A 67,500-nucleotide genomic window follows, 5' to 3' on the forward strand; every position below is an offset into this window, starting at 1 on the left:
GCAGGGGGGTCATCGGCTGTAGGCAATACTGGGCCAGAGAAGTGATCTGCAGCTGAACCACGTTCATGTTACTACGATCGTCCTCTTACTATAACTGTAAAGCTGCACTGTGTAAGTTTTGGGGATTTGGAGCCCTCTCTGGTGGACGTGTGGAACTGCAGGAGCCTGTGATGAAGCTCAGTCTAAACTGGGTGAAGCAGCGTTTCTGAGGATGTGAGTGAAGTATCTACTACTGTCATCACATCTTCATCAGCATGATGTTGATTCTGAGATCGTTTGAGGCCGAAACGCCGAGCTGGACCTTCTTTTTGAGTCTGCGTGTAACGTTAATACGTAAAGACCTACGGCGTGGTGTGACGAACTCGACGCCGCTACAGGTGACCCCCAGCAGAACACGCGCACCGTATTTCAGCCTGTTTATATTCTCCTCACTCAGCAACGCCACTGCTTTCAGCTTTAATGGCATTAATCTTCCATAGTGCGGCTTCAAACGCTGATCAGTGCTGGTGTGATTCTGCTAAACTGGTGTTTGTAACAGGGCTGAGCTCTGCAGGAGGACCTCAGGAGTCACTCAGCTACTGTGTGTTTTATAATGAGAGGGATTACGCCTTCATAAAATAAAGCAAGCTAAGTCTGTTATCTGGGTAATGTGGGTCAGTGGGTGAATTTAGACCCTTTTGTAGGTCAAAGGTCAGTGACGAGGACAGTAATTCTGCTTCTGGGCCTCCTGTCCATCAGCCTCTGCGCTCCTGTGAGTATTTGTATTCAGAGCGGTTTGGTGTGAAACACTTCTAGAGAAACTGCTCACAGTGGTGGTGATAGGAACCAGACGTCCCCCTCTAAAAGCTCCTCACAGTGGAGGTGATGGGAACCAGACGTCCCCCTCTAAAAGCTCCTCACAGTGGTGGTGATGGGAACCAGACGTCCCCCTCTAAAAGCTCCTCACAGTGGTGGTGATGGGAACCAGACGTCCCCCTCTAAAAGCTCCTCACAGTGGTGGTGATGGGAACCAGACGTCCCCCTCTAAAAGCTCCTCACAGTGGTGGTGATGGGAACCAGACGTCCCCCTCTAAAAGCTCCTCACAGTGGTGGTGATGGGAACCAGACGTCCCCCTCTAAAAGCTCCTCACAGTGGAGGTGATGGGAACCAGACGTCCCCCTCTAAAAGCTCCTCACAGTGGTGGTGATGGGAACCAGACGTCTCCCTCTAAAAGCTCCTCACAGTGGTGGTGATGGGAACCAGACGTCCCCCTCTAAAAGCTCCTCACAGAAAGTTCCTACATGAACTGGTTCTGAATTCACTGCCTGATGACTGAGACGCTGTTTTATGAGAGTTTAGAGAACTTCAACTCCATTCATGGTGGAGGGAGACATGCAGGGCGCTGTGCGGCAAAATAGTCCCCAAAGAAAACTCATTATTCCAGATTTTCCACTGTTTTCCATCATCAACATTCCATATAAACTCAGAAGCCTCATGTAGGTTCTCTGGAGGTTCTGGATGGTAAATAAAGTGTCTATATCCGTGTTGTCATCATGGCGACGCCTGGTTCCCATCACCACCACTGTAAAGACGTCTGACCATCTGAATCTCTGTTCACACCTCCTTGAAGGTTAAGCTGCAAGTCATTTCTAGATCCTTACAGCTGCTGTAAGTGATGTAAATGAGCTCCTGGTTGTGACATCATTATGGATTCATGAACGTTTATAATATACCATCACACTGTTAGGTACAAAACGGACCTTAAATTGTCCCTTAAAAACAAACATTCGCTGTTAATGCTTTCCTTGTTTTGTAATAACAAACCACACGTCACTAAATTGGTTAATCAAATTTTTTTTTTTTTTAAATGGAACAAAAACAATACCGTTACAGAAGCCAGTAAATATACACCAAATGTTTAATTCCACATGTTAATAAACGCGTTTTAAAACAGTGAATAAATAAATTGTGGATTTGAACAAAGTTTATGCTCTGACCGGGTTTATTTAAAAGAAATGAACGATCGAAAGAAAGAAAGAAAAAAGACTTTCCTTAAAATACAACTCAAATAGCTTGGTTAATCACAACGTGTTGTACATGATTCTTTTCCACTGCCTGTACAATACACTTCACAATCCAACTGCTTCTCAAATAACTTAAATAACTCACTTTAAAAGTGCAAATTCATAATGCATACATGGCAAGCCCATGAGTAAGACAACAGTCAATAGTACAGTTCACATTTCTTTTTGTGCAATATTCACAAGAATGTTTTAGTGAGACAGGGTGAGACAGGGGGAAAATGTGTGAAAGAGAAGGAATAAGGGCCAGAGTGAGGCAAGGAAGGAGGAAAGAGACAGAGGGAAAGAGAGCGAGAGAGCGAGGGACACTATGATTTCTGTTCTGCTCCTGTGGCAGTTTGGGGGGTGCTTTCCGGTTTTGCAATCTGATAGGTGATTAGATACTCTGGATAAGCCTGAAAAACAAAAACAATTCACTGCATGAATTAATGTCCCCTCTGACAAGATGCAGTACAGAAGTGTAAAAAAGACTAACGTTCTGTGTGGTCAACTGTCTTTTTAGCAGTCATTTTTCATTTAAAGGGTTTGTTCTGGGACTTTCCTGTCTTGCTTTGGACAAGACTTGGGACTAGCTTGTTTTGGCTTGGACAGTCTTGCCTTGGACTATTTACAGGACCAGATTTAGACTTGTTCATCATACCGTAGGTCTGGGACTTGCCTGGCTTTCCTTGGTCTAGGTTTGGGATTTGCGTATCTTGCATTGGGACTTGCTTGTCTTGACTGGACTAGACTTGGGACTTTCTAGTTTTTGGCTTGGACTGTCTTGCCTTGGATTATTCTTAGGACTAGACTTGGGACATACCGACTTTGCCCTGGGACGAGACTTGGGACTTGCCTGTCTTGTCTTGGACTAGGCATGGGACTCGATTATCTTGCATTGGGACTTGCCTGTCTAGCTTTGGACAAGACTTGGGACTAGCCTGTTTTGGCTTGGACTGCTTTGCCTTGCACTATTCTTGGGAATAGACATGGGACATATGTCTTTGCCTTGGGACTTGCCCGTCTTGTCCTGTACTAGGCTTGGGACTTTCCTGTCTTTGCTTGGACTAGACTTGGGACTTGCCTGATCTGCCCTGAACTAGGCATGTGACTTGACTGTCTTGCCTTGGACTAGGCTTGGGACCTGCCTGTCTTGCCTCGGACTCGGGACTTGCCTGTCCTGCATGTCTGGAGTGCCAAGAATTGAGACTTACTTGTTCTTTGAAACACAATGGTTTCTTTTCTCGGCATACTTATTAATGAACTCTGCAGTTGTGAGTGTGTAACGCGTTTCCTCAGGTGTACGTTGTACCTGCTCTCCCCTGTAGATGACGTACTCTGCATACGCAAGACCATTGACACTGGGCCTCCCGATAACAGAGTGATGACCTGGAGGAGCATGAGCCATCTTCATAGCACTGAACTGAAGGAAGGACTTTCCTAGAGTTACCCTGCAGAACAGCATCTGCCTGCAACCACAATAACACATATATATTAGTGAAGGCCGCTCTTACACAAACACACATACACCTCACTTTCTACATTTAAACACACCTAATCATGGTCATACTAATATTTTTTTGTTGTCTTACCTGTGGCACAGGTAGCAGGAGCGGTCTTTGTGTGTAGGGCAGCCGGTTCCTCCTCCGATGCCGTAAACGTACTGGTTACTCTTGGACGAGTTTTCAGCAAAGTAGATCCCTGCTCCAAACATGCCTCCAATGTAGGCATGCCGCTCGTCAAAGCCTTTATGGATGATGGCGTTTATAAAGGGTGAACCTTAAAACAAACAAAATAAAAACAAAAGAGTTAACAGGCACACTGCTAGACAACGATGGAGAATCACTGTGTCCTACAAGAGATCTTTTCTGCTGTTTTGGAGAACAGTGTAGTCTGAGACAGACCGCTTTTGGTGGAACAGCGGAGTCTGAGACAGACCACTTTTGGAGAACAGTAGAGTCTGAGACAGACCGCTTTTGGAGAACAGTAGAATCTGAGACAGACTGCTTTTGGAGAAATAGTAGAGTCTGAGACAGACTGCTTTTGGAGAAATAGTAGAGTCTGAGACAGACTGCTTTTGGTGGAATAGAAGAATGTGAGACAGATGGCTTTAGGTGGAATAGTAGAATGTGAGACAGACCGCTTTTGGAGAACAGTAGAATCTGAGACAGACTGCTTTTGGAGAAATAGTAGAGTCTGAGACAGACTGCTTTTGGTGGAATAGTAGAGTCTGAGACAGACTGCTTTTGGTGGAACAGCGGAGTCTGAGACAGACCACTTTTGGAGAACAGTAGAGTCTGAGACAGACTGCTTTTGGAGAAATAGTAGAGTCTGAGACAGACTGCTTTTGGTGGAACAGCGGAGTCTGAGACAGACCACTTTTGGAGAACAGTAGAGTCTGAGACAGACTGCTTTTGGAGAAATAGTAGAGTCTGAGACAGACTGCTTTTGGTGGAACAGCGGAGTCTGAGACAGACCGCTTTTGGAGAACAGTAGAATCTGAGACAGACTGCTTTTGGTGGAAGACCAGAATCTGAGACAGACTGCTTTTGGAGAACAGTAGAGTCTGAGACAGACTGCTTTTGGTGGAATAGTAGAGTCTGAGACAGACCGCTTTTGGTGGAATAGTAGAGTCTGAGACAGACTGCTTTTGGTGGAATAGAAGAATGTGAGACAGATGGCTTTAGGTGGAATAGTAGAATGTGAGACAGACCGCTTTTGGAGAACAGTAGAATCTGAGACAGACTGCTTTTGGAGAAATAGTAGAGTCTGAGACAGACTGCTTTTGGTGGAATAGTAGAGTCTGAGACAGACTGCTTTTGGTGGAACAGCGGAGTCTGAGACAGACCACTTTTGGAGAACAGTAGAGTCTGAGACAGACTGCTTTTGGAGAAATAGTAGAGTCTGAGACAGACTGCTTTTGGTGGAACAGCGGAGTCTGAGACAGACCACTTTTGGAGAACAGTAGAGTCTGAGACAGACTGCTTTTGGAGAAATAGTAGAGTCTGAGACAGACTGCTTTTGGTGGAACAGCGGAGTCTGAGACAGACCGCTTTTGGAGAACAGTAGAATCTGAGACAGACTGCTTTTGGTGGAAGACCAGAATCTGAGACAGACTGCTTTTGGAGAACAGTAGAGTCTGAGACAGACTGCTTTTGGAGAAATAGAGTCTGAGACAGACTGCTTTTGGTGGAATAGTAGAGTCTGAGAGAGACTGCTTTTGGTGGAATAGTAGAGTCTGAGACAGACCGCTTTTGGTGGAATAGTAGAGTCTGAGACAGACCACTTTTGGTGGAATAGTAGAGTCTGAGACAGACCACTTTTGGTGGAATAGTAGAGTCTGAGACAGACCACTTTTGGTGGAATAGTAGAGTCTGAGACAGACCATTTTTGGTGAAATAGTAGAATCTGAACGAGACTGCTTTTGGTGGAATAGTAGAGTCTGAGACAGACCGCTTTTGGTGGAATAGTAGAGTCTGAGACAGACCGCTTTTGGAGAACAGTAAAATCTGAGACAGACCGCTTTTGGAGAACAGTAGAATCTGAGACAGACTGCTTTTGGAGAAATAGTAGAGTCTGAGACAGACTGCTTTTGGAGAAATAGTAGAGTCTGAGACAGACTGCTTTTGGTGGAATAGAAGAATGTGAGACAGATGGCTTTAGGTGGAATAGTAGAATGTGAGACAGACCGCTTTTGGAGAACAGTAGAATCTGAGACAGACCGCTTTTGGAGAACAGTAGAATCTGAGACAGACTGCTTTTGGAGAAATAGTAGAGTCTGAGACAGACTGCTTTTGGTGGAATAGTAGAGTCTGAGACAGACTGCTTTTGGTGGAATAGTAGAGTCTGAGACAGACTGCTTTTGGTGGAATAGTAGAGTCTGAGACAGAACGCCTTTGGGGGAACAGTAGAATCTGAGACTGCTTTTGGAGAACAGAAGAATGTGAGACAGACGGCTGTTGGTGGAACAGCAGAGCCCGAGGCGGACTTTTCGGAGAAGCTGAGTGCGAGTAAAGAGGCTGTGGTTTAGGGTTTTACCATGGAAAAGCATGCGCTCGTTGTGATGATTGTGGTTCTCGTCAGCGATCTCCTTCTGCCGGTGAGTGTATCGCTCTCGTAACTTCTTATTCACCACCTTCTGGATCTGCACAAACACATTCAACACCATCACAAATCAGCCCAAAAAATACAACATACTTCTCTATTCATACTGACATGCTCCCCATGTCCTGCACCTTCAAATATACAAATTTAGGAACACAGTTCATATGTGGTACCCCCAGAGGTCATATTAAACAAAATAACCTTCCTCTGAGACAGCGAGCACCACCAATTCTACTTTAAAATGTTAAAGCAACAATTGAAAAACCCAATTTATACAACTGGGGGACAAATCAGACAAATGCTAGTCCTGTTTTAGCTATGCTAAGGTACTTCAGTCCATGTATATATCGAGTCCGGTAGAGATCCACACAATTCTCAGCTTACACTGATAACATTAGCACCATATACTGGTCAGGCCCTTATTCTGATACGGTCGAAGTGGTCTTCACCTTGATGACGTTGTATCTGCTGAAGACCCCTCCTGCATTACCGCCGTCTCTGTGCTCACGGATCGTACTCTGCATCTGCAACAAACACAGCATTGAAATATTTCACGCCACTGAATGACTTCACATTACGTCAAAAACCTCTCAATAAAATGTTTTGTTTATTTACCTCCTCTTCGACGGACTGGAACTCCTTGTCGTCAGGCGGCAGGTCGATGAGGACGGTGCCCTGAGCGGTGCAGTGGAAGGCCAGGTATGGGTTCGCACCTGGAACACAAACGTCGCACAAAGCTGGACAGTTATAATCCGCTGCTATAAGGACGCTGCATCCGAAAAGAACTTTATTAGGGTTAAATGCATAAACAGTATGAGAGTAACTAAGGGGTGTAAAATAAGGAAGGGTGGAGGATGATTAAAGAAGCCAGAGAACACCTATAAAATATCATCACAGAATCACAGGCACTGCTAAGCCATTGATATGGTTTCCCAAACGGTTGCAAAGGTGCTGCAAAGCCGCTACTGTTATATCCCAGGTGGTTGCTAATGCATTGCAAGGCTGTTGCTATGGTAACCCACGTGAATTCTAAGGTGTTGCTAGACTGTTGCTTTGGTTTTACACTGTTACTAAAACCAAAATTACTCAGGACAAATTCACCAAACACTATTACATCACCAAGTGCCCACACACCAGGCTGGGACTCACCCTGCTGCCCCCCCAACAGCCTCTCGATGCCTTTGATGAGTTTGTGTCGGTGTCCATAAGCGTTTATCCCGATTTCCTTTAACTCCTCATGTCCCATATCAGCCAACACGTCCAGAGTGATCTACAGAGAGGGAGAGCCAAACAAATCACACTATTAGTGTGTGAAGGACTTAAGAGCACAGCTCTAGAACACTAGCGGAACATTCTGGAACAAACTGTGTTCCAGGTCATAAGAACTACGATGTGTTTTGTGAGTAAATTATTTGAATAATTCTAAATTATTAGTGAAACTTTTAAACCCTCATTTGTTCTGAACGTGACTGCTCCTCACTAATAAACTAAATCACACTGCGAAGCCTCACCTGCTCACGCTCGAAGACGTCTCGGAGGTGCTCCAGACCCAGACTCTTCAGGAACTGACTGATGTTCATATCCAACATCGTTACTGCAGGGGAATCATCAGCATTAGCACACAGACGTTCACAGCACTAAACAATAACAACTGTGCAGGTGCAGTGTGTGGAACTCGGGTCTCGATGTTAAAGCGATAGCTGAGCAAAATGGAAAGCCGCTGATCCACTACACTTGGGGTGAATCAGAGGTTTCACTGGACTATCGCTTTAACTCTCAGATCACTCTTCCTCACCCTCTCCCTCTTTCCTCTCTGTCCCAGACGCTCCGTCTGCAGGGCCTGTAGCTCCCCCGCTGGCCCCGGCGCTGGCCCCGTCGCTCAGAGGCCCCGCCAGGTTATCGATGCTTGAGGCAGCGGAGAGGCAGGATGGCGTGGAGGCAGGTGAGATCAAAGTGGCACTCAGAACTGTGGCCTGAGGCTTAAAACAGCTGGGCAGAGCATTCGGTGGCATGGCGTCCATCAGCAGCGCACGGATATCATCAGCCTGGCAGGGGGTGCAGGGGGGGTGGGGTATGACATGTTTAATGACCATAAAGCTCCTCAGGCCCACAGAAATCACCATTTACAGCTCAAAATGTGTTCAGCCAATAAAGACTGTGCATATACTTCATATACATACTGTACATTACCGTCTTATATGAGCCGATAATACATAACATGGCGTTATGTTCATTATTCACAAAGCATTAACACAGCATTAGTACAGTAGTTTACCAGGGCTCAGAGTTAGCATGACATGTACTATAGTACAGTGACATAGAACTACAGTACAGTACTGTGACATAGAACTATAGTACAGTATAGCGCTGTGATGTAGTACTATAGTACAGTCTAACGCTGTGATGTAGTACTATAGTACAGTACTGTGACATAGAACTATAGTACAGTATAGCGCTGTGATGTAGTACTATAGTACAGTCTAGCGCTGTGATGTAGTACTATAGTACAGTACAGTGACATAGAACTATAGTACAGTCTAACGCTGTGATGTAGTACTATAGTACAGTACTGTGACATAGAACTATAGTACAGTCTAACGCTGTGATGTAGTACTATAGTACAGTACTGTGACATAGAACTATAGTACAGTCTAACGCTGTGATGTAGTACTATAGTACAGTACAGTGACATAGAACTATAGTACAGTCTAGCGCTGTGATGTAGTACTATAGTACAGTACAGTGACATAGAACTATAGTACAGTCTAGCGCTGTGATGTAGTACTATAGTACAGTACAGTACAGTGACATAGAACTACAGTACAGTACTGTGACATAGAACTATAGTACAGTATAGCACAAACACAGTAGTGTACATCACAGCTAAGTACCAGTTATCACAGAATTAGTAAGTAGTTTTCCAGTGTTAGTGTTAGTACAGCGACGGTACCGTACCGTGGCTAAGTCGAGTGCAGTCTGGCCTTCTTGGTTCTTCATGGTTGGGTCGGCGCCGTGTGCCAGCAGCAGTGCGCATAACTGCGTCCGGCCTTTCTGAGCGGCTTCGTGCAGCGGCGTGAACGCCCACTTATCCGTCGCGTTCACACACGTGTTGTACTTTATCAACAGAGCTGCTATGTCCACATGCTATAGAGAGAGAGAGAGAGAGAGAGAGAGAGAGAGAGAGAGAGAGAGAGAGAGAGAGAGAGAGAGACAGACAGAGAGAGACAGAGAGAGAGAGAGAGAGAGAGAGAGAGAGAGAGAGACAGAGAGAGAGAGAGAGACAGACAGAGAGAGACAGAGAGAGAGAGAGAGAGAGAGAGAGAGAGAGAGAGACAGAGAGAGACAGAGAGAGAGAGAGAGAGAGAGAGAGAGAGAGAGACAGAGAGAGAGACAGAGAGAGAGAGAGAGAGAGAGAGAGAGAGAGAGAGAGAGAGAAAGAAAGAGAGAGAGAGAGACAGAGAGAGAGAGAGAGACAGAGACAGAGAGACAGAGAGAGAGAGAGACACAAAGAGAGAGAGAGACAGAAAGAGAGAGAGAGAGAGAGAGAGAGAGAGAGAGAGAGAGGAGAGGAGAGGAGAGGAGAGAGAGAGACAGAGAGAGAGAGAGAGAGAGAGTCAGTGAAGTGTTACTCTCCGAGTTTGAGAAGAATGTGACTGTAATGATGACTTCACTGTGCTGGCAGCTCTCACCCCATAGGAGGCAGCGTTGTGCAGCGGGATCAGTCCTCCTTTATCCTGCGCGTTCACATCTGCTCCGTGCTCCAGGAGGTACTCCGCCACCTCCAGGTTATTGTAGCCAGCTAGTGCGCGCGCACACACACACACACACACACACACACACAGACACACACACACAGATACACAGACAGATGGACACACACACATATACACAGACAGACGGACAGACAGACAGACAGACAGACACACACAAACACACACACAGACAGATATATTGTGATTCAGTAAAATAGCAGCGCAGGGCTTCCCTGAAGATATTCCTTGTGTCACAGCGGCTGAGTTACAGGCGGGCAATGTGTCAATGTTTCATAGCTGTTGTGAAAAATGTTTATTACTGTGAAATCTGTTATTGTGTTAAACTATATTCATTCGTGGGCACATAGTGGAGGCGTCGGTACTTAAAGAACGCTGACCAACTGCACCTTCAATTAAAAAAGGATCAAGGATCGTCCTGTTTCATTGGATTTAATGCAGTACAGCGTGTGAAACGCAGAATAAAGCAGTTTTTAATGCGGCGCTACAGAAGCACTATCCCTTTAGCAGGATATCGTGGCATGCATCTTAAACATATTTAACTATTACCACATGTTATTTTTCCCATATCTCCCAGCCCTGCCAGGGCTTTCTACACATGTCTGGACCCACATTCAAAGATACTGCTTGTCCTAAGATCCTACAAATATTTCATAAAGTAAATAAAACTTTAGGGCTTGAAAAACACTTTCGAGTTCTGCATCAGGCCATGTGAACTCAACACACTGTTCTCTAAACCAACACGTGTAATATTACATATTATTATTATTATTATTATGTAATACTTAAACGTATTAGAACCTTTTCTAACTTAGCTAATCGCATAAAATACACACAGGATATTTTATGTCTATTTTGATATCAATAAAGTTCTATCTATCTATCTATTATGGCCTGACCAGGTGTAAAAGCAAACCCGTGTGTGTGTGTGTGTGTGTGTGGACAGTACCTGCGAGGTGCAGCGGCGTGGAGTTCCTGCCCTGCGTGTCTCTGCAGTTGATGTTGTCCGGGCTGCACAGCTTCTGCACCCGAGCGAGGCAGCCCTTCTTCGCTGCGTCCAGCAGGGCGGCGTCACCGCGCAGCAGATCCTGAATGTCCGTGTCGCCGTCCTTCACCATGTCCAGAGCCATGTTCCCATCACGGTTCTTCTTGGACGGGTCCGCGCCGTGCTGATCAATATAAATATAGCACGGTCAGGCTTCCGTATCAATGTTTACTCCCGCTCTAGCACAGGCAGGTCGTGGGTGTGAAGTTACACATGTTAGTGCATGGCAATACACTAAAGGTACTGTAGGGGGCGATATGGCTTCAACTGTTTCATTTGAAAAGCTCATTCGGACAGACTGTAAGACAGAAAATGTAATGCTAGTCAATAAACAGCCGCGCTGACCTTCAGCAGAAGTTTACAGATTTCATATTTGCCCTTCGCTGCTGCCTCGTGCAGGGGGGTGAACTTCCACAGATCAGCTACGTTTACAGACGCTCCGTGTCTGACCAACAACTCAGCAACTTCATAATGACCGTAAGAACAGGCGTTATGGAGGGGAACCAAACCTCTGAGAGAGAGAGAGAGAGAGACAGAGAGAGAGAGAGACAGAGAGAGAGAGAGAGAGAGAGAGAGAGAGAGACAGAGAGAGAGACAGAGAGAGAGAGAGAGAGAGAGAGAGAGAGAGAGAGAGAGAGAGAGAGAGAGACAGGGAGAGAAAGAGAGACAGAGAGAGAGAGAGAGAGAGAGAGAGAGAGACACAGAGAGAGAGAGAGAGAGAGAGAGAGAGAGAGAGAGAGAGAGAGAGACACAGAGAGAGAGAGAGAGAGAGAGACACAGAGAGAGAGAGACAGAGAGAGAGAGAGAGAGAGAGAGAGACAGAGAGAGAGAGAGAGACAGAGAGAGAGAGAGAGAGACAGAGAGACAGACAGAGAGAGAGAGAGAGAGAGACAGAGAGAGAGAGAGAGAGAGAGAGAGAGAGAGAGAGAGAGAGACACAGAGAGAGAGAGAGAGACAGAGAGAGAGAGACACAGAGAGAGAGAGAGAGAGAGAGAGAGAGAGAGAGAGAGAGAGAGAGAGAGAGAGAAAAAGAGAGACATTACAACAAAACTGTCAATTAATTATAGCACAGAACAGATGGAAAATCTTGTTTTGATGAGATTTTGAGGAATGTTTGATAAAATGATGACACTGCCATGTTCCTAATCTGGTATTAAGACTTCAACACCAGGTGGTGCTGCATGTCCATAACTCTCTATGGAAGGAGTAAGAAGTCTAGCCATTCACTCCCAACAGCACAGAACAGCAGGACGGCGCTGTTAAAAGCTCATTTATTCTAGAGGCTTATTATTTTATCATGCATGTTTAATGTACATTCGTAGTACATTTCATATGTATACTTTGATGTATCGCTGTTGTTGGAACAAAACCTTGTATCTGCAAAACGGTAGCTTCACAGGAGCAGGCAAAAACCTACTTTACTTTTAATGGAAGTCAATGGAACCGGACTTTTTCCACAAGGAATTTTGGGCCAGTTATCCTGAACTTCACCCATAAAGTAAAGTCCTTTCAAATGAAGACAAAAAGTACAAACTAATGCACTTTTTAAATCTTGTCATTATTATTATTCAGATATAAAATTGCGCAACAGTATATTCACATAACAATGATCAACAAAGCACTTCATGGAGCGGCAGCATGAGACGTATTCTGGCCGTACGGTTCAGCCTCACTGCTGTTGGGGTTTAAGGCTAAAGGACAGTGAGAGATACTTTGTGTAGCAGTTGCTTTTTTATAGGTCTGATTTCCACGCTGCCCAACGTTTGAACTATTTTAACTGGATTAAGTTCGGGATAATGATCGTCGTACCCCTTATCCTTGGCGTGGACGTCAGCTCCGTGGTGTAGCAGATACTCCACCACGGCCACGCGGTTATACCCCGCAGCGAAGTGCAGCGGAGTGGAGTGGCGGCCTTCTAGATCTCTGCAGTTCACGTTCTGAGGAGAACACAGTTGCTGCAGGACACACAAGAACGTTTTAATCACATTTGATTGAATTCAATTCCCAGACAACAGTCACCATCACATCTCATGAAAGGACACAATGCTTGTCCTGTACAGGTCACCCGTTTTAACGTCCCTCTTAAACAGCCTTCTGTAAACTTCCACAGGAGCCATGAAGGAAAACCGAGCCTGGAAAGGGACTTTCAGCTAATCACCTCCACAGCCTCTCTCTCACCTTGACTGTGTCCAGATCTCCGGCCTTAGCCGCCTCCAGGAAACGGTAATCCACGTCCGAGTTTCGAGCTGGAATGTTTTCTGAATGAACACAAACACAAACTCAGTCAGTATATCACTCATCATCATCGGTCAGGTAGAGAGGAGCTGCAGACAGTGAACGTCACTGTAGGAATGCAATCACAGCGTCAGAGCCATTAGAATCCATTCTGTGCTCTTTTAATTCATTCGATTTTCATAAAGTGTCCTTTACCTCTGGACCCGGGGGCAGAATTATCTGCCATAATAGTCACCGCTGAGTAATACAGGGTTTCTTATAGTTTATAATGTGGTATATATAACGTACACTGTATATATATATATATATATATATATATATATATATATATATATATATATCCATCCATCCATCCATCCATCCATCCATCATCTTCCGCTTCTCCGGGGTTCGGGTCGCGGGGGCAGCATCCTGAGCAATGAAGCCCAGACCTCCCTTTCCCCAGCCACTTCCACTAGCTCCCTGGGAGGGATTCCGAGGCGCTCCCAGGCCAGCTGGGCGATATAGTCACGCCAGCGTGTCCTGGGTCTTCCCCGGGGTCTCCTCCCCGGTGGACTTGCCTGTGACACCTCCCAAGGGAGGCGTCCAGGAGGCATCCTAACAAGATGCCCGAACCACCTCAACTGGCTCCTCTCGACGTGAAGAAGCAGCGGCTCTACTCCGAGTCCCTCTCGGATGACCGAACTTCTCACCCTATCTCTAAGGGAGAGTCCAGCCACCCTGCGGAGGAAACTCATTTCAGCCGCTTGTATTCGCGATCTCGTTCTTTCGGTCATTACCGAAAGCTCATGACCATAGGTGAGGGTGGGAACATAGATCGACCAGTAAATCGAGAGCCTTGCCTTATGGCTCAGCTCTTTCTTTACCACAACAGACCGGTAAAGAGCCCGCATCACTGCTGACCCAGCACCAATCTGCCTGTCAATCTCCCGCTCCCTTGTACCATCACTCGTGAACAAGACCCCGAGATACTTAAACTCCTCCACTTGAGGCAAGAGCTCATCCCCGACCCAGAGAGGGCTCTCCACCCTTTCCCGCGTGAGAACCATGGCCTCGGATTTGGAGGTACTGATCCTCATCCCGGCCGCTTCACACTCGGCTGCAAACCGATCCAGTGAAAGCTGAAGTTCACGGCCTGATGTCCCCAATAGGACCACATCATCTGCGAACAGCAGCGATGTGACCCTGAGGTCACCAAACCGGACACCCTCCATCCCCTGACTGCGCCTAGAAATTCTATCCATAAAAATTATGAATAGAATCGGTGACAAAGGGCAGCCCTGACGGAGTCCAACTCTCACTGGGAAAAAGTCTGACTTACTGCCGGCCATGCGAACCAAGCTCCTGCTTTGTTTGTACAGGGCCTGAATGGCTCGTAGCAAAGAGCCATGTACCCCGTACTCCCGAAGCACCTCCCACAGAATACCCCGGGGAACACAGTCGAATGCCTTCTCCAAATCCACAAAGCACATGTGGACTGGTTGGGCAAACTCCCATGAACCCTCGAGAATCCTGGAGAGGGTAAAGAGTTGGTCCAGTGTTCCACGACCAGGGCGGAACCCGCACTGCTCCTCATGGATCCGAGGTTCGACTATAAGCCGGACTCTCTTCTCCAGTACCCTTGCAAAGACCTTACCAGGGAGGCTGAGGAGTGTGATTCCCCTGTAGTTGGAACACACCCTCCGGTCCCCCTTTTTAAAAAGAGGCACCACCACCCCAGTCTGCCAATCAAGTGGCACCACCCCCGATGTCCACGCAATGTTGAAAAGGCGTGTCAGCCAAGACAGCCCCACAACATCCAGAGCCTTGAGGAACTCAGGGCGGATCTCATCCACCCCTGCAGCCCTGCCGCCAAGGAGCTTTTTAACTACCTTAGCGACTTCGGCCTCAGTAATGGACAAGCCTATTCCCGTGTCCCCAGACTCTGCCTCCTCACTGGAGAACGTGTCAGTGGGATTGAGAAGGTCCTCAAAGTATTCCTTCCACCGCCCAATGACGTCTTCAGTCGAAGTCAGCAGCACACCATCTCCACTATATACAGTGCTAGTGGCACACTGCTTTCCCCTTCTGAGTCGCCTGACGGTTTGCCAGAATCTTTTCGGAGCCGACTTAGTCACTTTCCAAGGCCTCACCGAACTCTTCCCACACCCGGGTTTTTGCCTTGGCAACGACTGAAGCCGCAGATCGCTTGGCCTGTCGATACCTGCCAGCTGCCTCTGGTGTCCTACAGGCCAACCATGTCCGGTAGGACTCCTTCTTCAGCTTGACGGCATCTCTCACCTGGGGTGTCCACCACCGGGTTCGAGGATTACCGCCCCGACAGGCACCAACTACCTTGCGACCACAGCTACAGTCAGCCGCTTCAACAATGGAGGAGCGGAACATGGCCCATTCTGAGTCAATGTCCCCCACCTCCCCCGATATCTGGTCAAAGTTCTGACGGAGGTGTGAGTTGAAGATCAATCTGACAGGTTCTTCTGCCAGACGTTCCCAGCAAACCCTCACTATACGTTATATACGTTATATATAGGGGCAGTAGTAGGGGTGCGGTGCATTGTGGATCGGGCAGTGTCCGAAGGCGTAGGCCTTGGCGTTCTGATCCTCGGTTGCTGAAACTGGCTTTTGGAACTTGGAACGTTACCTCACTGGCGGGGAAGGAGCCTGAGTTGGTGCGCGAGGTCGAGAGATACCGACTAGATATAGTCGGGCTCACCTCAACACACAGCTTGGGCTCTGGGTCCAATCTCCTTGAGAGGGGCTGGACTTTTTTCTTTTCTGGAGTTGCCCATGGTGAGAGGCGGCGGGCAGGTGTGGGCTTTCTCATAGCCCCTCGACTCGGCGCCTGTATGTTGGGGTTTTCCCCGGTGGACGAGAGGGTAGCTTCCCTACGCCTTCGGGTTGGGGAACGGGTCCTGACTGTTGTCTGTGCTTATGCACCGAACAGCAGTTCAGAATACCCAGCCTTCATAGAGTCCTTGGAAGGGGTGCTTGAAAGTGCTCCTCCTGGAGACTCGATTGTCCTACTGGGGGACTTCAACGCTCACGTGGGCAATGACAGTAAGACCTGGAGGGGTGTGATTGGGAGGAATGGCCTCTCTGATCTGAACCCGAGTGGTGTTCAGTTTTTGGACTTCTGTGCAAACCACAGTTTGTCCATAACGAACACCATGTTTGAACACAAGGATGTCCATAAGTGCACATGGCACCAGGACACCCTAGGCCGCAGTTCAATGATTGACTTTGTAGTCGTGTCAGCGGACTTGCGGCCATGTGTACTGGACACTCGGGTAAAGAGAGGAGCTGAGCTGTCAACTGATCACCACCTGGTGGTGAGTTGGATCAGGTGGTGGGGGAAGATGCCAGTCAGACCAGGCAAACCCAAACGTGTGTATATATATATATATATATATATATATATATATATATATATATATATATATATACATACATATTTGCTGTGTATATATACATATACACACAATCACACACACACACACACACACACACTATATATACTTACATTTACATTTACAGCATTTGGCAGACGCTCTTATCCAGAGCGACTTACAGTTTGGTCATTTTACACAGGGAGGCCAAGGTGATGTTAGGAGTCTTGCCCAAGGACTCTTATTGGTATAGTGTAGGGTGGTTACCCAGGTGGGGCACTGAACCCCAGTCTACAGCGTAGAAGGCAGAGGTGTTGCCCACTACACTAACCAACTAACTACTATGTGTAGTATATCAATATAACATTGTATACAAACAAAACATGTATATATGTATAGTTTATACTATATTGGACATACAGAATACATTACAGGACATATAGAGTATAAGGTATATGTAGTGTATAGTACAGCGTATGTAAACAGTAACTGTGATGTATTTGGTTACATTAGGGTGTATATACAGTGTCCACATTTACTATAGCATACTCTGTTTATACAGAGTGCATTACTGTGCACTGCATATGTGACACAGTATATACTATAACACATATACTGTAGTGCATATTAGTCACCGCTGAGTATCTGCTGGACAGCCTCGTTCCCCATCTGAGCGGCCGTGAAGCCCTGCAGTGAAACGATTGCTGGGTCGGCGCCGTAACTAAGCAACAGCCGGCAGGTCTGGATGTGTCCGGCGAGAGCGGCTCTGTGCAGGGCAGTCTGACCCAGAGTGTCCACTGCGTTCACCTACAACACAGAGCATGTTCTCAGGACATGAGAGCTGAGAAGGTGACGCTTCAGCTCTTTTAATTTGCTGCACAGAAGATCCGTGAAGACATCTGAGGAACACACTCACGATGGCAGCAGTACTCAACCTGTCAGTGGGTGATCAGAGTGGAGTGTACTGAGGTTCGTACTGTGTGTTTATGTGCATAAATATATAAAGTAAACGAGTAAACATATAAAGTGAGGAACGTGTTCAGCAGTGATGCACTAAAGCTTAATATTATCCATGATCTAGTGACAGCTGTTACTGTCACTACCGAGTACTTTAAGTCGTGTTACCCTGCCGGGTTTTGTTCTGTACTTTGGGTGGAGATGGGCCAGTTTTGGACAGAACTTATTTGTACTTGGGTCAGGTTAAGAGTCAAACCCTGGTCATGTGGCTCAGTTGGGTCCAAGTCCATTGGGTTCAGACTTCACAAGGTTTGGGTCAAGTCCCACAATTCTCAGACCAAAATTTCAGGCCTGCTTAAAACTCTAAAGCAGGCATGTCAAACTAGGGACCTTCAGAGCTGAAGTGCTGTCAGTGTTTACCCTCATCTAACGCTCTGAATTCAGTTCATGAAGTTCACATTAATGAGGCGGTGTGCTGAAGTCTGCAGTGTGAGGACCGGACCCTGACGCATGTGCTCTAACGTGTACGTGTGAGAATACACACCTTCGCTCCGTGTTTCTGCAGAACCTCCAGAACATCATTATGGGCTCGTTCAGCAGCCACGTGGAATGGAGTCATGAAGCTATGGAGAACACAGGGAGAAAACGAGTGAGGAAAGACTGAGGAGCTCAGTGAAGTATGAAGTTAAATCTGAGAGTGACTCACTCTTTGTTCTTGTCGTGGATGTTTGCTCCTTTTCTCAGCAGCAGCTCTGTGACCTGTTTGCGTTTGGGGTGAGGAGATGCCACCGCACAGTGCTGTGAACACACACACACACACACACACACACACACACACACACACACACACACACACATCCCAGAGCTTTAACAAAGCTTCAACAGTTGAATAGTGGAACTAAATTTCAGTGGAAACGAGTTCAACTGCGTGGCATGAATTTGCATCACTAACCAATAAATCTCTGAAATTGCACGTCATTCTGAAGCCACTGTTAGATCAATATTAGGAACTCCAGGTCAATTAATTAGTCAAAATACAATTAAAGACCAATAAATTCATGCTAACAGCAAGCTAAAGCTCCTGCACACTAAAGTAAGCCTGCTATTAGCTGGTGGTGTTGGTATATAACAGCACTGTTATATACCAAAACCAGCTACTGCAGCCTAAAACTCCCAAAGCCTCCAAACCACAACACTGGACAGAGTCTTATGATGGTAGTTCAGTGGGTCACAGTGTTATTTTCCATGTAAATATATTCATATTTAGGCTGCTTAACAACCTTGTAATTCAGAGGATTTGTATATTTCACTGGTTGAGATGTAATCAGAGCGGTTTGGTGTGAAACTCTCTGTTCTAGATAAACTGACCGAGTCAGAGCTGCTCCCAGTGGTGGTGATGGGAACCAGGCGTCCCCCTCTAAAAGCTCCTCACAGTGGTGGTGATGGGAACCAGACGTCCCCCTCTAAAAGCTCCTCACAGTGGTGGTGATAGGAACCAGACGTCCCTCTAAAAGCTCCTCACAGAAAGTTCCTACATGAACTGGTTCTGAATTCACTGCCTGATGACTGAGACGCTGTTTTATGAGAGTTTAGAGAACTTCAACTCCATTCATGGTGGAGGGAGACATGCAGGGTGCTGTGCGGCAAAATAGTCCCCAAAGAAAACTCATTATTCCAGATTTTCCACTGTTTTCCATCATCAACATTCCATATAAACCCAGAAGACTCGTGTAGGTTCTCTGGTGGTTCTGGATGGTAAATAAAGTGTCTGTATCTGTGTTGTAGTCATGGCGACGCCTGGTTCCCATCACCACCACTGTAAAGACGTCTGAACCGTTTCACTCCAAACCCTCTGATCCTCTGTTTACACCTCAAGCATTAATTTAAGGCAAATTGGTTGAATTAAAGCTAAAAAACGAAATGAAGCTGTATGTGTGTGTGGTACCAGAGCGCTGTCGTGCGAGTGCGGGTGTTTGAAGCTGATGATCTCCTGCGGCGTCTTCTTCACTTTGGCCACGTCCCCATCCCGCGCAGCCTGCAGCAACGAGTGACCTTTAAACTCATCTGAGAAAGAGGCAGAGGTCAAAAGGTCAAGTACCACAGTGATAACTCACTCAAGCAGTGTGTTGATTAGCAGGTGTGTGTGGGTGTGTCGCTCACAGGTGAGTTTCTCCCGGAGCTCAGGCGTGGGAGCCAGGTCGATGGCGCTCTTGCTGTGGCAGTTGAGCAGGTTGGGGTCGGCTCCGTGACTCAGTAGCAGTGAACACACCTCCACTCTGTTCTTACTGGCCGCCTCGTGCAGCGGAGTGAACTGCCACAGATCCATCGCATTCACACATGCGCCGTGCTGAGAACACAACCAGTAACCAGTCATGTGGGCACAAATACATGATGACTTCACGACGCGAGAGAGGAGTTTGACTGGGCCACAAACTGGGGACTTCACAACGCGAGAGAGGAGTTTGACTGGGCCACAAACTGGGGACTTCACAACGCGAGAGAGGAGTTTGACTGGGCCACAAACTGGGGACTTCACAACGCGAGAGAGGAGTTTGACTGGGCCACAAACTGGGGACTTCACAACGCGAGAGAGGAGTTTGACTGGGCCACAAACTGGGGATTTCACAACGCGAGAGAGGAGTTTGACTGGGCCACAAACTGGGGACTTCACAACGCGAGAGAGGAGTCTGACTGGGCCACAAACTGGGGACTTCACAACGCGAGAGAGGAGTTTGACTGGGCCACAAACTGGGGACTTCACAACGCGAGAGAGGAGTCTGACTGGGCCACAAACTGGGGACTTCACAACGGGAGAGAGGAGTTTGACTGGGCACCAAACTGGGGACTTCACAAAGCGAGAGAGGAGTTTGACTGGGCACCAAACTGGGGAATTCACAAAGCGAGAGAGGAGTTTGACTGGGCCACAAACAGGGGAATTCACAATGCGAGAGAGGAGTTTGACTGGGCCACAAACTGGGGACTTCACAACATGAGAGAGGAGTTTGACTGAGCCACAAACCGGGGACTTCACAATGCGAGAGAAGAGTTTGACTGGGCCACAAATTGAGGACTTCATAACATGAGAGGGGAGTCTGACTGGGAGCCAGGGACGTCACGCATTGAGAAAGAAGTTTGACTGGGCCACAAGCTGGAGTCTTCACAATGTGTGAAAGGAGTTTGACTGGGCTGCAAACTGGGGACTTCATAACATGAGAGGGGAGTTTGACTAGGCCACAAGCTGGAGACTTCACAATGTGTGAAAGGAGTTTGACCGGGCCAAAAGCCTCCACTGTGACAGCGGAGCTGACTGGGCTGTGAACTGGATCACTTTTCCCTGAGATAGTGGAGTTTCACTGGCTGAGAACTGGGGAAAAAAGTCATTTCCTGATTCACAATGGTTTCCTAAAAAATCCTAATCAAACTGTATCTTTGTGAGCTCTGAAATATGTACATTTAGATGTCTGACCTTCAGCAGGAGCTCTGTGACTTCGTAGTGACCGTATGAACAGGCGTTATGCAGTGGGACCAAACCACTGAAAGAGAGAGAGAGAAGATGATTTGTATAGAAGTATCCTTGACATCTGAGATCCAGGAATGGATGCACTAATATTAGAAGTGTGGGCTGATGCAAGTTTTATTATAAACATATCCATTTAGAACTCCGTCTACCTGTATTAGCATTACAGAGAAATATAAGATGTATTTCTGTTAATAAGTTACAAACACAGTAAAATAAACTAAATGCATGTTTTACTGGAGCTCCCCAGCGTCACCTAAACATTCTGCTCTTCAGTCCGAAATATCGGTCAATCTAGACGTCCAATGCCAATATTTTTAAGCAGTTATCTGCTGACCCCGACATGGTGCTGATATTGTAGCGTATCCCTGAAGAGATTAGAGTGTCTGTTCCCCATGGGACACTAATCCCATCCCGACAGCACTTCAGTTCTGTGTTATGGAGACAGTGTACTGGGTCAGCGGCTTGTTTTTTTGTTTGTTTTTTGTTTTTTACCCTTTGTCTTTGGCGTGGACGTCTGCTCCGTACTGCAGCAGCAGCTGGACGATACGAACGCGGTTATAACCGGCGGCCAGGTGCAGCGGAGTCGACTGTAACAGACAAACACAGCCCTGATTATACAGCCAAAACAAAACACATGAGCAAAACACAGAAAACCCTGGTTACAACATAAAAACAGGCTAATCACAAAAATCCACAAACCAACCCCTAAAACGTTTGTCAACTTAAAACTAAACATTTAATAACAATAATCGAATTTAAAAAAAGGCCAAAATTTTAAAAATGCTTCCTAAAAAGCTACAAATCTGATGACTAACTTCAGATCACACAAGAAGATGCTTTAATTTCATATCACACTGATCCTCAGTTAAACCGGAGCACATCCAACACAACGAGGTCCTGAATCCGGCCACACATACGGGAATAATAACGGAACGCTGATCAGCAATTCAACATTCATCATACTCTACAGTAAAGTGGCCTTTAAAATGAGAGAATATCTAACACACATCACAAGAAGACCACCACCCAAACGATTACGAGACCGTGCGCACGAATCAGACAAACACATTTCATGAGAAACATTAACAACTTTTCATTTTTCATGCAATGGTGAGATTATGAATCATGCTCCTTTATGACAAACGAGTAAAACTAAATGAGTGATGCAGTCGTCAGCCAGAAAGCCTGTGGTGATGAGGTGCTCAGTGCAGTTCAGACAGAATGGGGTTTATTCCAAACTCAAAAAAAAAAACCCTTTCAGAGGAGTGCTAGGTTCCAGCCAGACGTGTCACACACACCCAGCGGTGTTAGATTACAGCTAGTCCAGGTGTTAGATTAGATGCAGGTGTGTTAAAATAGAGCCAGGTGGGACAGAATAAACACACATGCTAAGTTATACCCAACACAGCCCAGGTGTGCTAGATTACACCAAGATCAGATGAATCAGATTAGAGCCAGGTGTGCCAGATTAGAGCCAGGTCAGCTAGACTACACCCGGCCAAGGTGAGCTAGATTACAGCCCACAAAGGTAAATTAGATTTGACCAGGCGTGGACAATTCAACCCAGGTACACACCCAGTCCAGGTGTGCTAGATTAGAGCCAGGTGTGCTAGCCAAGCCAACCCAGATGTTACATGACTAACATCACTAATGTGATGGATTAGAGGCAGGTGTGCTAGATTAGAGCCCACACCGAAAAATCTGATTTAATACAGGTGTAGGAGATCACAACAGCCCAGGTGTGCTAAATTAGAGCCAGATGTGTTGGATTACACTCCACACAGGTGAATTAGATGGGACTATGTGAGATTTTTAGATTACAATTTTAGATTACATCCAGTCCAGGTGTGCTAGATTAGAGCCAGGTGTGCAAGCCCAGCCAACCCAGATGTTAGATGACTAACATCACTAGTGTGATGGATTAGAGGCTGGTTGGAGGCGAGATTATTCCCAGCTCAGATGAATGAGATTAGATCCAGATGTGCCAGATTAGAATTAGAGCCAAATGAGCCAAGGTGTGCTAGATTAGAGCCCCGACCAGGTGTATCAGAACCGGATTATGGCCAGGTGCGTCAGACTGACGGATAAGGCAGAGGACCACATTAAGAATCCTGCGTAAAGATATAGACGGTTAGATCACAGTTCGCTGGCGGTGACAAACACACTGACAGACGCACTCACTCACAGATCCAGGTGGTTAGGGGTGTGAATAATTACGAGAGACGAGTGCAAGACGTCATGCTTCACTTCTGACCACAACCAATCAAACTGATCCACCAAAAAAGGGAGAAACATCGCGCTGAGCTGTGGGCGGGGCTCAGGTGAAGGCGTGCAGCAGGATGGGCTTTAGCAAAAGCAGGTGATTCACATAAACAACCAAACAAACAGACAAACAGTGAAGTAAAACTCAAACGATGGGAAGCCTCATGTCACTTCAGAGTCAACCAAATGCGAGCAGCTGTGTGGGTTGGAGGAGATGGATTGTGCCCAGCACAACACAAAAAAAGTTTCAGTGCAATTAATATGCGTGTTTATGAATGGATTTTAGGGACAAAAATCAAGGAAATGCAAATCAAACTTGCTTTTTATTATTATTATTATTTTCAAAACAAACTTACCAGCATTTTTTGTGAAGTTGACTGAAAATCACCAGAAACCAATAAAAAAGGCAAAACATAAAAATTAGGCCTAAAATCTACCATACCAACATCATGCCTTCAGAGGATTAAGACCCTACAAAGACATGAAAACAAACACTAAATCATGAACAGTAACTCATGCAGGGTCCCTGAAAGTAAAGCCCTTTAAAGTTTCTGACCTTTACCTTTAACAACCGGCCTGAAAAACGGTCACTTGATGGACACACCCTCAAGAGCCTATAGTACTTAAGCCCCACCCATTCAGCCTACACCACTTTAGCTCCACCCATTCAGCCTACACCACTTTAGCTCCACCCATTCAGCCTACACCACTTTAGCCCCACCCATTCAGCCTACACCACTTTAGCCCCACCCATTCAGCCTACACCACTTTAGCCCCACCCATTCAGCCTATAGTTTAGCCCCACCCATTCAGCCTATAGTTTAGCCCCACCCATTCAGCCTATAGTTTAGCCCCACCCATTCAGCCTATAGTTTAGCCCCACCCATTCAGCCTATAGTTTAGCCCCACCCATTCAGCCTATAGTTTAGCCCCACCCATTCAGCCTATAGTTTAGCCCCACCCATTCAGCCTACAGCAGTTTAGCCCCACCCATTCAGCCTACAGCAGTTTAGCCCCACCCATTCAGCCTACAGCAGTTTAACCCCACCCATTCAGCCTACAGCAGTTTAACCCCACCCATTCAGCCTACAGCAGTTTAACCCCACCCATTCAGCCTACAGCAGTTTAGCCCCACCCATTCAGCCTACAGCAGTTTAGCCCCACCCATTCAGCCTACAGCAGTTTAGCCCCTCCCATTCAGCCTACAGCAGTTTAGCCCCACCCATTCAGCCTACAGCAGTTTAGCCCCACCCATTCAGCCTACAGCAGTTTAGCCCCACCCATTCAGCCTACAGCAGTTTAGCCCCACCCATTCAGCCTACAGCAGTTTAACCCCACCCATTCAGCCTACAGCAGTTTAACCCCACCCATTCAGCCTACAGCAGTTTAACCCCACCCATTCAGCCTACAGCAGTTTAGCCCCTCCCATTCAGCCTACAGCAGTTTAGCCCCACCCATTCAGCCTACAGCAGTTTAGCCCCACCCATTCAGCCTATGGTATTTCATACAGACTTAACTTCGGTCCAGACTGCACAGCAGCTGAAAATTAATGACTTTAAATAAAAAAAAATGAATTAATTTTTTGAATTTGAGTAAATAAACCCGAAATGCTCAGAAACGTTGTGGGAAAGGCAGAACACAGGCTCTTCAACCTCACGACGCAGGGCTTCAGGACTTGGTGAGGAATCTAAACACAGCCCTCTCGCGCAGCGGCGGATCTGAAGATTCACTGAGGTCATCGAAAGCGACGGCTGTCAGAAAACATCGGCCAGCGGCGCAAACGAGGCGAATCGAATGCACAGTAGGAGGGAAAAGGAGCACTAAAGCGCCTCCAGCCCCCGGCACGGGGCGGGACTCTCACATCACGTACGCGCACCCTCAGAAGAACCAGGGGTAAAAGTGTGTGTGTGAGCGGTTTTGTAGATCATATACACAACTAGTGAACACATACATCAAACTGATCATATACACAGCGAGCGAGCGCATCTCACACAGCGGACGCTCTGGAGGGGAACCGGAGCTCCACCAAGCCTCAGCTGGGCTTCAGCCTGCACGACTACGGGGGGTCCAAACTAGGAAAATGAGTTAATAGTGCTCTGTTAATAATTTATCACGCTAACTCGCTCTTAACGGGGCAAAATGATGTACTGATCCTGGAATAATTCTGTAAAGACAAAGTGTAGAAAACACACAACAGCAGCAGATTAAGGGTTAAACAACTGGGGGGTCCAGATGAGGACAGATCTGCTGCGGGGGGGGGGGCTGAAAGAGATGGCCTACAAACATAAACGACAAAGCTTAACCATCCACCCAAGCCGAACTCATTACAGCAGATCTGGGTCACTACAAATAAAGAACATGAGATTTGAAGGAAGGAAGGAATAAATAAATAAATAAATGCGTAAATATCCGGGCACTGCCCTGTGAAACTGTACACAACAGAATTCGAGGGGTCGTATCCCGGGTCACACGTTCAGTAACGTGAAACTCAATCTGGTATATACGCATCACTAATGACCAACACTCCAACTGTCACAGGAAGACCCTGTACATCAAATCTTCCGGCAGGTAATCTCAATACGGGATTACAGGGCATGATCACGGAATACAGGGAAGACGGACGTTTCCCATGCACATCCCCGCTGATGTTCCGAAAAACCAGAAACCGGATCAGCACTTCAGAGAAATATGACGCGACCGTCCGGAAGAGGTGCGGGAATAAGCGCAACACTGTTTATGTTCTGTAATCCTAACAGATCACTGGGCAGTGAAAGGTGTGCAGGTGCGTTAGTTACCTTGCGCCCGTCGCTGGCGTGGCAGTTTACGTTAAGTGGGGTGAGCAGAGCCATCAGCTTATCTTCATTCCCGCTCCTGAGAACACACACACACACACACACACACGCACACGCACACGCACACACACAGACACGCACACGCACACACACGCACACGCACACACAGACACAGACACACACACGCACGCACACAGACGCACACGCACACACAGACACACACACACGCACACGCAGACACACAGACACACGCACAGGTATTAACCATGCCGCTTGTGTTATGGTTGAGGCTGATATGTAAATGAGCTCTGTACTGATTCGTTGCCTTGCAGTCAGGACTGAAACGCCAGGCCGAGCTGCTGAACAGACAATATTTACATTTTTATAACGACACTTTTTTTGTGACGTTTGTTTTCCATATACGGTCTGAATGGACCGTAAAGGGCGAACGGTTGATTTTGAAACGTTAACAATGTTTATACACTACATTAAAATCTTCACTCAGAAAAATTAGGAAAATTCATTTTACACTACAAGGGATAATGGAGGACTGAGTAGGAAGGATGGAGGAGGGAAGAGGGAGGAAGGACGAGGGAGGAAGGACGAGGGAGGAAGGACGAGGGAGGAAGGACGAGGGAGGAAGGAGGATACAGGCTGAAGGATGGAAGATGGAGAAGGGAGGACGGCAGGAGGATGGAGGAGGGATGATGGAGAAGGCATGAGGAAAGATGAACAAGAGAAGAGGGAGGATGAAGAAGGAAGGACACAGGGAGAATGAAGAATGGAGGAGGGAAGAGGGAGGACGAAGAAGGGAGGATTGAGGGGAGGAAATAGGGAGGATGAAGAAGGGAGGAGGGAAGATGGAGGATGAAGAAGGGAGGATGGAGGGGAGGAAATAGGGAGAATGAAGAAGGGAGGAGGGAAGAGGGAGGATGAAGAAGGGAGGATGGAGGGAGGACGGAAGAGGGAGGATGGAGGGAGGACGGAAGAGGGAGGATGAAGAAGGGACGATGGAGGGAGGACGGAAGAGGGAGGATGAAGAAGGGAGTAGGGAAGAGGAAGGATGAAGAAGGGAGGATGGAGGGAGGACGGAAGAGGGAGGATGAAGAAGGGAGGATGGAGGGAGGACGGAAGAGGGAGGATGAAGAAGGGAGGAGGGAAGAGGGAGGATGAAGAAGGGAGGATGGAGGGAGGACGGAAGAGGGAGGATGAAGAAGGGACGATGGAGGGAGGACGGAAGAGGGAGGATGAAGAAGGGAGGAGGGAAGAGGGAGGATGAAGAAGGGAGGAGGGAAGAGGGAGGGTGAAAAACGAAGGACAGAGGACGGAGGGAAGCCGAAGGATGGTCAGCGAGGCGTCACTCACCTGGCCGCCTCCAACAGCTCGTCCTTCTTATATTCACCTGCAGAGAGAAGAACCATCAGCGGATCGGCATTAAGGGCGGAAGACCGGCGGCAGACGAGCGAGAGACGCGGTCTGTACGTACCGGTGAGGACGGTCTTGGCGGAGGGGTCTGCGAGGTCCAGCGCCGATTTGCCGTCCGTGTTTCTGATGTTGGGGTCGGCGCCGTGCTGCAGCAGCACTGGAGGCACAAACAGACGTGTTTATATTTAACATGAAGACCGAGAAGAAAACCTACCACCTCCGTTTCAGACTCACCGGCTGCCCTTCACTCTGAGATGAACGGACCAACAGGACGGGTCCAAAACGGGAAAAGTCGGGCTACTCGGACTTCCATGGAACGTTTTTTCACTTCTTCATAAAGTATCATGGTTTTGAACCCAGTTATTCGTGCTGGGCCTTCAGCTCTGGACATAAACGTCAAACCTCTATGAGAACACGAGGAGAAAGCCTCCTGCATGATGATGCTCATTACTGCTAGCACCCCTAAGGGATTTCTAAAAGTATGTTAGCACCAAGCCAACGCTGCTGCACACGAATGCTTGGCTGTTCTAGATAAAACAGGAACGCTCGAAAAACCCAGTCCACGAGTTTATCTGGCGCTTGGAACAGACGTCATCATATATCTGAGCTTGTATGCGGGTTTTACAGCGACTACCCGTCAAGAGTTCTGTCAGAGCTGCCGCCGCCGTTTTCCATCCCTCACAACCATCTGGAACCTGCTTAGGCCACGGCTTAGACCAGAACTTGACGCTGAGGAAGGGTCTTCAAGCACCATGATGTCGTGTTTTTGCCATACTGCCCCAGCGCTACCACAGGCCACAGCAGCACGGCCTCTCTCCCATAGTCCAGTGATGCGGTCACTCTCTCTCAGCGTGCAGTGTCAGCAGTGTGTAAGCACCGAGGCATTCAGCACTCTGAATTCACCCCATCAGCAGACCGCTCCTCCCGTACGCCCTGTCCGCCTCACTGAGGTCACTCTCCTTCTATCAGACGTCCAGTTCGCTCTCCAAAGGGATCTGAACGCTATGAACCACAACAACCTCCAAATATTTGAGCCTTTTTTGTCTTCGGTTTTACTTTGAAGCTTCTACATTGACATTAAATAAAAAGTCGACACATTAAGCCTCCAAGTGTGAAGTAAAACGTGGAAATACACGTATTATTATTGCCGTCAAGGCAAACCTGAGCACCTCTGCCTGATATTCTCTCCATTAATCTGCTGACTGAGCCGTCTGAGCGGCTGACGCAAGACAGCGAAGGAATAAGGAATCATTTCTCTCTTTCAGTACCACCTTCAGAAGATTCCCAACTGCTTAACCCTCGATCACACGGGGTGGCCATATGGCAACAATTACTTTCTCTCAATTTTACTAAACAGCACAAATATAAAATCTGTGTTTTCCCAGTTAATCGTGAATTTTTGATTTATTTTTCAATTAACTGTGAAAGGACAAATACTTTGAGATCACATGACCAAGAATTCTTCTGATGTTGTTACCATACAGTCCAAATACCGATTCAACCTGGATTAACGTCCAGCGTTGGTGGACATAATATCAGGCCATACATTTCACTGCAGTAAACATACGTTGGATTCGGTTGGTCTTGTTTTCAATGAAGGGACATTTTTATAGAAAAATGAGATTTTATGTTTTTTTTTTTATTGATTTTATGGTGTTTCTATGGTTCGATTGCGTGTTGTTGTATTTTACCAAACACCCCACTTTAAAAATACTACGTTTAATTTAACACTTCCATTATTGAAGCAAACTCAAATAAAGAAAACACAGTGAAACATTTTATCACGAGTAACTGAGAATTCATGCGACAGAGGGTCAAGTGATCTAGATTTCAGGTCACCCCTCGGAGCAAAACCTCGTATTTTGTCGATTTTCCGATTTTGAGATCATTTGAAAAAGCATGTTGGCCTTGATATTGTGCGTAAATTTCATGAAGGGTGAACCAAAAGAAACGGCCAAAAACTGCTTGGAACAAATTCTGGTTCCATTGACTTCCACTGAAAGCACAGTAGGTTTTTCCCTTCTCCTGTAAAGTTCCCATTTTGGAGATACGAGGTTTCGTTCCGACAGCAGCGATATTCAGACGTGCCGAGTGATGACGGGTAAGAGTGCTGTGTTCTATTTAATATCGAGTTAACACTGATGCTCTCACCGATGCAGACGTCTATCTTGCCCTTGATGGCGGCCTCGTGCAGCGGCGTGTAGTTCCAGTTGTCGCGGGCGTTGGGGTCCGCCCCCTGACACAGCAGCAGGCTGACCACCTCCGCGTGTCCGAAAGAGCAGGCGTTATGGAGCGGGATCAGCCCGCCGTCGTCCCGGGAGTGAACGTTCGCCCCCGTCTGCAGGAGGTGCTCCACCACGTCCTTCCTACCAAAACCTGAGGAGGACAAACCAGGAAAACGCGTCAAAATAAAAGTCTGAGAAACATTCGGAGAACCCAGACACACAGAACCTCATTATAACCTCCACCGACGGGCATCACTGACTGGGCAACACGCTATAACATCAAACGTGCCTTCAAACTACGACGCCGTGAACAACGCGGTAGTCTTAACTCTGCACATTCAAAATTTCCCTTTATTTACCGAATTCAACACGAGGAAAATTAAACTTCATGTACAGCCTGAGCAAATGTCCATAACAGTAATCCAGAACAGTAATCTAGAACAGTAATCTAGAACAGTAATCTAGAACAGTAATCTCTGCTTCATCTTCTTTGTCATCTCAAAATGTTTTGCGAAAGGCATCATGTAGAGCATCACCATACGGCTCTTTCACATTCGTCGTTTTAATTTTGATTTTTATTTTGCGATTCTAGAAACGTAGAATAGAATAATTGAGTCCGCAACGCGCCATGAAAATCCCATAATAATCACCTCTATAAACGTTTATGCCTTATTTTATGTGCAGATCTCAAAAACGCAGTGAACACCTTGACATGAGAAACGATCAAAAAGCCACTCATGAGGATTACCAGCAATACATTACATTCAGTAACACTGTAAATCGTCAGGTTTTTTTAAGCCCAGAAACACCGAATGTTATTAAAATGCCTCTTTACCTGCATGACTGACCACTGACCACTGACCACACTGTAAAATCCTACAATCTCCTCCTGAACCTCGTATTGTTTACAGTTCTGGATTTGATCACGTCTAACAGCACCTGAACCGCAACAATCATCTGAATCACACAGCAACAATCATCTGAATCACACAGCAGCAGAACACGTTCAGGATTATGAACCGCGGCAGTTCACCAGTCAGATCATAACTGCTCATCAATACTTACAGCTTTTGACCAATCAATGATCTACCAAAGCTGATCACTCATAATGGTTCCGATCACACTATTTACTGGTGATAACTGCTTATCAATCATAGCTGATCAGTTTCTGATCAATCACAGCTGTTTACCTCAGTTTTTAATCAATCATAGCTGATCAGTTTCTGATCAATCACAGCTGTTTACCTCAGTTTTTAATCAATTACAGCTGATCAGTTTCTGATCAATCACAGCTGTTTACCTCAGTTTTTAATCAATCATAGCTGATCAGTTTCTGATCAATCACAGCTGTTTACCTCAGTTTTTAATCAATCATAGCTGATCAGTTTCTGATCAATCACAGCTGTTTACCTCAGTTTTTAATCAATCATAGCTGATCAGTTTCTGATCAATCACAGCTCTATACCCAACAGGTTTTGATCAATCATGACTGATTAGTTCCTGATCAATCCCATCTGATCAGTTATTGGTCAATCCCAGCTGATTATGTTATGATCAGTTCTATCTGCTTGTCTGTGAGTCTCGCTGTTAATCTGATAATCAGATTATCGATCGTTTGTTTATTAATCACAATCTAGCGATCCTGTTAGCCGTTTAGCTTTCTTAGCCTTTTAGCGATGTTAGCCGCTTTAGCCGTTCGCCCCGTTGGATCGATGGCGGCCGCTGATCGATAGCGGTTAGAAGCCCCTCTCGGTGCGGACGGATCGGAGGTTACCTGCGGCGAAGTGCAGCGGGGTGGATTTCCTCCCCGCCATGTCCTTGGCGTTGACGTTCGCCGAGTCCACCAGCCGCTTCACCCGGGACACGTCTCCGTTCCTGCAGGCCTCGAACAGCTCCCGGAACGCGCCGCTGTCCTGGGCCGGGCTGGCGGCCGCTGAGGCCGGGCTGCTGCTGCCCACGGCCCCGCTGGGAGAGCTGGAGGCTCCGCTGCTGCTCGGCCGCTCCGGTGAGGCCTCGGTGGGGCTCAGCGCGGCAGCCTCGGACTGAGGAGCGTCCAGAGGCGGAGACGAGACGGCGGAGAGCCGCGGCGGAGACTGGAGCCCGCCGCCATGGTGCTGAGAGGAGCGCCGGGACACCGCCATTACACCCAGCCTCACAGACAAGACCTGCACAACAGAGAAACCCTCAGATACTCTCGCTCTCTCTCTCCACACTCTCTCTCGCTCTCTCTCTCTCTCTCTCTCGCTCTCTCGCTCTCTCTCTCCACACTCTCTCTCTCTCTCGCTCTCTCCACACTCTCTCCCCACACACACTCTCTCTCGCTCTCTCGCTCTCTCTCTCCACACTCTCTCTCTCTCTCGCTCTCTCCACACTCTCTCTCTCTCTCTCGCTCTCGCTCTCTCGCTCTCTCTCTCTCTCTCTCTCTCTCTCTCTCTCTCTCTCTCTCTCTCTCTCTCTCACTCTCTCACACACTCTCTCACACACACACACACACACACTCACTCTCACTCTCTCTCTCTCTCTCTCTCTCTCTCTCTCTCTCTCTCTGTGCCCCCCCCCCCCCCTCTCTCTCTCTCTCTCTGTGCCCCCCCCCTCTCTCTCTCTCTGCCCCCCCCCCACTCTCTCTCTCTGTTTCTCTCTCTCTCTCTCTCCCCACACACACTCTCTCTCCCTCTCTCTCGCTCTCTCTCTCTCCACACTCTCTCTCTCTCTCTCTCTGTTTCTCTCTCTCTCTCTGTTTCTCTCTCTCTCTGTTTCTCTCTCTCTCTCTGTTTCTCTCTCTCTCTGTTTCTCTCTCTCCCCACACACACTCTCTCTCTCTCTCTCTCTCTCTCTCTCTCTCTCTCTCTCTCTCCCCACACACACACACACTCTCACTCTCACTCTCTCTCTCTCTCTCTCTCTCTCTCTCTCTCTCTCTCTCTCTCCACACACACTCTCTCTCTCTCTCTCTCTCTCTCTCTCTCTCTCTCTCTCTCCCCACACACACTCTGTCACTGTCTCTCTCTCTCTCTGCCCCCCCCCCCACTCTCTCTGCCCCCCCCCACTCTCTCTGCCCCCCCCCCCCCCACTCTCTCTGCCCCCCCCCCGCTCTCTCTGCCCCCCCCCCCCCCCCACTCTCTCTGCCCCCCCCCTCTCTCTCTGCCCCCCTCCCTCTCTCTCTGCCCCCCCCCTCTCTCTCTGCCCCCCCCCCCCCCCCTCTCTCTCTGCCCCCCCCCCCCACTTCTCTCTCTCTGCCCCCCCCCCCACTCTCTCTCTGCCCCCCCCACTCTCTCTCTGCCCCCCCCACTCTCTCTCTCTCTCTCTCCGTCTGTCTCTCTCTCCCCCACACACTGACTCGGCTACTAACAGTACAGTACTCAATCACTGACTCGGCTACTAACAGTACAGTACTGAATCACTGACACAGCCATTAACAGTACGGTACTGAATTACTCTGCTACTAACAGTGCAGTGCTGAATTACTGACTCATCTACTAACAGTACAGTACTGAATCACTGTGACTCAGCTACTAACAGTACAGTACTGAAACATGGACACAGCTACTAACAGTACAGTACTGAATCACTGACTCAGCTACTAACAGTACAGTACTGAATCACTGACACAGCCATTAACAGTACGGTACTGAATTACTCTGCTACTAACAGTGCAGTGCTGAATTACTGACTCACCTACTAACAGTACAGTACTGAATCACTGACTCAGCTACTAACAGTACAGTACTGAAACACTGACTCAGCTACTAACAGTACAGTACTGAAACACGGACACAGCTACTAACAGTACAGTACTCAATCACTGACTCAGCTACTAACAGTACAGTACTGAATCACTGACACAGCCATTAACAGTACGGTACTGAATTACTCTGCTACTAACAGTGCAGTGCTGAATTACTGACTCAGCTACTAACAGTACAGTACTGAATCACTGACACAGCCAATAACAGTACGGTACTGAATTACTCTGCTACTAACAGTACAGTACTGAATCACTGACACAGCCATTAACAGTACGGTACTGAATTACTCTGCTACTAACAGTGCAGTGCTGAATTACTGACTCATCTACTAACAGTACAGTACTGAATCACTGACTCAGCTACTAACAGTACAGTACTGAAACACTGACTCAGCTACTAACAGTACAGTACTGAAACACGGACACAGCTACTAACAGTACAGTACTCAATCACTGACTCAGCTACTAACAGTACAGTACTGAATCACTGACACAGCCAATAACAGTACGGTACTGAATTACTCTGTTACTAACAGTGCAGTGCTGAATTACTGACTCATCTACTAACAGTACAGTACTGAATCACTGACTCAGCTACTAACAGTACAGTACTGAAACACTGACTCAGCTACTAACAGTACAGTACTGAATTACTGACTCATCTACTAACAATACAGTACTGAATCACTGACTCAGCTACTAACAGTACAGTACTGAAACACGGACACAGCTACTAACAGTACAGTACTCAATCACTGACTCAGCTACTAACAGTACAGTACTGAATCACTGACACAGCCATTAACAGTACGGTACTGAATTACTCTGCTACTAACAGTGCAGTGCTGAATTACTGACTCATCTAATAACAGTACAGTACTGAATCACTGACTTAGCTACTAACAGTACAGTACTGAATCACTGACTCGGCTACTAACAGTACAGTACTCAATCACTGACTCAGCTACTAACAGTACAGTACTGAATCATTGACACAGCCATTAACAGTACGGTACTGAATTACTCTGCTACTAACAGTGCAGTGCTGAATTACTGACTCAGCTACTAACAGTACAGTACTGAATCACTGACTCAGCTACTAACAGTACAGTACTGAAACATGGACACAGCTACTAACAGTACAGTACTCAATCACTGACTCAGCTACTAACAGTACAGTACTGAATCACTGACACAGCCATTAACAGTACGGTACTGAATTACTCTGCTACTAACAGTGCAGTGCTGAATTACTGACTCATCTACTAACAGTACAGTACTGAATCACTGACTCAGCTACTAACAGTACAGTACTGAAACACTGACTCAGCTACTAACAGTACAGTACTGAAACACAGACACAGCTACTAACAGTACAGTACTCAATCACTGACTCAGCTACTAACAGTACAGTACTGAATCACTGACACAGCCATTAACAGTACGGTACTGAATTACTCTGCTACTAACAGTGCAGTGCTGAATTACTGACTCATCTAATAACAGTACAGTACTGAATCACTGACTCAGCTACTAACAGTACAGTACTGAAACACTGACTCAGCTACTAACAGTACAGTACTGAATTACTGACTCATCTACTAACAGTACAGTACTGAATCACTGACTCAGCTACTAACAGTACAGTACTGAGACACGGACACAGCTACTAACAGTACAGTACTCAATCACTGACTCAGCTACTAACAGTACAGTACTGAATCACTGACACAGCCATTAACAGTACGGTACTGAATTACTCTGCTACTAACAGTGCAGTGCTGAATTACTGACTCATCTAATAACAGTATAGTACTGAATCACTGACTCAGCTACTAACAGTACAGTACTGAATTACTGACTCATCTACTAATAGTACAGTACTGAATCACTGACTCAGCTACTAACAGTACAGTACTGAAACACGGACACAGCTACTAACAGTACAGTACTCAATCACTGACTCAGCTACTAACAGTACAGTACTGAATCACTGACACAGCCATTAACAGTACGGTACTGAATTACTCTGCTACTAACAGTGCAGTGCTGAAACACTGACTCAGCTACTAACAGTACAGTACTGAATCACTGACTCAGCTACTAACAGTACAGTACTGAAACACAGACACAGCTACTAACAGTACAGTACTCAATCACTGACTCAGCTACTAACAGTACAGTACTGAATCACTGACACAGCCATTAACAGTACGGTACTGAATTACTCTGCTACTAACAGTGCAGTGCTGAATTACTGACTCATCTACTAACAGTACAGTACTGAATCACTGTGACTCAGCTACTAACAGTACAGTACTGAATTACTGACACAGCTATTAACAGTACAGTACTGAATTACTGACACAGCTGTTGACAGTACAGTACTGAATTACTGACTCAGCTCCTAACAGTACAGCACTGAATCACAGACTCAATTACAGACAGTGCAGTACTGAATTATTTAACAGTACAGAAATGAATTACTGACACAGCTGCTGACAGTACAGTACTGAATTACTGACTCAGCTACAAATGGTGCAGCACTAAATTACTAACAAATCTGTTAACAGTACAGTACTGAAATACTGACTCAGCTACTAACAGTACAGTACTGAATTACTGATAGTTACTAACAGTACAGTACTGAATGACTGAGTCACTAACAGTACACTACTGAATTACTGATACAGCTGATGATAATATAGTAGTATAGTAATTTCTGACACTGCTACTGACAATATACCATTGAATTACTGACACAGTTACTGAAAGTATAGTAGTGAATTACTGACAGTTACTAAAATGACAGTCCTGAATTACTGACACAGTTACTGACAGTATAGTAGTGAATTATTGACACAGCTACTGACAGTATAGTACTGAATCACTGACACAGTTACGGACAGTATAGTAGTGAATTACGGACATTTGTTAACATTACAGTACTGAATTACTGACACAGTTACTGACAGTATAGTAGTGAATTACTGACACTGCTACTGACAGTATAGTACTGAATTACTGACACAGTTACTGAACGTATAGTAGTGAATTACTCACAGTTGCTAACATAACAGTACTGTATTACTTACACAGTTACTGACAGTATAGTAGCAAATTACTGACACCGCTACTGACAGCATACTATTGAATTACTGACACAGCTACTAACAGCACAATCTGATTTAATGACACAGATTTGACATTTTCATAACAGCACAGATTCTGATTTTGTGTGCATCATTTCTGATGCGAGCACAGCGTTTACACAGATCGACTTTCCTTTACCCGGAATGCTGTGCTCACATCCTAACAGTAAATATGAGGTTTCCTTTCACTGGAAATGTTTACTGATTCGAAATGAGCCGTATTTTAATCAGTATATCTTGCCGGTAATGGATAATGATATGGGTCCAACATCTAGAATGTTTGCCAACAATGAGTGAGATGGATGTTCACAATAGGGCCCTGCGTTGCTATGGAGACCACAACAAACACCTTTCTGGCATTGGGCTCAGCAGCACGCTGTCCAGCTGACCGGAGGCTGAGGCTGTTTTAGAATAGAAATGCTGGAACAGAGCCTGGGCATACAATGCTGGTGGGCCTAGATGTGAAAGGGATCTACATTTTGTGTGCATTAGTGTGCTTTGTTTGTGTTTCACTGGAATGTAGTTTCAGAAATGCCTATTTCCTCTGGTGCTGCTGGGAGGTGGAGTGCTGAGAACAAGACTGAGGGCTCTTATTTAAAGATGTGAGTATCTAAAGTCCTTTTAAAAACGATGCATTTCAATTTCACTGAGGATTTGAACTCAACGCCAGAGCAGATATATTTGTTTTTCTCTGTTGCCTCATACAGAGTCACTATAATAGATCAAACTATATTATTTTAAGACAGTGGTCACTAGTTTCCCCCTAGAGATCTATATTATTGAGTTTAGTACCCAGATGCAACTAATCAGAGCGTTGAAAATGTATAGCTGGATGATCTTGAGTAGCAGGAGATTAGCTGGATTTGTATAACCATAAAAGATAGGCTAGCCGGATTAGTCTGACCTGCAGAAGACATTGGTTTTTAGCTTGTCTATGAGAAGAGATTGATTAGCTGGAATAGCCTGATTAGCAGACGCTATTGATCAGCTAGAGCTCAGACTAGACCTAAACTGCTCTGTTTCTGGTCTTATTCTGAATAGATCTTTCACATTGGGTGCTTTTACTACTCACTCCAGGCTTAGGACTAATTCAGGTCTGGAAAACCGGTGATTTATGGATGTCAAGATGATCCACTGATTCCATTCCACAGGTATTTAGGAACCCTCCCTCAGGAGAAGAGGATGCTCCTGGAGACCACTTTGGAGGTACGTCATAATATGCTCCATATGTTATATTAATCAGAAAGAGCGGCAGCTTTAAAAGTGACCAAGGGTGACCATTTGTTCTGTTGCACAGGCAGAATGTATTTCTGGTGCAGCTAGAGAGAAAGAAGACGTACCATCAGAAGGCAGGTACACCGAACCTAATGTTTGTCACCATGGTTACGGTGAACCCCAACCAAGTGTTAAAGCAGAAAAATATCATTAATTTGAGCTCCTATATAAATAAAAAAATAATGCGTGGCCATGACTTAGTAAGTCATAGGAATGAGATGATTGAGCCGTGGCCATGATTTAGTAAGGCGTGGGAACGAGATGGCTTACTAAGTCGTGGCCATGACTTAATCATCTCATTCCCACTCCTTACTAAGTCGTGGCCACGCATTATTTTTGTTTGTACAGGATGTCACCAGCGAGGCTCCGTACTTTCCACTTATTCTAAGCGTAGTCGATCAGCCAAGACCCATTTGGAGTCCGACGTTAGTTCTAGCTCTAGAGCTACAAGACTAACAGTGAAAGCTAATACCTCACCAATTAGCCTGGTGCTAACTGCAGGCCTACGTCACCACATCCAGGCCCCAGTCCCTGTGGAGGTGTTCAGCGTCTCCAATAGGCTTGATTACGTGGTTCCTGACGCCGTGTCTCTCCATATATCGACTGCTATCTGTGGAAGTAGTCAAAGCTCAGTCTTTCTGATGGCTTCTACTGTTTTTAGCTTTACGCTAACATGTTTTACTCCACGTTTAAAGATAACAGTGAGTCATACAGTGTCAGAAACCACACAATCATGTCTGTTAGAGGCACCGAACACCTCCACACAGTTTGAGACGAGCCTGCGAGACGATTTACGCATGACTTAAATTAGCAGCATGCTAGCAGGGTGCAGAATTAGCTTGTACTATATGTTAGCTACATTAGCCTCATAACACTTGCTCTAAAACTAAAGACTCAAACTTCAGTGTCTTGGCTGAGCTCACTGAACCAATCCTTTGAAGAACTCTGAAGTGTGTGTGTTTCAGGCGTCCAGAAGGAGAAACAAATGGAGCAGAGACGGCCAAGTGACGGAGATGCCGACGGTGGACAGCTTGGACAAATGCCCCCAAAGTCGTCCACATGCACTGTGCTGTAAAACACACAAACAAGTAGAGACCACATCGTCTTCTTTGATAACGGGGTTGAAATCTTAAATATCTGCCTTTTATTTTATTTCTTTAAAGGCTAATGAGCTTTACAGGCCTCATATCATAGGTGGTTGGTTAGTGTAGTGGTTAACACCTGCCTTGTAGACTGGGGTTCAATCCCCCACCTGGGCAAACACCCTACACTATACCAATAAGAGTCCTTGGGCAAGACTCCCAACACCACCTTCGCCTACCTGTGTAAAATGATCAAATTGTAAGTCGCTCTGGATAAGAGCGTCAGCTGAATGCCATAAATGTAAATATCACCGAAGACTGAACTTTCCTCGTCTTTTTTTCCCCAGTTGTCCCCAGTTAGCAAAATTTGTCTGGCTCACTTGTGGGCCACATCCTTGGTTTGTTTTGGCCCAGTGGACGGCTGGGTCCTCGGCCCAGATCTGGCCCACACACTGTAAAGTGAGTAGAACTAAAGGATGTGGCACAAATCTGGTCCCATTCTGGCCCAGCTACATTGTTGGTCCATAATATTCACGCCAGAATTGTCACAAATGTAGACATGAGGTATGAAGCAGTCCAGGATCTGGCCTGCATGCCTAACATCTACCCGGTTAGCGAGCCAGCACTCACACAGGAAAGCCTGTTAAATGTTCTAGCAGTTTAGCCCCGCCCATTCATGCCCAAGTTATAAGGAATGTTTCAGCTTGGGCTGCTTTCTGAAGGAGGCACAATACAGGACAGCCAATCGGAAGTGAGCTCATTTACATACGTAAGTCTTAAAGGCAACAGCCTGTTCAAATCTAAGTGAAAAGCTCTTTTTGGCACATAAACCCACAGAAATGTGAGAACATGCCAGCTGAAGTGGGACATGGGCCGATTCAAAATATTCTTTTATTATATCATTTTCTGTTGATGTTGTAGTCAAACCTGGTGCCACCTCCAACAGTTTCCTCTCAGGTGATCACTGGCTGATTCGGCAGTGGTGGTGGATTTGGTTCGTGTTTTTTCTGCGTGCCATGCCCTGACGTACTCCACGCTCATGTTCAGTACTTTTATGGTTCAGTGTTGGGGAGCAACATTGTGAATGTAAATAAACATTGACACCAATTGTTTTTGTGATTTTTCAGTATGTTAACATACACACTATTTATCCAAGCATAAATAAATTGACTGCCTTGGTAAAATAGTTCTAAACTACTTTTTAAGGCGGTCTAAACTGGTCTTTCTCCAGTCTGGTCCTGGAGGCCCACTGCCCAATAATGGGCTGTTAATGTGGACCTCCAGGTCTAGGGCTGAGAAACACAGCATTAAATAGAAACATAGTCACAAATGAAATAACTGGGGCAGGTATTACCTAGGGAATTACCTCTGGGTAATACACAGGTCTTACCTATGGAAAGGAACGTGCAGAACTACGCCATCTGCTGGTTGAGATTCAGTTCGCCATAAACAAATCTAAACGGATTAAAATCGCTTTAACGTTTGTTAAACAGTCAGTTTGTGATAATATAAATATAGCACGTATGGATTTAACATCATAGCTGAACACTGTGCTTAGCAACATAACTGTAGCGATGAAACTACAACTGAACTACATATCCCATGCCTGGATGCAGCGCCGCTTCGTTGGATATGCGGTAGTGACATCATCAGCGCGACAGTCTTTGTAGTCCGTTTTGAGAGTAACTGTATTTCTGTCTTTTTACTGTAAGTTAATCATTAATATAGTGTCAGACGCAGCTGGATGCGGTGTGACATGCTGTAGAACGGGCGCATAAACCGTTCAGTTCATTGTAAATATGTGCAGCAGCATTCCTTCAATGAACTCAACACCCGATCCTACCACTAGAGGGCGGTGTTGATCTGAGTTTGTTCTTGTCTGTGTTCCAATCTGTGCAGGTCTCTGAAAACTGTCTTGAGCTGACTCTGTTGAAGCTACAGGTTCAGAAATCACAGCTGGATTTGTGTTTGTGGAACTAAAGTGGAAATCAAGACGATGTGAACGTGAAGGAGCTTCAGGTTCAGGTCTTCTGCACACCTGTTTTCTCACAGAGGAAGTGAATGAGACAGGAGGTCCACAAATGGGTGCCATAAAAACCAGAAGCAGACCCATAAACTCTTTGGGCTCCAGCTAAGACCCCCAGACTCAGACGCAGCATGGCGTCTTTAGAGTGAGTGGTCTACCTTCTGTGTATCCACCGAGAGCCCCGTCTGGGACCCGGTGAACGCTGCGTTAACGTCCACATGCAAACCTGGATTACCAGCTAACTCTGTTATTTCCATGTGTTGTGGTTAAAGGGGAACTCCACCATTATAAAATTCTGATTCAGTGTCTGAGATGTAAACAGTGATTCTTTACAGTGGTGGTGATGGGAACCAGGCGTCGCCATGACTACAGCACAGATATAGACATTTTATTTACCATCCAGAACCACCAGAGAACCTACACGAGTCTTCTGAGCTTATATGGAATGTTGATGATGGGAAATAGTGGAAAATCTGGAATAATAGGTTTTCTGTTTTGCCCTGGCACTACTCAGACTAATCGGGGCCTAAACGTTTCACTAAATGTCACTGAAGGCAATCCAAAAGGTTTTATTTGTCAGGAATTTATTTATTGAGGAAAAATAAACAGCACTTTAAAACTTTAAAGTGAAGAACATGTGGATTCTTCTGTCATCAGAAAAATAAACAGTGCCAAGTTCCACTTTCTTGAGTACATATTGAGAACATCAGCGATTGGCAAAATGGCCATATAACTGCCAATTTAGTTTACTTTCCTCATGAACCACATCTTACCCTGTCCTGTTCAAGGCAGAGAGCTGTGTGCAGCTCAGAGAGCTCGTTCTTCTGAAGGCATTGACATGAACGTCTTTAGGTTGTCGGCAGAGCTGAGCTGAGGAATGCCTGTAAAACCTTTCACAACAAAACACCACAGAGTAATTGGTGGCTTTAGCACCTCTGTGTTAGACGTCTGTGTCTCCAGAGGCTTTGGTTTCGCAGAAGTCTGAGTTGGAGAATTTGGTGTATCAGAGGTCTGAGATTGGTAGATTTGATTTCTCTGAGGTTTGTGATGGGAGAATTTACTGTCTCAGAGGTCTAAGACTGATGGGCGTGGTGCTTCAGAGGTCTGTGATTGGTGGGTTTGGTGTCTCAGAGGGTGGTGACTGGTGGGTTTGGTGTCCTGGAGCTCTGAGATTGGAGGATTTGATGTCTCAAAGGGCTGTGATTGGAGAATTTACTGTTTCAGAGGTCTAAGATTGGTGGGCTCAGTGTCTCAAAGATCTGTGATTGGTGGGTTTGGTGTCTCAGAGGTCTGTGATTGGTGGGTTTGGTGTCTCAGAGGTCTGTGGTGGGTTTGGTGTCTCAGAGGTCTGTGATTGGTGGGTTTGGTGTCTCAAAGATCTGTGATTGGTGGGTTTGGTGTCTCATAAGTCTGTGATTGGTGGGTTGGTGTCTCAGAGGCCTGTGGTGGGTTTGGTGTCTCAGAGGTCTGTGATTGGTGGGTTTGGTGTCTCAGAGGCCTGTGATTGGTGGGTTTGGTGTCTCAAAGATCTATGATTGGTGGGTTTGGTGTCTCAGAAGTCTGTGATTGGTGGGTTTGGTGTCTCAGAGGCCAGTGGTGGGTTTGGTGTCTCAGAGGTCTGTGATTGGTGGGTTTGGTGTCTCAGAGGTCTGTGATTGGTGGGTTTGGTGTCTCAGAGGCCTGTGGAGGGTTTGGTGTCTCAGAGGTCTGTGATTGGTGGGTTTGGTGTCTCAGAAGTCTGTGATTGGTGGGTTTGGTGTCTCAGAGGTCTGTGGTGGGTTTGGTGTCTCAGAAGTCTGTGATTGGTGGGTTTGGTGTCTCAGAGGCCTGTGGAGGGTTTGGTGTCTCAGAGGTCTGTGATTGGTGGGTTTGGTGTCTCAGAAGGCTGTGGTTGTTTGGTTTGATGTCCTGGAGATCTGAGATAGGAGAATTCGGTGTCTCAGAGGTTGGAGGGTTCAGTGTTTCTGATGTCAGTGATTGGTTGGTTTGATGTCTCTGAGGTTTGTGATTGGTGGGTTTGATGTCTCGGAGGTCTGCAATTAGTTGGTTTGATATCTTGGAGGTCTGTGATTGGTGGATTTTCCAGTTCATTCACTGCTGTCGTCACCGACCACCATGCAGCTGTACTTCTTCTGCTGCTCCTGTTTGAAAGTGTCCTTTACCTTTGCTCTCTTTAGACCACCATCCCTACACACACAAACACACACACACACACATTACTAACTGTATTTCTGTTGTTTTGACTTCACAACACACACAGTTGTCTGTTTTTCTGTATATTTGTGCAAGAACACTGGATATATTATTTTTATTTTTTCTATTTAACATCAACCATCAAACTCAAAATGTCTAATGTTTACTTGCCCTTAAAGATGTTATTTTATTCGATTCTATTATTTTTATTCCAGTATCCTGTTATATTAAATGATTTTTTTTGTTGTAATTTGCTCTACTGTTCTATTCTAATGTATGAGCATGATAAAAACGAGAGCATTGCCCACCAGGAGAGGTCCACCAGTCCCCCCTGCTGTGCGATAGCAGACTTCACTCTGTTGGCAAACTGCACTGCATCTTCTCCTTCCTGTACACACAGGAAATGAGTCAATGAAACGGCAAAGCACTGCGTAACCAGTGTTTCACAATCTCACCACACACAAACGTCATCATGACGGATTCTTAAAGTGTTTGCCCAGCAAAACATTCACACATCATCTCCACCCTTGACCCAAATATACTCCATCCACCAAGACGTGTTGTGTCTGAAGTTAGCTTGTTTAGCTTTAGCACTGGCTAACTTTAATGCTTTATGGAACGAGTTTACGACATTGTGTGACGGGCTATTATATATATATAATATATATACAAACACACAGGCCTAATCCAGGCTTCGAGACTCTGTTTAGCTATGCTAAAGTACTGCAGTCCATGTTCATAATAACAGTGAGCGCTACAGTGTCAGAAACCACATAATCAAGTCTATTAGAGATGCTGAACACCGCCACACAGTTTGAGGCATTTAGTTAGCACCATGCTAAGTGGTGGTGTATAAGCTCCCATTATCTGTTGGCAAATCGTGACTCCAGTGCTAAATCAAAGAAACGAAGTTCACACACCAAACACGTCTTAGCAATTTGTGATTTGTGAGTAAATCCGATGTTTAGCTGAACTATTGTGTTCATTTCTGATTTTCCTGTGAGTGTTCCCACCTTTTGGGTCATGGGGGGCAGATACCAGACGTTGCAGACGATTGCCCAGCTGGTCATCATCCTCAGCAGATAACTGACCATGTTATACTTTGCACTGTTCCAGAACGCATCGCCAAACTGAGGGTCATACTGCGGGACACACATATACTCATAATTAACACTTTACGGCCTGCAACCTAAACTGCTCCACCAATACAGCATCATTTATACTGATTATAACATGAAAATGAAACCATCTGAAACACAGGAAAACGAGAAATGGCTGGAGAATCTGTTAGTTCAATGAACTCAAAAGCTACAGTAGCAATGCAAGCCATGTCAAAATCTATGGCTTTCCAGATATTTGGCTTATTTTCTAAAAATCCAGGTCAAAGGTAAATGTTAAAAAAAACTGGTAAACAACTCCTTTTGAGATCCCATCTTAATAATAATTATATGTAGAGATCATTCTAAGAACCTATCATTTGCGTTCTATCAGCTTAAAGGCCTGTACTGGGTCCATAAGGTGTGGAGTGCTTGGACCCCTATAATTACCACTTGCAATGTAATTGGTAGACAGTTCTTATAGCATTTATAATTTGCAGAATTTGACGTTTTCTACATCAATTTCAGACAAAAAATGGAAAAGTAGCTGATTGTCTTGGTTGTTAACCATAATTGAAGAAAGAAATAAAAAAATGTGAGAATAAAACTTTTTCATTGATCAGCACCACTAAAAGAGATCACTCATAGTATAGTATAAAATGTTTTCTAATATTCTAAAATTTAATTCTAACATGGAATTTCAAATAAATGGCCATGATCTGCTGTTAGGGCACATCAAATATCCTCACCCTTGCATGAATAAAAACTCTTTTATTTAAAATGCAAACAGATTTTGTCAATGTTATATTAGTCATTCAAGATAACAGATTTGACCATAAGGTGATGAGTTTGCATGTATATTTTGTAAAAAAAAAAAAAAAGACTTTCATCAGAAGATTAACAGATAATATATTATAACAATATTAAATAGGGAGATTTTTTTTGCCTAAACTCACATTTCTCAACAAATTTTTAATCTACTTTTTCATTTTAGTCTATGTTCCACTGCAGTACATTTGTGTAACTGGACTGAAGGTTGAGTGGTATAATATTTATTACTTAGTTGTGTAATTTTATTGTCCATATTGCCCTTAGTGTTGCAGTGTGGAGTGACAGAGGAGCTTTTATACCTTTATAGCAACGGGATAAATGGTGCCTCCGATTTCAAAACTTCCCTTTTTGAACATCATGACGGACGTGTTGTTGATGCAGGTTCCTGTGTGCAGAAACAGAAGCAGAATAGCTGAATGGAAATTAATGTCGAATGATTTTAATATAATATTTTACAGTTTTTCCATCACTCTCCCTGAGCTTTAGGAGGACTGTTTAAGCTTTAAGGCTCTTACCCTCAGGGAATATGAGGATGGGCAGTTTCTTCTTGTCGTTTACATGATCCCTCAATCTGTGGAAGACAGGAAAGAGGGAGAAGAGCTCAGCTGAGAACAGATAAAACACTTTACTTTAACAAAATCCTGCTGTTGTTTTATAACATTTTTGTAATTACTGTAATTCACTGAAACAAGTGGAGAAACTGTGTGGAACGTGCCGATTCTAAACGTTAAGTCTAGACCAGTGTTAATAAGTGCCTCAGTCAATCAGAACAGAGCTCATTTACATATATCAGTCTTAAAGATTCAATAACAGCCTGTTTAATTCTAAGTGTGAAGAAAGGTTAAGAAATGATCATGTACATAAAACCACACCTATGCTGTAAGTGAACCTCAGATGGAAAAAATTAATGCAAGAAAAATGCAGAACATGAGCCTTTAGTGCTCTAAATCTTTGACCCACACAATCTGTTATCAAGATTTATATGTGATTAAATATGTGCTTGCAAACTTGAGTGTAAATATGCATATGTAACGTAATATGTAACATTAAAATATCATTATTTATGGTCACTGTTAGTACAAAATTTTGCACTTCCAAAAAGGAAACTTCACAGAAAAGGGAAAAAAACATGTTAAAATGTAGTAGAATTTAATGTAACTACAGTTTTGTCCGAGTATTTTTGGTCCATTTCTGTTGGTCCATTCATCATGAAATTTTACCCCAATGTAAAGGGTAACTGGAGTTTTTAAATTATGCAAAAAAATAAAAAATGCAACAAAAACATTCTAAGAAACATTATATCACATTTAATATTGATGTATTGAATCAGATCATTTTGTATTTTTTGCATTTAAATGATTACATAATGTAAAGTGAATGTATAGAAAAATGACAATAAAGACTGATAAACTAATAAAGATTAAAGCATAAATAAATGTATCCTCAGTGAATATGATCTGCAGTTGATGAGTATATGGTGTTATTAAACATATATGAGCCTTCTGTGCTGCACTGACTGTCTCTTCTATACACTCTGGGCTGTGTGTGTGTGTGTGTGTGTGTGTGTGTGTGTGTGGGAGCGTGGTAATTGCTGACCTACATTCCAGACCAGTGCATGTCTGAGCACTGCATCTCTACGTCAGTTAAATAAATGACATTAAATGTTTGGCCAGTTCTTAAAGGAACAGTTCAGAGAACCTCTAATTCAGTTCCTCACTAATCCACTACATTTGTTGCATAAGTGGCTGCACTATCACTTTAACGCACTCAGCTTGGCCCTCGCGCTCTAGCAGGAGCAGAAAACAAGATCCAGCCTGAGGTAGATTCAGCTTAAACATGAGCTCTATAATAAGCGGATCATTAGCTCTGTGCTTTACTAACACACACAGTGCCTGTGGAGACTTGTTTAACAGCAGAATGAAGGAGTTTAATGCAGTGCTGTTGTACCTCTGTGTCACCAGGTGGCGATCTTTCATCTCCGCCCTCTCAAACCAGATGTGCGGGCAGGCTCGGACCATCGCCCGCTGGACCACGCCCATCAGCCCGCCGTGGACCTGCCCCACCTGTCAATCACACACACAAAACCCACCTTAAAACCTTCAACAGGTTATTTATGAATTATGTGTGTGTGCATGCTTAAGTGATTTTCCCTTTAATGTGAAATAATAGAAGCCATATCGCCCCCTACACTTCCTGTCGTGTACTACAGTCTGTCAGTCTTTTTTAATAATGAAAAATTGTGAGTAACTGAATATGTAAACTAATCAGTGCTGTCTGCTTGTGTGCATCATAGTAATTCCACTCGGTGTGTTTTTGTTTTGGATCACTCACCATGGCGTAGCCGCCGTCATTGGCTAGGATCACCACATCGATCGGCGAAGTGTGATTGGCTACACAGATTCCTCCTTTCTTTGGTTTGTTCTCTCTGCAGAAAAGGAGACGGAGCAGATTGTAGTGTTGTGTAATTAAATACATAGTATGGTATCCAGTACCTTTTATGGTATTCAGCACTCGTTACAGTATGTAGTACCGATATTTAGTGGCTGTTATGTTATTTAGTACATATTGTGGTGTTTAGTGGCTGTTTTGGTATTCAGTATTTGTTATGGTATTAATACCTCCTGTGGATTAGTGTCTAATATGGTATTTAGTACCTATTATGGCATTCAGTACCACAGTGTTGTAATACTTGTAGTACTTTTTGTCACATTGAGTACCTGCTGTGATATAGTAATTGTTGTCATATCAAGTACCTGTTATAGTATTTAGTACCCATTGTGGTACTGAGTACCTGATATGGTATTTAGTACCTGTTGTGGTAGAGAATCGCTGTTGTGGTATTGAGTACCTGTTATGGTAGTGGATGGTGGCTGAAAGGCCTCTGGCGCAGATCCGATAGCACATCACATGCACCAGCTCACTCAGCCAGTCCTTTAACCTGCAATGCAAAGCATCCACACCGTCACTGTCATACACACGACTTCATCAGTGTAAATAAGTGCACTTACAGCAGGCAAGTTGGGGGTTCATCCAACAGTAAGACAAAATTATATCATAAAAAATTCTGTAAATGGAAAAAATGTTTTTTCTTTTAAGGTGCAACTTGCTGTAGAAGAGAGTGCTGTTTAGTGTCTGATTACCAGCAGTTCGGGATAAATCCCACCACAGTGGTGCCAATGACCAGCCAACTGAGCCCAATAGCCGCCAGACTGACCCTGCAAACAGACCAGATATTTTGGCACCCCTAGTCAAACTTCACCTTTTGTTGATTTTCTAAGTGAAAAGCAGTGAACACTTCCTCTAAAGAACACCCAGCTGCACATTTCAATGCACAGCTACTGTTTAGTTGCTAAATTTCAGAAATAAATTAATAAACAATGTGCATAAAATCCCAGATTTGTGTGTTTCCTGTAGAGGGTGAGTTAACTTGTACATAGAGAAGTCAACACTGCACGCATGCAGAGTGTTTATAAGAGCAGCGCAGTGTTATTCATGGCACCGAGCTGGTTCTGCGCTACTGAAGAGGTCAGACTGCCCTCCAGATTCCCTGAATGCCAGAACACCATGTACAGCGACACAAATAACAATGGTAGCCTGTAAGGATTTCACTCATCCAGACCATCAACCTCAGCTGGACGTGTATGTGTCCGTGGCGTGCGTGTTACCTGAGGGGCAGTAGGATGCCGTAGCGGACGATGACCCCTACGCCCCACAGGATGGTCAGTCTGAGGGAGATGTAGTGGAAGTTGTTGTTGGTTCGAGTGAGCAGGTTCCAGGACACTAGCTCCTCCGAGCTGAACCTCTGAGTGACCTCGTCCTCCACTATACTCTCGATGCCCTTCTTACTGAAATAAAACACGTCGCTGAGAGCGAAGTCCCCCCGCCGGTTCCCCCGCCGCTCCCCAATCTCCTTCTCCAGTGAGGAGTCATCCCTCTGGATCAGACCTGAGGACGACACAGCAAGACCTCGGTACAACGTCGAGCCGAAAATCAGTTAAACTCACAGTGAATCCAGTCAAGTTACGTTTAAACAACTCAAAAACTGAACTGAATTCATCCTAAACCAAATATTAAAGTAGGCATCCAGTAAACCATCCCAAAACATTTCATTTACATGTAACATGTAGATTTTCATTTGAGAAGCAGCTCTTCAGCCTTCCTAATAACTCATTGGCTCGTTCCCTCATGTTTAGCAGGCTGGATAATTTCCACAAGGGGGCGCTGATACACTGAGTTTTCGTGTGCTTCACTGAAAGGGATGTTTAGCCCTGCCCAGTTATCCATGTGCTTGTGTTTTGGTCTTCCAAGTGCTTTTGTTTACGTGTCAATGTGCTTTCGTTTATCTTCCCAGTCCGGCCCCCTTGTTTGCAGACTCCACCCCTGATTGTTACCACCTGTGTTTTCCACCTGTGTCCTGTTATCCCTTGTTATCCCTGTTGTATTCAAGCCCTGTGTTTTTCCTAATTGGTTTGTGGTCTTTGTGTTGTTTGTACGGTTTGTAGTGTTTGGCTTGTTTGGTGTTTGTTTATCCCTGTGTTCATTTTTCGTCATGTCTTTTCCCCGTTCCATCCGTGTTGGACCTACGACCCTGGACGGTGTTCGTCTCGTTCGATGTCTCGCTCGCCTCCTTGTCACCCCCCAACGTTACACCCTGAAGTATTTCCAGTAAAACTACACCGTGAAAGTGAAGAAAGCCTCTTACAAACTTCCATATCTTGGGTCGAGGTGCCTCTTTAGTGGCTCTTTAAGGGTTCTTTAGTAAACGCACCAGTTATATACAGAACCATGATGACTCAAAGGACTGTTTCAATACTTAAATAGGTTCTTTGCAGTGCTAAAGGTTCTCCATAATGGAGAATGTCTCATATATGGTTCTCTAAACAATGTTTTTTTAAACAAAAGGGTTCCACTGTTGTTGCAGATCTAAGAATCTTCTTTGGACCCTCTGCTAAAAAGTATGCCATAAGTGGTATTAGGCCCAGTGGAACAAAGCAACAGAGCAGAACATGAGTGTGTCGTGTGGCCTCTGATACTGTAAAAAGCTTCAAACAGCAGTGAAAGACTGAAAATGGAGTAAACGACATGCGTCACTCATCACTGCACTTCATAAGGAAACTGTTATAATCCTGTTCATAAGCCGAGCGGGAAAAGACACGCAAGTGTAAACAAATCAGCCTCATGAGTCTGAAACAGAGCTACTTCGTTGGAAGCGCCAGATGCGTCTGACAGGTCTAAACAGCTCCAACACGCCTCGCCGCAGGAATGCAAATCTGGCAGCGTAACAGCCGAAACAGCACCGTCCGCGCGGAGGGAGAGTTTCTGCTCACACTCTGGAACACCTGAACTCTAATCCACACACTTAATTAACAGCCAAGAAACACTTTAGAAACACCCACCCTGTACTTCCACTCACTGGCCACTTTATTAGAAACACCCACCCTGTACTTCCACTCACTGGCCACTTTATTAGAAACACCCACCCTGTACTTCCACTCACTGGCCACTTTATTAGAAACACCTACCTTGTGTTTCCACTCACTGGCCACTTTATTAGAAACACCCACCTTGTACTTCCACTCACTGGCCACTTTATTAGAAACACCCACCCTGTACTTCCACTAGCTGGCCACTTTATTAGAAACACCCACCTTGTGCTTCCACTCACTGGCCACTTTATTAGAAACACCCACCCTGTACTTCCACTCACTGGCCACTTTATTAGAAACACCCACCTTGTGCTTCCACTCACTGGCCACTTTATTAGAAACACCCACCTTGTGCTTCCACTAACTGGCCACTTTATTAGAAACACCCACCTTGTGCTTCCACTCACTGGCCACTTTATTAGAAACACCCTCCTTGTGCTTCCACTCACTGGCCACTTTATTAGAAACACCTACCTTGAGCTTCCACTCACTGGCCACTTTATTAGAAACACCCACCTTGTGCTTCCACTCACTGGCCACTTTATTAGAAACACCCACCTTGTGCTTCCACTCACTGGCCACTTTATTAGAAACACCCTCCTTGTACTTCCACTCACTGGCCACTTTATTAGAAACACCCACCCTGTGCTTCCACTAACTGGCCACTTTATTAGAAACACCTACCTTGTGCTTCCACTCACTGGCCACTTTATTAGAAACACCCACCTTGTGCTTCCACTCACTGGCCACTTTATTAGAAACACCCTCCTTGTACTTCCACTCACTGGCCACTTTATTAGAAACACCCACCCTGTGCTTCCACTAACTGGCCACTTTATTAGAAACACCCACCCTGTACTTCCACTCACTGGCCACTTTATTAGAAACACCCACCCTGTGCTTCCACTCACTGGCCACTTTATTAGAAACACCCACCCTGTACTTCCACTCACTGGCCACTTTATTAGAAACACCCACCCTGTGCTTCCACTCACTGGCCACTTTATTAGAAACACGTACCCTGTGCTTCCACTCACTGGCCACTTTATTAGAAACACCCACCCTGTGCTTCCACTCACTGGCCACTTTATTAGAAACACCCACCCTGTACTTCCACTCACTGGCCACTTTATTAGAAACACCCACCTTGTGCTTCCACTCACTGGCCACTTTATTAGAAACACTCACCCTGTACTTCCACTCACTGGCCACTTTATTAGAAACACCCACCCTGTACTTCCACTCACTGGCCACTTTATTAGAAACACCCACCCTGTACTTCCACTCACTGGCGGACGGACCACCACCACGTCAGTGTTACTGCAGTGCTGAGAATGATCCACCACCCAAACAGTACCTGCTCTGTGAGGGTCCATGGGGGTCCTGACCACTGAAGAACAGGGTAACAGAGTATCAGAGAAACAGATGGACTACAGTCTGTAACTGTAGAACTACAGAGTGGAGCTATGTGGTCAGCGGAGCTGATAAAGTGGACAGTGAGCGCAGAAACGAGGAGCTGGACTTCAATAAGTATATTCTACACACGCTGAACTAAAGCACACACTGCATTTCAGAGCGTGCAGTGACTAGCCTCACTCATGCTGAGCTTTGGGTTGCAGCGCTGCAGCCGAAGGTCACTCACTGATTCTTTAACTGATGATGAAGCTGTAAAGCAGCACTAACTTCATCATCTTCATCACTTCAGCTGACTCACAAGGCCCACTCTGTGTTACTGAACCGAGAGAAGCTGCCTGATCAGGGTTGAGTATTGATTTATAGTTACAGGCTAAGACAGACAGTGAAGCTAAACGAGAGGCCTGCAGATAATAACAGGGCACGAAGTCCACCGAGGGCGTGAGGGCAAGGGTGTAATCTTTAATTGCTTTGGCTAAATGTTCACATTCCACATCGGTGTGGAAAACTGGCCTGGAACAAGGACAGACTGGATGATTTCCCTTTGACTTGGGTTTACTTCTAATGAAGGAGCTCACCGTTTCCACATTTAATAACCACGACGAGGAGAGAGCGAAACGCCCAAGCTGACGAAGCTGTTGGCTAGTTGGCCGGCTAACGTTAGCCGAGCAGCGACTGCGCTCTTTCACCGTTTCCTTTTCATTTGGTCATTTATGGCAACCAAAACAGCTGACCGGGCTAGTATAGGCTAACTTAGCTAGTGTAGGTTAATGTATAGGTGAGTACCCACCCTGTACTTCCTCTCACTGGCCACTTTATTAGAAACACCCACCCTGTACTTCCACTCACTGGCCACTTTATTAGAAACACCTACCTTGTACTTCCACTCACTGGCCACTTTATTAGAAACACCCACCCTGTACTTCCTCTCACTGGCCACTTTATTAGAAACACCCACCCTGTACTTCCACTCACTGGCCACTTTATTAGAAACACCTACCTTGTACTTCCACTCACTGGCCACTTTATTAGAAACACCCACTTTATACTTCCACTCACTGGCCACTTTATTAGAAACACCCACCCTGTGCTTCCACACACTGGCCACTTTATTAGAAACACCTACCCTGTACTTCCGCTCACTGGCCACTTTATTAGAAACACATTAGGAAACATTAGCAGCACAGCTTAAACTACTATAGCACTTTGATTAGTCAGCTAACGCTGGCTAGCGTGCTCCTGCTGGTTGGGTGCCATAGCCGTTACCTAGCTAGCTAACTATTAGTGCTACCATCCATTTGGGTACTGTTAGCACTAGCCTAGCTAATGTTAAGGCTATTCGGACAGCGCGCTTGCATTGCGTTATGATGACCAGACTGAGTTATATTGTTAAACCAGAACACCCAAGGACAGTGGAGAAAGGAGGGGGGGGGTCAAAAGGTCATTCAGTTGGTCTTTAACCCAAGATGTTCTCTTTCATCTTCTGAGATGCACTGTAACCTAAACAAGCCTTTGTTTTATCTCAGCATCGATAAGAGCCATCAGTTATCTGCTGCTGATAGCAGGACTCTTCACTCCGGCCTGGACCGGCTGCCCTCTGCCCTCAGAAACAATAATAAAACCGCTCAGTTTAACCCCTGAACTGCAGCCCGACTCCTCACTTACTCGTCTTCTCTGAATCACTAGTTGGCATTTTTCATGATGAAACACCCTTACAGTAAGAAGCACAGCTGCAGGGTCATTTTGGTCACAGTGTTTTTCGCATATTTTCTGTAAAGAAATCTATGAAATATTTCCTGGTGTACCGTTTATTAGTATTCTGGAACCGTGGAACTGCTGTACATGGTTTGTTGTTGTTCAGTAAAGCTCATTTTATTGTTTGGCCTCTATTTACTATATTACCCTCTATAGCTGTCTTAGTAGATTGATTCTATATCTAATTATTTATTATCTACTATGAATTACGTAGTACCTACTATGAAGTACTCAGTATCTACTATGAAGTACTCAGTATCTACTATGAATTACTCAGTATCGTTCAGTAGTTATTCTGAAAACCATCTGTCCGGTCTGTACTGATGAGAAAGAGGAACCGGAGAGCAGTGTATTGCGCATTAAATCTCACAGTGCCAGTGAAGCCACACCGCCACACCGAGTCCAGTCATGAGAATGTGTCGTAACTGTGTGTCTGGGCAGAGTATCTCTTCTATATTTACCGTTAGATGAAGAATGCTTTAAGGTCTCCTCCTCTTTGCTGCTCTTCTGAATCCTCAGTGTTGCCCACTGTAACACACAGACACATAGATAAATACAAACTCACACACACACACACACACACACACACACAGGCATCCTATTCACCATGCTCTGTTCCACTTTAAACAGTGCAGCTGTTTGATGATTATATAATGATGATTATAAGAAATGCAGTGGCCACTTTATTAGAAACACCTACACACGTATATATTTGTGTGTGTGTGTGTGTGTGTGTGTGTGTGTGTACCTTCAGTGTTTTGATGAGGATCTTCATGTAGGTCTCTGTGATGCCCAGTGAAAAGCCGAACATGGCGGGCAGCATGATGAGCAGCAGCAAAGACAGGAAGAACATCTGCAGCACCGGAACCACAGCAGCCCAAAAGCCCCCCATACTGATATATATACACACACCTGTACACACACACACACACACACACACACACACACACACACACACAAGCACGCCTGTACACTCACACCTGTACACACATAGCCTTTACAGCTACACTCACACCTGTACACTTCAAATACCCCTACACACACTCACCTGTACAACAGCACACTCACCTGTATGCCTATATATATATATATATATATTTATTTATTTATATATACGCACACCTGTACACCTATTTACACTCACTTTTATTCCTATATATACATAGACAACTGCACAGCACGACGCTCCCGCCTACATACACACCTCGACACCTACACAATCACCTGTAAACCTGTATATACACACACACCTGTATGCCTGTATGCACACCTAGACACATATACCTACAACACACTCTCATCTACGCCTGTACATCCTCACCTGTGTGCCAGCACACGTATCTGTGCACCTATTTATCTCTATATACATACGTCAAACTCTCACACCTATTCTTCACCCACCTGTCCCACACAGCTACTGTGCCACACCCTACTTCACACAAACCACACACACCCACAGCACAAACATCTGGACACAGGAGAGGGGAGAGAGACAAAACAGCGCGTTTCACATCACCGGAACATATTAACGTCTTCATACCACCTGGCTTCACACATCTCTGGCTGAATGGATGGACATTCTTCAGAAGCAGACTGCTCCATAAGACCTGATCTCCTGTCCAGAGCAGCTCATGTAGTCATGTAACGAGGCACAACTTCATTATGATGATTAGGAGTTTATCGTTAGATTAGCGAGAGCGCGGGTGAAGAGAAGGAACTCACCCGTGGGAAGTCCAGCTGAAATGTCCCATCACTCCCGACCTGCTTGTGTTTCACACTGAGGCTGTTGCGCCAGAAGGTGTGTGTGACGCTCCCTCTGAGTGGCTCTGACTCTGCCCTACTGACGGTAATGTGGACTAAAGGTCAGCGAGTCAGCCCGGCAGAACAGTGACACCCCGTGGACGAGCACTGACAAAGCTGAAGCGTAGCCTGCTGGGAGAGTGAAGAAACCGATGAATGAATGAAGGATTTCATGCAACATGTAGGACCCATGTGAACAAGTGATTCCCGCTTGTATGAATGAATGAACTGACAGATTTTCGCTTTAACTAGCCGGTCGCTGGGTTTTGGGGGTTTAGTTGTTTGGTGTGAGGCCGAGTACGACTGGAGTGACCACAGCTGTCCGAACAAGCACAACTAAAGGGTCATTTTAATGATAATTACTGAAAAACTAAGAGGACTTAATAAACAACACATCTCATTAATAATAACCGAACAATAACAAAGCAATGAACAAATCACAGTGCAGGAGGGAACAAATGAACGAGCGTGTGAATGAATGAATAACTGGTCTGATAAATGAGTGAATTAATTAATACACTAATTAATGAATGAGTGAATTAAGTGAACAAGATTAATAAGAATTATCTAAGAATGATAAAAACACCTGGATTCATGAATAAATGAATGAAATAGTGAATGACTAAATTGATGTGTGAATGAACAGATGAATTAATGAATGAATAAATAATACAAATGAATAAAAATACAAATTTATATGTGTATTTGAATTAAGAGAGTGAGTGAATGAATGAATGAATGAATGAATGAATGAATGAATATGTGAATTAATGAATATCCTCATTGCACCTTGGCTTGTGTAAGCTAAATGAATGAATGAATGGATGGATGGATGGATGGATGGATGGATGGATGAATGAATCTACAAGAAAATTGATTAATTAATAAACACTGCATGCTTGCCTGTGTAAAAGAAAAGAATGAACCTATAAATGAATGAATGAATGAATCGACAAGCAAATGAATTAATTAATCAATACTGCATGGTGGCCTGTGTAAATTAAAAGAATGAGCCAATAAATGAATGAATGAATGAATGAGCATCCTCTGGCCTGTGTTAACTGACTGAATGAACACGAATGAATGATTGAATGAATGAATGAATGAATGAATGAATGAGCTCTGGCCTGTGTAAACTGACTGAATGAATGTGTACCCTGCATTCTGGCCTTTGTACACTAACTGACTGACTGAATGAATGAATGAATAAATAAATGATTGATTGAATGAATGAACGAATGAATGAATGAGCTCTGGCCTGTGTAAACTGACTGAATGAATGTGTACCCTGCACTCTGTCCTTTGTACACGGACTGACTGACTGACTGACTGACTGAATGAATGAATGAATGAATGAATAAATAAATAAATGATTGATTGAATGAATGAATGAATGAGCTCTGGCCTGTGTAAACTGACTGAATGAATGTGTACCCTGCATTCTGGCCTTTGTACACTGACTGACTGACTGACTGACTGACTGACTGAATGAATGAATGAATGAATGAATGATTGAATGAATGAATGAACAAGATCTGGCCTGTGTAAACTGACTGAATGAATGTGTACCCTGCATTCTGGCCTTTGTACACTGACTGACTGACTGACTGTCTGACTGAATTAATGAATGAATAAATGATTGAATGAATGAATGAATGAATGAATGAATGAACGAGCTCTGGCCTGTGTAAACTGACTGAATGAATGTGTACCCTGCATTCTGGCCATTGTACACTGACTGACTGACTGACTGACTGACTGACTGACTGAATGAATGAATGAACGAATGAATGAATAAATAAACGATTGATTGAATGAATGAACCAATGAATGAATGAATGAGCTCTGGCCTGTGTAAACTGACTGAATGAATGTGTACCCTGCATTCTGGCCTTTGTACCCTGACTGAATGAATGAATGAATGAATGAATGAATGAATGAATGAATGAATGAATGAATAAAAGATTGAATGAATGAATGAATGAATGAATGAATGAATGAATATCCTCTGGCCGGTGTGCACTAAACTAAAGCTCAGGAGTCTAAAGGCTCTGTTAGTCTGATTGATCTCGGGACTCTAGAAGGTAAATCATGGGTTATTAGTTCAGTGCAGACATGTGTTCCACACTCGGACCCGAGGGGCCAGTCTGGGTGAGCGTTCACCGAGTGATGAAATGAAAAGATATAAAGCAACAGAGTTGGCTGGAGATCCAGTCCAGAGTGAAAGAGACAGTGAGTGAGAGAGTGAGAGAGAGTGAGAGAGAGTGAGAGAGAGAGTGAGAGAGTGAGAGTGAGTGAGAGAGTGAGTGAGTGAGAGTGAGTGAGAGAGTGACTGAGTGAGAAAGTGAGAGAGAGTGAGAGAGAGTGAGTGAGAGAGCTAGAGGGTGAGAGAGTGACTGAGTGAGAGAGTGAGTGAGAGAGAGAGTGACTGAGTGAGAGAGTGCGTGAGAGAGTGAGGGTGAGAGAGTGACTGAGTGAGAGAGTGAGTGAGAGAGTGAGAGAGTGACTGAGTGAGAGAGTGAGTGAGAGAGTGAGTGAGAGAGCGAGAGGGTGAGAGAGTGACTGAGTGAGAGAGTGAGTGAGAGAGTGAGAGTGAGTGAGAGAGCGAGAGGGTGAGAGAGTGACTGAGTGAGAGAGCGAGAGGGTGAGTGACTGAGTGAGAGAGAGAGTGAGAGAGAGTGAGAGAGAGTGAGTGAGAGAGTGAGTGAGAGAGAGAGTGAGAGTGACTGAGTGAGAGAGAGAGTGAGACTGAAAGAGAGAGTGAGGGTGAGTGAGAGAGTGAGAGAGTGACTGAGTGAGAGAGAGAGTGAGAGAGAGAGTGAGAGAGCAAGAGGGTGAGAGAGTGACTGAGTGAGAGAGTGAGTGAGAGAGAGTGAGAGTGAGTGAGAGAGCGAGAGGGTGAGAGAGAGTGAGAGTGTGAAAGAGAGAGAGAGTGAGAGAGTGAGTGAGTGAGAGAGTGAGTGAGAGAGAGTGAGTGACTGAGTGAGAGTGAGTGAGAGAGAGAGTGACTGAGTGAGAGAGTGCGTGAGAGAGCGAGAGGGTGAGAGAGTGACTGAGTGAGAGAGAGGGTGACAGAGTGACTGAGTGAGAGAGTGAGAGAGTGAGAGTGAGAGAGAGAGAGAGAGTGAGAGAGTGAGAGAGAGAGAGTGAGTGTGGAGCATATGTGTGGAACAATCTGCTCCCGGATCAGAGCTCCAGTGTGGATATGGAAAAGATCAGTGAAGCCCGGCGTTCCTCCGTTTGGGCTGTGGAAGGTTCCACAGGAAGAATCAGCAGAATCTGAAAATAGCCTCAGTTCATCAGGAGGCCATCGCCGCGGCGACTCGACTAATTCGGCTCGGATCCCGCTCTGCTAGCGCCGCTGCTCATGGCCTGCAGCCCCTTACACACACACACGAGGAAACGAGGCAGAGAGATTACTAAAGACCCCCGTTACACACACATGAGGACACGAGGCAGAGAGATTACTAAAGACCCCAGTTACACACACACGAGGAAACGAGGCAGAGAGATTACTAAAGACCCTCGTTACACACACACGAGGAAACGAGGCAGAGAGATTACTAAAGACCCCCGTTACACACACACGAGGAAACGAGGCAGAGAGATTACTAAAGAGCCCCGTTACACACACACGAGGAAACGAGGCAGAGAGATTACTAAAGACAGGATTAGTGTTACTGCTACTGAGAGCTGATTGGTTAGCGTTACTGCTACTGAGAGCTGATTGGTTAGAGTTACTGCTACTGAGAGCTGATTGGTTAGCGTTACTGCTACTGAGAGCTGATTGGTTAGCGTTACTGCTAGTGAGAGCTGATTGGTTAGAGTTACTGCTACTGAGAGCTGATTGGTTAGTGTTACTGATACTGAGAGCTGATTGGTTAGTGTTACTGCTACTGAGAGCTGATTGGTTAGTGTTACTGCTACTGAGAGCTGATTGGTTAGCGTTACTGCTACTGAGAGCTGATTGGTTAGCGTTACTGCTACTGAGAGCTGATTGGTTAGCGTTACTGCTACTGAGAGCTGATTGGTTAGCATTACTGCTAGTGAGAGCTGATTGGTTAGAGTTACTGATACTGAGAGCTGATTGGTTAGTGTTACTGCTACTGAGAGCTGATTGGTTAGCGTTACTGCTACTGAGAGCTGATTGGTTAGCATTACTGATACTGAGAGCTGATTGGTTAGAGTTACTGCTACTGAGAGCTGATTGGTTAGAGTTACTGCTACTGAGAGCTGATTGGTTAGAGTTACTGATACTGAGAGCTGATTGGTTAGAGTTACTGATACTGAGAGCTGATTGGTTAGAGTTACTGATACTGAGAGCTGATTGGTTAGTGTTACTGCTACTGAGAGCTGATTGGTTAGAGTTACTGCTACTGAGAGCTGATTGGTTAGCGTTACTGCTAGTGAGAGCTGATTGGTTAGTGTTACTGCTACTGAGAGTTGATTGGTTAGCGTTACTGCTAGTGAGAGCTGATTGGTTAGAGTTACTGATACTGAGAGCTGATTGGTTAGCGTTACTGCTACTGAGAGCTGATTGGTTAGCATTACTGATACTGAGAGCTGATTGGTTACAGTTACTGCTACTGAGAGCTGATTGGTTAGAGTTACTGCTACTGAGAGCTGATTGGTTAGTGTTACTGCTACTGAGAGCTGATTGGTTAGTGTTACTGCTACTGAGAGCTGATTGGTTAGCATTACTGATACTGAGAGCTGATTGGTTAGAGTTACTGCTACTGAGAGCTGATTGGTTAGAGTTACTGCTACTGAGAGCTGATTGGTTAGTGTTACTGCTACTGAGAGCTGATTGGTTAGTGTTACTGCTACTGAGAGCTGATTGGTTACAGTTACTGCTACTGAGAGCTGATTGGTTAGAGTTACTGCTACTGAGAGCTGATTGGTTAGAGTTACTGCTACTGAGAGCTGATTGGTTAGAGTTACTGCTACTGAGAGCTGATTGGTTAGTGTTACTGCTACTGAGAGCTGATTGGTTAGAGTTACTGCTACTGAGAGCTGATTGGTCAGCGTTACTGCTACTGCGAGCTGATTGGTTAGCGTTACTGCTACTGAGAGCTGATTGGTTAGCGTTACTGCTAGTGAGAGCTGATTGGTTAGAGTTACTGCTACTGAGAGCTGATTGGTTAGAGTTACTGCTACTGAGAGCTGATTGGTTAGCGTTACTGCTAGTGAGAGCTGATTGGTTAGAGTTACTGATACTGAGAGCTGATTGGTTAGTGTTACTGCTACTGAGAGCTGATTGGTTAGCGTTACTGCTAGTGAGAGCTGATTGGTTAGAGTTACTGATACTGAGAGCTGATTGGTTAGTGTTACTGCTACTGAGAGCTGATTGGTTAGTGTTACTGCTACTGAGAGCTGATTGGTTACAGTTACTGCTACTGAGAGCTGATTGGTTAGAGTTACTGCTACTGAGAGCTGATTGGTTAGAGTTACTGCTACTGAGAGCTGATTGGTTAGAGTTACTGCTACTGAGAGCTGATTGGTTAGTGTTACTGCTACTGAGAGCTGATTGGTTAGAGTTACTGCTACTGAGAGCTGATTGGTTAGCGTTACTGCTACTGAGAGCTGATTGGTCAGCGTTACTGCTACTGAGAGCTGATTGGTTAGCGTTACTGCTACTGAGAGCTGATTGGTTAGCGTTACTGCTACTGAGAGCTGATTGGTTAGCGTTACTGCTAGTGAGAGCTGATTGGTTAGAGTTACTGCTACTGAGAGCTGATTGGTTAGAGTTACTGCTACTGAGAGCTGATTGGTTAGCGTTACTGCTAGTGAGAGCTGATTGGTTAGAGTTACTGATACTGAGAGCTGATTGGTTAGCGTTACTGCTACTGAGAGCTGATTGGTTAGCGTTACTGCTACTGAGAGCTGATTGGTTAGCGTTACTGCTAGTGAGAGCTGATTGGTTAGAGTTACTGCTACTGAGAGCTGATTGGTTAGAGTTACTGCTACTGAGAGCTGATTGGTTAGCGTTACTGCTAGTGAGAGCTGATTGGTTAGAGTTACTGATACTGAGAGCTGATTGGTTAGAGTTACTGCTACTGAGAGCTGATTGGTTAGCGTTACTGCTAGTGAGAGCTGATTGGTTAGAGTTACTGATACTGAGAGCTGATTGGTTAGTGTTACTGCTACTGAGAGCTGATTGGTTAGAGTTACTGCTACTGAGAGCTGATTGGTTAGAGTTACTGCTACTGAGAGCTGATTGGTTAGAGTTACTGCTACTGAGAGCTGATTGGTTAGCGTTACTGCTAGTGAGAGCTGATTGGTTAGAGTTACTGATACTGAGAGCTGATTGGTTAGTGTTACTGCTACTGAGAGCTGATTGGTTAGTGTTACTGCTACTGAGAGCTGATTGGTTAGCGTTACTGCTACTGAGAGCTGATTGGTTAGTGTTACTGCTACTGAGAGCTGATTGGTTAGCGTTACTGATACTGAGAGCTGATTGGTTAGAGTTACTGCTACTGAGAGCTGATTGGTTAGAGTTACTGATACTGAGAGCTGATTGGTTAGAGTTACTGATACTGAGAGCTGATTGGTTAGAGTTACTGATACTGAGAGCTGATTGGTTAGAGTTACTGCTACTGAGAGCTGATTGGTTAGCGTTACTGCTACTGAGAGCTGATTGGTTAGTGTTACTGCTACTGAGAGCTGATTGGTTAGCGTTACTGCTACTGAGAGCTGATTGGTTAGCGTTACTGCTACTGAGAGCTGATTGGTTAGAGTTACTGATACTGAGAGCTGATTGGTTAGCGTTACTGATACTGAGAGCTGATTGGTTAGAGTTACTGATACTGAGAGCTGATTGGTTAGTGTTACTGCTACTGAGAGCTGATTGGTTAGCGTTACTGCTACTGAGAGCTGATTGGTTAGAGTTACTGATACTGAGAGCTGATTGGTTAGTGTTACTGCTACTGAGAGCTGATTGGTTAGAGTTACTGCTACTGAGAGCTGATTGGTTAGAGTTACTGCTACTGAGAGCTGATTGGTTAGTGTTACTGCTACTGATAGCTGATTGGTTAGTGTTACTGCTACTGAGAGCTGATTGGTTAGCGTTACTGCTACTGAGAGCTGATTGGTTAGAGTTACTGATACTGAGAGCTGATTGGTTAGTGTTACTGCTACTGAGAGCTGATTGGTTAGAGTTACTGCTACTGAGAGCTGATTGGTTAGAGTTACTGCTACTGAGAGCTGATTGGTTAGTGTTACTGCTACTGATAGCTGATTGGTTAGTGTTACTGCTACTGAGAGCTGATTGGTTAGAGTTACTGCTACTGAGAGCTGATTGGTTAGCGTTACTGCTAGTGAGAGCTGATTGGTTAGCGTTACTGCTACTGAGAGCTGATTGGTTAGTGTTACTGCTACTGAGAGCTGATTGGTTAGTGTTACTGCTACTGAGAGCTGATTGGTTAGTGTTACTGCTACTGAGAGCTGATTGGTTAGTGTTACTGCTACTGAGAGCTGATTGGTTAGCGTTACTGCTAGTGAGAGCTGATTGGTTAGAGTTACTGATACTGAGAGCTGATTGGTTAGCGTTACTGCTAGTGAGAGCTGATTGGTTAGTGTTACTGCTACTGAGAGCTGATTGGTTAGAGTTACTGCTACTGAGAGCTGATTGGTTAGTGTTACTGCTACTGAGAGCTGATTGGTTAGCGTTACTGCTAGTGAGAGCTGATTGGTTAGAGTTACTGCTACTGAGAGCTGATTGGTTAGCGTTACTGCTACTGAGAGCTGATTGGTTAGCGTTACTGCTACTGAGAGCTGATTGGTTAGTGTTACTGCTACTGAGAGCTGATTGGTTAGCATTACTGCTACTGAGAGCTGATTGGTTAGTGTTACTGCTACTGAGAGCTGATTGGTTAGCGTTACTGCTACTGAGAGCTGATTGGTTAGTGTTACTGCAACTGAGAGCTGATTGGTCAGCGTTACTGCTACTGAGAGCTGATTGGTTAGCGTTACTGCTACTGAGAGCTGATTGGTTAGAGTTACTGCTACTGAGAGCTGATTGGTTAGAGTTACTGCTACTGAGAGCTGATTGGTTAGCGTTACTGCTACTGAGAGCTGATTGGTTAGTGTTACTGCAACTGAGAGCTGATTGGTTAGTGTTACTGCAACTGAGAGCTGATTGGTTAGTGTTACTGCAACTGAGAGCTGATTGGTCAGCGTTACTGCAACTGAGAGCTGATTGGTTAGAGTTACTGCTACTGAGAGCTGATTGGTTAGTGTTACTGCTACTGAGAGCTGATTGGTTAGTGTTACTGCAACTGAGAGCTGATTGGTCAGCGTTACTGCTACTGAGAGCTGATTGGTTAGTGTTACTGCTACTGAGAGCTGATTGGTTAGAGTTACTGCTGCTGAGAGCTGATTGGTTAGATTTACTGCTACTGAGAGCTGATTGGTTAGTGTTACTGCTACTGAGAGCTGATTGGTTAGCGTTACTGATACTGAGAGCTGATTGGTTAGAGTTACTGCTACTGAGAGCTGATTGGTTAGTGTTACTGCTACTGAGAGCTGATTGGTTAGCGTTACTGCTACTGAGAGCTGATTGGTTAGCGTTACTGATACTGAGAGCTGATTGGTTAGTGTTCCTGCTACTGAGAGCTGATTGGTCAGAGTTACTGCTACTGAGAGCTGATTGGTTAGAGTTACTGCTACTGAGAGCTGATTGGTTAGAGTTACTGCTACTGAGAGCTGATTGGTTAGTGTTACTGCTACTGAGAGCTGATTGGTTAGCGTTACTGCTACTGAGAGCTGATTGATTAGTGTTACTGCTACTGAGAGCTGATTGGTTAGAGTTACTGCTACTGAGAGCTGATTGGTTAGCGTTACTGATACTGACTGCTGATTGGTTAGTGTTACTGCTACTGAGAGCTGATTGATTAGTGTTACTGTTACTGAGAGCTGATTGGTTAGAGTTACTGCTACTGAGAGCTGATTGGTTAGAGTTACTGCTACTGAGAGCTGATTGGTTAGCGTTACTGCTACTGAGAGCTGATTGGTTAGCGTTACTGCTACTGAGAGCTGATTGGTTAGCGTTACTGCTAGAGCAGTTTACTCTCCCTGATGTCATGAAGGTTATTTCAAAGTTATTTAAGTGGAGCTCAAAAGTGTTCCATTGGATTCCATTCACTGTGGACTTGCTCGAGAGCGCCCTCTAGCATCTGACAAACCAGGAGGACAATACTGTGATACAGTCCTCCTCGATGTACATTCTCCCAGTTTCCCCGACTTCTGAAACCTAAACTATGCTCTCGGTTACATAAAAATGTTCGATGTAAAGAAAGACAACAATATCAATGCTGTAAAGAATCTTTTTATTTCAGCTCACAACAAAACATCTCCTCTCCTACTCACACGTTTCAACGAGCTGTGAGCCAAAAACAGTTCATATAAAACTGCAGCAGGGCTCTGAACTGCAGGTCTTAACTGTAACTCAAAGGGTTAACTGGCGTGTCTATTCTGATGAATTTACTTCTGACTGCAGAGAAAAGCTCTAAGTGATCTTTTAATGCATTCACTCCCACATCAAAGCTTCCTGAGGTGCTAATTTTCAGCCTTAGTTAAACACAGTGCAGTGGAGAATGTTCTACCACAGAATTTCCTACAGGCTAAAGCGTCTGCTCTGCTTTCCTGGGACTCTAATTTAAGATTACAATGTAGGTTTTAGACAGTTTAGACAGGATTACTCAGCAGGTCCTGCTGCTCCTCGGGCCGCAGCAGCTTCAGGTCGTCTTCACTCAGTCTGTCTGTAGTGTTGATAGCACCGTTTCACTGTTCAGATACTCCGACAACTCAGACTCTGATGGGCAAAAGGCTTTTCATCATTGAGTGATACCGGCTTTGATAGCCTATAATCTATTAACTTTATAAAGCATCCTATAGACCCCTGAAGTCGCGCTGTCATTCCGAAGTCCTGCCCAAGTAAGGAACTCGGAGTCTTTTTGTATTTTTAGCTATGGGACAAACGAACAGTGGTTTTAAAGATAATCGAGTCTCAGGCTCTGTGGTAAACAAAAATGATCTAAACCCGGTGTGTGTTGTACTTTGCCTGTTTTCCCCTCTGAATGTCACATCATCTAAATACTGTGGTCATCAACCTCTAAAACGGCCAGGGTCCACCAGCAGGCCCAAAGTTTTACTACACACTTCCGTAACCTAAGAATAACACTGGAGTCCCTGTGGTTACTGAGTAATAAGCCTTAGTACATAATAAGCCAGGATATATTCCATCAAACTCGTTCAAAGTGTGGTCTCACGGTAAAGAACATTTAAAAAACAATGAAGTTTTTAGATCTTGGGCATTTAAGTGGATTATATTATCATCTATTCAAACTAAAGACATTTATAGAAATACTAATAAGTGAAATATATTTTTAAAAATCACGTACAGGGTCATCTTAACTGGCAAATGTTTGTCCTGAAGGCGGAGTCCACGGTGTGTGGGCGGGGCTTGGTTTTAGCCACGCCCTTGCATTTCAGAGCCGAAAGTGAGGCTGCATCCCTGTCCCTCATGGCCACACGGTGAGCAGTTAGATCCCATCGTTTTCAGGTAAACGTGTCCCAGTTGGAGAAAGGCTGGACAACACTGGCTTTGTCAGGAATTCAACAACAACATGTTTGGCGTCCAAGGCTCCCCAAAGAACCAGCACCTGGTTTATTCCGCCGCTGCGGTCGACGGCAAAAGTTGTGAAAACTGATCTCCGGCTGGAGGGTTCCGCTCACCGCTACACCTACAGGAAGAATTTTCCATCATGGTTCTAATGGAAACAACACAATATCTAGTTTGCAGTCATCCAGCTACTGGACAAAATATCTGAACGTAGCATAAAACTGCCCCTAAACTGCCACGCTGGACAGAGCCTGCTGGCGTGTGTGGGGCATTTTGGTGAGGTCGGTCTTATGATGGCAATGTTAGCTCACCTGTAGCGTTGCTGGTGTTTTGGCTGCTAAATATCCTCATAATTCAGAGACTCCGGTGACGTTCAGAGGAACAATCATACCCAATAACATCACATCAGCCTGGAATCCTGTAGTTCACCACACAGAGCGTAGCAGACTTAGCCCGACGGCTCAGGATCGCTGAGGCTACGTCATCATTAGCCTACACTGTCAACGTTCCCAGACCTGCATCCTCACTGGTTTTAACCTGAGGAGATTCACGGTGTGAAGCTCTGCTGATCCAGTGCTGCGGGTTACGGTCATTTACCGCTAGCAGCTATAAGCTAGCGCTGCTACAGCTAACTGGGCTAACCTGTTCACAGGTTAATGCTAACGCTTCAGTCAGGAGGGGAAGGCAGGGGAGCGGAAAGGGGCGTGTCCTCGAGACTTCAGTTTTATTTAAACTTATAACAGCAGCTCATCTTTATTCAAATGTAATTTAAATAACGGTCATTAAATCATTAAACCTGATGACCCGGAGCTCAAGACTGACCAACTCTGCTGAAGCCGGCTCTGCCCAGGAGCTGGTCACCGTCTCACTTTCTCCAGTCCTTTCTTTCTCTACCTCTGTCCTTTCCTCCTCCTCCTCCTCCTCCTCCCTCTTTCTCTCTCTCTCTCTCTCTCTCTCTCTCTCTCTCTCTCTCTCTCTCTCTCACCCCCCCCCCCCTCTCTCTCTCTCTCTCTCTCTCTCTCTCACCCCCCCCTCTCTCTCTCTCTCTCTCTCTCTCACCCCCCCCCCCCTCTCTCTCTCTCTCTCTCTCTCTCTCTCTCTCTCTCACCCCCCCCCCCCCTCTCTCTCTCTCTCTCTCTCGCCCCCCCCCCCTCTCCCTCCTCCTCGTGTGCCGGGCTCACTCCTCCCCTCGTGCTTACCGTCTCTCTCTCTCTCTCTCTCTCTCTCTCTCTCTCTCCGCTGTGTTGTTCAGTTTTCTCTCTCCTCCTCCTCCTGCACTCCACTATGTCTCTCGCACTCCTGCTCGTGCTGGCCTGCAGCCAC

At 45.3% G+C, this 67,500-nt stretch overlaps 3 protein-coding genes and 1 long non-coding RNA gene across 5 annotated transcripts in view; 2 read left to right on the top strand and 2 right to left on the bottom strand.

The window, feature by feature from the left end:
- Positions 1 to 1,880: 1,880 nt before the first annotated feature.
- On the bottom strand, positions 1,881 to 32,029 carry tnksb (tankyrase, TRF1-interacting ankyrin-related ADP-ribose polymerase b). Of its 2 annotated transcripts, XM_037531783.1 has the most exons (28): positions 31,536 to 32,029; positions 29,688 to 29,912; positions 27,598 to 27,693; positions 27,477 to 27,513; positions 26,115 to 26,190; positions 23,676 to 23,696; positions 21,550 to 21,644; positions 21,004 to 21,070; positions 19,698 to 19,884; positions 19,483 to 19,601; positions 18,244 to 18,335; positions 18,082 to 18,160; positions 17,216 to 17,387; positions 13,138 to 13,217; positions 12,769 to 12,914; positions 11,305 to 11,470; positions 10,864 to 11,083; positions 9,834 to 9,943; positions 9,100 to 9,288; positions 7,940 to 8,189; positions 7,656 to 7,738; positions 7,294 to 7,414; positions 6,760 to 6,857; positions 6,594 to 6,668; positions 6,079 to 6,184; positions 3,633 to 3,819; positions 3,353 to 3,509; positions 1,881 to 2,456 (listed from the first exon to the last, which is right to left on the bottom strand). In XM_037531783.1, exons 1-28 carry the CDS (start codon positions 31,900 to 31,902, stop codon positions 2,370 to 2,372), a joined length of 3,708 nt encoding a protein of 1,235 aa, XP_037387680.1. In that variant the 5' UTR covers positions 31,903 to 32,029; the 3' UTR covers positions 1,881 to 2,369. The 2 variants fall into 2 exon arrangements, with proteins under 2 accessions (XP_037387680.1, XP_037387681.1); XM_037531784.1 differs by lacking the exon at positions 23,676 to 23,696.
- Positions 32,030 to 33,065: 1,036 nt separating this feature from the next.
- Positions 33,066 to 40,112, top strand: LOC119261771. The gene is made up of 4 exons (XR_005129188.1): positions 33,066 to 37,260; positions 37,810 to 37,864; positions 37,956 to 38,011; positions 38,899 to 40,112. It is a non-coding gene; the product is annotated as an uncharacterized LOC119261771 (long non-coding RNA).
- A 1,496-nt stretch (positions 40,113 to 41,608) lies between these two features.
- Positions 41,609 to 55,603, bottom strand: agpat9l (1-acylglycerol-3-phosphate O-acyltransferase 9, like). The gene is made up of 13 exons (XM_017682754.2): positions 55,479 to 55,603; positions 54,505 to 55,224; positions 54,218 to 54,284; positions 48,828 to 49,107; positions 48,303 to 48,377; positions 48,011 to 48,100; positions 47,494 to 47,587; positions 47,110 to 47,225; positions 45,678 to 45,733; positions 45,462 to 45,547; positions 44,248 to 44,376; positions 43,543 to 43,622; positions 41,609 to 43,228 (listed from the first exon to the last, which is right to left on the bottom strand). Exons 2-13 carry the CDS (start codon positions 54,646 to 54,648, stop codon positions 43,129 to 43,131), a joined length of 1,317 nt encoding a protein of 438 aa, XP_017538243.2. The 5' UTR covers positions 54,649 to 55,224; positions 55,479 to 55,603; the 3' UTR covers positions 41,609 to 43,128.
- Positions 55,604 to 67,429: 11,826 nt separating this feature from the next.
- Positions 67,430 to 67,500, top strand: part of adamts12 (ADAM metallopeptidase with thrombospondin type 1 motif, 12) — a 38,911-nt gene continuing 38,840 nt past the window's right edge. Inside the window, exon 1 of the mRNA XM_037531441.1 lies at positions 67,430 to 67,500. This exon is cut by the window's right edge and continues 46 nt beyond it. Within this exon, the coding sequence (XP_037387338.1) occupies positions 67,462 to 67,500 (39 nt within the window). The 5' untranslated portion in view covers positions 67,430 to 67,461.

The sequence above is a fragment of the Pygocentrus nattereri genome, chromosome 20 (assembly GCF_015220715.1).
Source record: "Pygocentrus nattereri isolate fPygNat1 chromosome 20, fPygNat1.pri, whole genome shotgun sequence".
Classification (NCBI taxonomy): Eukaryota; Metazoa; Chordata; class Actinopteri; order Characiformes; family Serrasalmidae; genus Pygocentrus; species Pygocentrus nattereri.

What these genes read in the sequence shown, in the direction of transcription:
- tnksb (XM_037531783.1), bottom strand. Translation starts at nt 31,902, where the DNA reads ATGGCGGTGTCCCGGCGCTCCTCTCAGCACCATGGCGGCGGGCTCCAG. An exon ending in CACGCCGCTGCACCTCGCAG is followed by an intron (nt 9,944 to 10,863) that starts GTACTGTCCACA and finishes CGCGCGCACTAG; the next exon opens with CTGGCTACAATAACCTGGAG. An exon ending in ACGTCTTCGAGCGTGAGCAG is followed by an intron (nt 7,415 to 7,655) that starts GTGAGGCTTCGC and finishes CCCTCTCTGTAG; the next exon opens with ATCACTCTGGACGTGTTGGC.
- agpat9l (XM_017682754.2), bottom strand. Translation starts at nt 54,648, where the DNA reads ATGGGGGGCTTTTGGGCTGCTGTGGTTCCGGTGCTGCAGATGTTCTTC. An exon ending in AAAGCATTCTTCATCTAACG is followed by an intron (nt 49,108 to 54,217) that starts GTAAATATAGAA and finishes TGTCGTCCTCAG; the next exon opens with GTCTGATCCAGAGGGATGAC. An exon ending in CATCCTCATATTCCCTGAGG is followed by an intron (nt 45,548 to 45,677) that starts GTAAGAGCCTTA and finishes TTCTGCACACAG; the next exon opens with GAACCTGCATCAACAACACG.